This window comes from Bubalus kerabau, chromosome 11 (genome assembly GCF_029407905.1).
Source record: "Bubalus kerabau isolate K-KA32 ecotype Philippines breed swamp buffalo chromosome 11, PCC_UOA_SB_1v2, whole genome shotgun sequence".
NCBI lineage: Eukaryota > Metazoa > Chordata > Mammalia > Artiodactyla > Bovidae > Bubalus > Bubalus kerabau.
The window spans coordinates 49,463,237-49,529,057 of NC_073634.1; the positions used below are offsets into that span (position 1 = coordinate 49,463,237).

The following is a 65,821-nucleotide window of genomic DNA, read 5'->3' on the forward strand; positions in this document are numbered from 1 at the left end:
ATGGCATATAGATGCATATACATCTATATGCAGACGTGTATCTGCACATATACAGATATAGACATATGAAAAGATGTCTATTTAGATGTGTGAACAGATAAGTTGTTACGTATATCACCGTGGTGTGTGCATGCTCAGTGGTGTCCGACTCTTTGTGACCCCATGTACTGTAGCCCACCAGGCTCCTCTGTCTCTGGGATTTTTCAGACAAGAATACTGAAGTGGGTTGCCATTTCCTTCCAGGTGATCTTCTCGATCCAGGGATCCAACCTTCGTCTCCTACATCTCCTGCACTGGCAGATGGATTCTTTACCACTGTACCAACAAAGGAACCCTCATATGTTATTAGGACTTCCCTGGTGGCTCAGACAGTAAAGCGTCTGTCTATAATGCGGGAGACCTGGGTTTGATCCCTGGGATGGGATGATCCCCCGGAGAAGGAAATGGCAATCCACTCCAGTACTATTGCCTGGAAAATCCCATGGACAGAGCAACCTTGTAGGCTACAGTCCATGGGGTCGCAAAGAGTTGGACACGACTGAGTGACTTCACTTCTTAGGGAATTGCAAATTGAAGCAAGGAGATGCTATTACACACCTATTGTGAGTGAGTGAGTGAGTGAGTGAGTGAGCGAGCAAAGTCACTCAGTCATGTCTGACTCTTTGCGACCCCATGGGCAGTAGCCTACCAGGCTCCTTGGTCCATGGAATTCTCCAGGCATGAATACTGAAGTGGGTTGCCATTTCCTTCTCCAGGGGATCTTCCTGACCCAGGGATCGAACCCGGGTCTCCTGTATTGTAGGCACTTTACCATCTGAGCTACCAGGGAAGCCAACACCTATTAGAGTGGCTAAAATTGGAAACCCTGACAACATCAAATGCTGGTGAGGATGTGGAGCAACAGGAACTTTTAGTCATTGCTGGTGGGAATGCAAAATAGGACAGCCACTTTGGACGACATTTTGGCATTTTGTTTTTGTCTTTTTGTTTTTACAAAGCTAAACATAGTATCACCATATCACCCAGCAATTGCACTCCATGCAAAACTTGTGCACAAATGTTTATAGTACCTTTATTCATCATTGCTAAAACCTGGAAGCAAGATGCCTTTCGATAGGCTAATGGACACAAAAACTGTCGTATGTGTGTGTGCTGCTTCAGTCATGTCCAATTCTTTGCGAACTCTAGTCCACCAGGCTCCTTTGTCCATGGGATTCTCCAGGCAAGAAAATACCAGAGTGGGTTGCATGCTCTCCTCCAGGGGATCTTCCTGACCCAGGGATTGAACCCACAGTGTCTCCTGTGGCTTCTGTATTGTAGGCAGACTCTTTACTGATGAGCCACTGGAGAAGCCACCAAAACTGTGGCACATCCTCAGAAAGGTATATTTTTCAGCCAGAAAAAGAAATGAGCTATCAAACTGTAAAAAGAGGAACCTTGAATGCATACTGCAAAATAAAGGAAGCTAGTCTGAAATGCTATATATACTGTGTGATTCCAAGTGTATGGCATTCTGGAATATGGCAAAACTATAGAGACAGTAAAAAGATCAAGGGTACGAGGGTTTAGGAGAGGAAGAAAGAATGAGTAGTGGAACACAGAGGATTTTTGTTTTTGGTAGGAAAAACTATTGTTTATGATACTGTAATGGCAGATATTTGACATTATGTGTGTGTCTCATTTATGCAGGTGGATTCTTTACCAGTTGAGCCATGAGGGAAGCCCTTATGATACTGTAATGGCAGATATATGACATTATGTGTTTATCAAAACTCAGAATTGTGTAGCACAGAGTAAAGCCTAATGTAAACTATGTACTTTAGCTAATAATATTGTCTCAATACTATACATGGTTATATATGTAATATTGATTCATCAATTATAAAAAATGCAGCTCTAATCAAGATCTTAATAATAGGGAAACTCTAGGCTGTGTGTGTGGGGGCGCTGCTTGGGGTAGAGTGGTATATGAGAACTCCTTGTACTTCCTGTTCTGTTTTCCTATAAACTTGAAACTGCTCTAAATAAAAGTGTATTAATTACATAAAATAGAGGGATGTGAAATTAATTTCAAAAGATATACTCTTCAGTAGGCATATTATTTCACTATAATAGCTGATTGGGTAGAAACCTTTTATCTTCTGACTTTTTTTTAAGCAAACGTTCTCTTTTTTTTTTTAGATTGAAATATAGTTGATTTACAATGTTATTTTTATTTATACAGTGAAGTGATTCAGTTATACATACATATATATATTCTGATTCTTTTCCTTAGAGGTTTTTAAAAGGTATTGAATATAGTTCCCTGTACTATACAATAGGTCCTTGTTGTTTAGCTGTTTTATGTGTAGTAGTGTTTATCTGTTAATCCCAAATCCTAACTTGTCCCTCGCCCTTTCCCCTTTTGGTAACCATAAGTTTGTTTTCTATGTCTATGAGTCTATTTCTGTTTTGTAAATAGGTTCATTTATATCATTTTTTTTAGATTCGACATGTAAGTGATACCATATGACATTTGTCCTTCTCTGTCTGACTTCAGTTAGTATGATCACCTCTAGGTTCATCCATGTTGTTGCAAACTAGCCTGCATTTTTCTTGATGATGGTCATAACTCCTATTAGGTGACGTTGTCCACAAATCTTTCTCTCTCTGTCTGGGTTCTGGTAATCGTTTCCTCCCTTCATCCCTTGAGGCCTATGAGTGTTAAGGGGCGTATCCTTCTGTTAGCAGCCCTGGGGTTCTGCACTATGCCTTGGGCTTTCCGTAGTCTGCCCACATCTTTGTAAATGACTACATTACATCTATCTCAAATTGCCAAATTTGAGTGTGTCTTATGTTGATATTAGGACTTCACATTAGGACACAGCATGGCTCCCAAATTGACCCAAACAGTCTTGAAAAATTTTAATGTGGAAGTGACATTCTTTTACTTGCAGGATGTTAAATGACTGAGTATGCAATTCTGATCATCACAGGCAATTATTTTACAGCCTTGAAGGAACATGTCCTCAAGTTATGAATGTCAGTTCAAAGGAAATTTAAAAGATGCTGATCCTTGTTGACATCAGAGAACCATCAGATCAGCAACCTCGACCTTACAGCTTGGCTTTCATTTATGTGATCTAGTAGTTACTTTGAGTTGTTTTTTTCTAGCTTTTGAAGCTGAAAGTTATTTAACCAATAGACTATCATAAGTAGAATTCATGGGTCAAAGGGTACCCATGTTTTAGATTTCTGAGAAATTGTTTTCCAAAAAGGCCTGGCTGATTCACACATCCATTAATCCAGTGAGTGAATCTGTTTCCTCATACCATTGTCTATTATTTATTTAATTTATGCTTTCCTGAAGGGTGGAAACTGAATCTCATTATTGCTTTGATTTGCATCTTGCTAATTATGGGTGGTTACTTAGAGGATGGTCAACTATAATTACGTCTATTTATTGGATGTTTATATTTTCTTCTCAGGGAGATGCTTTTTACATCTATTGCTCATTTTTTTCTGTACAATTATTTTTCATTTTTCTTATTGATTTGTAGTAAATTTTAAAACATTGGATATTAATTATTAGCTAGTAAGATGTGTGGAAAATATTTTCTCCTAAGTACCTTCTTTTAACTTTCTTCTGTGGTGTGTTTTTTCCAAGTTTTCCCCAAATTCTAAAAAATTAAAAAAAATTTTTTACTTTGTATTGGCATGTATCCAATGTTACATGGATGTAAGCAACGTTGTGATAGTTTCAGATGAACGATGGGACTCAGCCATACATACACAAGAATCCATTCTCCCCCAAACTCCCCTCCCATCCAGGCTGCACATAACATTGAGCAGAGCTCCCTGTGCTGTACAGTAGGTCCTTGTTGGTCATCCATTTAAAATATAGCAGTGTGTACATGTCCCTCCCAAACTCCCAAACTATCCCTTCCCTCCATCCTTCTCCCCAGCAAGTTTGTACTCTAAGTCTGTGAGTCTCTTTCTGTTCTGTAAGTCAGTTCATTTGTATCATTTCTTTTTAGATTCCACGTATAAAGGATGTCATATGATATTTTTCCTTCTCTGTCTGACCTACTTCACTCAGTATGACACTCTCTAGGTCCATTCATCTTGGTGCAGATGACATTATTTTGTTCTTTTAAGTGGCTCAGAAATATTCCACTGTATAAATGTACCATATCTTCTTTATTTACTCCTCTGTCGATGAACATTTAGGTCGCTTCTATGTCTTGGCTATTGTAAACAATGCTACAAAGAACATTGGGAAGTGTATCCTGTCAGATCATGTTTCTCTCCAGATATATGCCCAGGAGTGGGTTTGCATGTTCGTCTAGTAACCCCATCTTTAGTTTTTGAAGGAACCTCCATACTGTTTCCGTGGTGGCTGTGCCAGTTTACGTTTGCACCAGCAGTATCGGGCAGGTTCTTTTCTCTCCACACCCTCTCCAGCATTTCCAAATGCTAAAATTGTGATAATGGTCAGCTTATCATCTTTTGTATTTTGTGTGATGTGGGCCATTGGGCAAAAGCTAAAAGTTCTGTCATTTGGCTGTTTCTTTGGGAATTTCAGATTTCAGGCGTTTAACTTACCACCTTTCCTTAAATGTTGCACCACAAGCTGTCCAATTAAGGCTTTAGCTGTTTGTTTTTTATTTTTTGGTTGCACATGCTATACAACTTGGTCAATAGCTGTTTTACATTTAGAGACATATCCCTTTATGCTGTCCCTGTATAGTTGTCTCTTTTGTCTTAATGCTTTTTAATGCTTCCGTTTATTTCTGCCATTTTTGTGAGTAGTTTGGAGGTTATTTTTATTTATCCTTTATTTTCACAAGAGAGAAAAAAAGCTGTTAAGTAGCATCTTGTCCCAACTCCTGAAGCCTGGGGTTTCATGGAGAAACTAGCTTCGGGGAAATGCGATGGGTGAGGCCACAAGGATGCAAGTCTTAGACAGCGGGCTTGGGCTACTTGGAGGAGCGGTGCTCACTGCTCAGTTGCTCAGTTGTGTCCGACTCTTTGTGACCCCATGGACTGTAGCCCACTAGGTTTCTTTGTCCATAGGATTCCCAGGCAAGAATACTGGAATGAGTTGCCATTTTCTCCTCCAGGGATTGAACTCGAGTCTCCTATGTCTCTTGCATTGGCAGGAGGATTCTTTACCACTGCGCCATCTGGGAAGCCCTCGGAAGAGTTCAACTACATCATCCCACCCATGTTGAGTAAAGCATGTACTGCAGAGGCTGTCTAGCACTTTCCGTGGCGTTTTCCCAAAATGACTAGAGTACCAATGGCTCCATGCTATTCTTTTTGTGGTTCATGTTACACATCATGCTGTCTCATTAAGTGAACTTAGGTGAAAGCCAGTTTTTTTCCAGTAGCAATACACAACACAGACTGTCAGCCCTGCTTGAAGGTAGCCTGTGATCGCAATAGCACCCAAGCTGCAGTGGGTTTGGTCCTCTCAGGAGCCCCGAGGGCACTGGTGAGCACCATAGCAGAGAGCCCTGGATTAAACCTTTTGTTCTTGTTGCTTAGTCATTAAGTCGTGCTTGAGCCTGTCCTCCAGGTTGTTTGTCCGTGGGATTTCCCAGACAAGAATACTGGAGTGGGTTGCCATTTCCTTCTCCAGGGGATCTTCCCAACCCAGGGATCAAACCCAGGTCTCCTGCATTGCAGGCAGACTCTTTACCACTGAGCCACCCAGGAAGCCCAGATTAAGCCTAGTTCTATTATTAATTGGATTCTGTGTATTGTCAACTGTTGATTTCCAGGAAATCAACCTTGAATATTCATTGGAAAGACTGATGCTGAAGCTGAAGCTCCTATACTTTGGCCACTTGATGTGAAGAACTGACTCACTGAGAAAGACACTAATGCTGGGAAAGATTGCAGACAGGAGAAGGGGACGACAGAGGACGAGATGGTTGGATGGCATCACCGACTCGATGGACATAAGTCTGAGCAAACTCCAGGAGATAGAGAAGGACAGGGAACCCGGGTGAGCTGCAGTTCATGGGATCACGAAGAGTCGGACAGGACTGAGCGACTGAACAACAACAACAATTTGTCAACTGTGGGGGCCAGATAACCTTTACTGCTTCATGGTCCCTTCTGCGTTATTCATTGTGATTTTCGACTTGGTTGCATGAATAAGTCATTGTGGGGATTGTGCATCTGTGAACAGACCTAGGGATTCTAGTGGTAAATGGTCAAACTTTCTTACTTTAGCTGGTTTACACTGGTGTTCCCTCAACTTGTTAAGATCATGGACACTTAATTAAATGAGCAGACTGGCAGGACTTGTTGTCAAACAAGTGTGAGTAATAATATCTTAAAGCTTGGAAATTAGAATCTAGACTCAGTGATCTCTTCAAATTATTTGCATGTCTTGGATCATTGGCTTTATGAATGCTTACTTGAGTTCAGTGCAAGCCACACTTAACAGTGTGTAAAATTTTCATTGTTCTAGGTGACAATTAAATATTAATAGAAAGAATCTGGCATACTGGGTTTTGTTAATATAACAGAACCTCAATCTTTACTTTCTATAAGCAGCACTAAAATTGATGGCCTTCTCAAATATAGCTAAGGGATCATGGAATAATCCATTTTTCTCTAAGACAAAAGTTCTGGTCCATTTCTTTAGCAGATGGGCTCTCTGCTCTTATTATCCACCCCAATGGCTCAGTTCTTCCTTCTGATCATCATCACTCCTATTCTTCTCATTTCTTTGATAGTCATTCACACCCAAGTTTAAGCTGGGGACCTCAGAGTGGATGCTGATGGTGATAGTTCTGGGAATGCTGGCTTCTCTGAATGTTGGGAAGCCAGGAAAAGGTCATGATCAAGTGGAATAAAAGGTTGAGGCTAAAGAAGACATGCCATCATCATACATAGTCTTTTGCAGTCTTTATCTGGGCATGAAAAACCCAAGCTTTTAAAAAATTAATCAATTTATTTATTTATGGCTGCATGGCCTGTGGGATCTTAGTTCTCAGTCCAGGGGTTGAACCCATGCCCTTGGCAGTGGAAAGCATGGTGTCCTAACCACTGGACCACCAGGAAATTCCACCTCCGCCTCTTTTTCCAAAAGTTTTTTAAAAATATAGGTTGTATTATTTTATTTTACACACTCACAATATATTGTCAAAACCCCGGAATAACGTTGATATAGTTCTATGAGCTGAAATAAAAGCCTTATTCAGAATTCGCCAGTTTTGCATGTACTGTCTCATTAAATAATTAGCAACTCAGGTGAAAAGTAGCAAAACTGTAAATAGTTGATCTTAGTGTCAACTTTTTTCCCCTCTCAGGCCCATGCCCTGTGAAAATGGCCAAATCTGAGAGTCTAACAGAAAAAGATCAGTCCTGCCATTTATCAGGCTGGGATGATCAGACAGACAAATAAAGTTTGTCTTTTTATTTGATTTAAATTTACCAGACAGACAAATTTAAATTTATCAGACAGACAAATAAAACCAGTCAAAGACGTGAACAGAAAACACTGTGTCCCTTAAGTTCACACAGCGTGATGCGGTCTGTTACATGTGAGAGCACCAACCTGCTCCCAAAGACTTTTAAAAAAAAAAATGTATTTACTTTTGTTGCATCGGTTGCTGCATGCAGGCCTTCTCTAGTTGTAGTGCACTGGCTTCTCACTGCGGTTGCTTCTCTTGCTGAGGACTGTGGGCTGTAGGGCATGTGGGCTCAGTAGTTGTTGCACTTGGGCTTAATTATCCAGAAGATACAAGATCTTCCAGGACCAGGGATCAAACCTGTGTCCTCTGCATTGGCAGAAGGATTCTTAACCACTGGACCACCAGGGACGTCCTCCCAGTCTTTCAATCAATGGAAATACTGCTCTCTATGTTGTGTCCTTTGGGCCCTCCGAGCATCTCCAGGGCTGACCCTTCATCTCCATCTTTGTGTTTCATGCACCCAGGAGACCACACTCTGTTTTCAGAGATCTGAGCACCAGTTTGATAGAGGAACCCCTCCTGAGGTCTAAGCATCAGTCCTACAAGCTTCCTCCTTTGACTCCTGGATTCTTTTGTTTCCTCCTGATTCCTTCCTGCAGTTGGGTACTGTCTGAGATAGCAAGCTCTTGGAGTTGGTGATGGACAGGGAAGCCTGGCTTGCTGCAGTCCATGGGGTCACAAAGAGTTGGATACGACTGAGCGACTGAACTGAACTGAGGTACCTCTGGCAACTCCTTTTAACTCTTCAGCCTTCTAACATATGTGTAACTGGTTCCTGGTGTTTAGTTCCCTCTGTTTGCAGTTCCTTGTGTGGGTTCTGCATTCCAGCCTAGATCCTGACTGAAACAGGGACTCATGAATTTGGGGGCCAGGTGGTGGGGCCTTTTTGATGTCATTTTGGGGCAAGCATCCCAAGAAAAGGGGTATGTTGACTGAAGCATGATGGAGGGATTCTTCAGCTGGGCACAGAGGACTCAAGAGGTGACACTGGCCAAGCCTGGATTTGTACAGAGGTGTATCTAAACTCATAACCACACTTTCTCTCCAAGGGAAACAGATAAACTGCAAACCAGAAGTGATGGGACTGAGGCCTCAACAAGGAAGGATCATGTTCCTCTAAGGCCAGAAAGGAGATGGGTGGGACTTCACCAATGGTTAAGAATCTGCTTCCACTACAGGAAGCAGGAGTTTGATCCCTGGTTGGGGAACTAAGATTCCACATGCTGGGTGGAGTGGCCTGGTCAGAAATTTCAAAACAAGAAAGAGAGTAAGTAAGAAAGAAAAAAAGAAAGGATATGGGGGTGAAATGTATGAGAGGTTAAGTAAGAAGACTCTTCTCAGGGCTGGGAAGAGGGGTTCATGTAGGTGCTAATCTAGAAGGTTTTATTCTTTGCACTTTTTCCCCCAGGTGAATATGAAGCTATAGGTGCTTCTAAGTCTGCCTTCTGAAATTCACTTCAGTCAAATTAACTTGTATCTCAGAAATGTTTTATGTGTGACCTCAGCAGATGGTGTGTGCATGTAACAAGTGTAGAGAACAATAACTTACCATTTGTTGACACCTACAAATGTCCTACATTACTAGAGCAGAGTGGAAGGGGTAAGCTGGGATCTGGGGTTCAGTTTTTCGAAAAGTCACTACCTACCTCGTTAGCCCTTAGGCATGTCTAGAGTCCACTATATTTAGGGGCACCAGAAACTAGGACTTCTTCTTCTTTTTTTTTTTTTGGCTATACCAAATGGCATGTGGGATCTTAGTTTCCCGACTAGGGATTGAACCTGCGTCCCCTGATTGGAAGCACGGAGACTTAACCCCTGAACCACCAGGGAAGTCCCCAGGTTTACCACAGTTAAGGGTGTGCTGCTCAATGCCTGTGGCTCCCAAGAGGATGGAGGTGCATCTCCAAGGGACTAAAGGAGCAGAGGGAGGTGCTTTTAGCTTAACCCTCCATGTATGGGTAGCCCAAGTTGGAATGATTCAGTGACCAGAAATGCCATATGCCTCCTGTCTCTGCCTGTGTGTGCTAAGTTGCTTCAGTTGTGCCTGACCTTATGGACTGTAGCCCACCAGACTCCTCTCTCCATGGGGTTCTCCAGAAGATAATACTGGAGTGGGTTGCCATGCCCTCCTGCAGGGGATCTTCCCGACCCAGGAATCGAACCCATGTCTCTTACGGGCTCCTGCATTGGCAGGCTGGATCATTACCTCTAGTGCCACCTGGGCCCACAGCTAATTTTGCCATCGTAGGGCTCCCTTAGTAGGACTGAAGTGGGCAAGCTTCCTGGCCCCAGGTGATGGATTCCCTTCACTTAAAGCCGGCAAGTCCAGTCCAGAGTGACAGCAGCAGGAGAATTGGGTTCTGGGGAAGTCCCTCAATCTCCCCTTCCTGAGAAACCCAGGATCTGTCATTAACCCTGCTGGAGGAGCTTGGCTTGGTATTTTCTTCTCAGGGAGCCCAGACAGGTCATATCATGCTGATGCTGTAATTTCTTCATCTGAGCCTCACGGGATCTTCTGAAAGGAGGATCCTGCTTTCATTCATGTCATAAGATTGTCACGCCCCATTGAGGTAGCTGGCACTCCCTAACATGCCAGATAAATGTCCCCTGCTTTGTCATAGCCCGTCATTGCTCTCAGGAGCTGCTGGAGCTACTATACAGTCCCCTGTGCTTTCTTTAAAGGTTCTTGCCAACTGAGAGCTGGAAGGTTCCTTGACTCTAGAGCTTTCTGTCTTTTCATGTTTTAGGACTCAGTGAAGGGGTGGAGCCATGCCGGGCTAGGTGCCTCTTTCTGGGGAGCTGCTAGGATCCTGGCAGATCTACTTGACTGGGGTCCCCTCCCCTGTTCCCAGGCAAATGCATTTGCCAGTGGGATTGGGGAGGGCTGCTGGGAGGAGGTGACCCGGACTTCAGGGAGCTGTGGGCTATTTGAGGTCAAAATTCATGCCTGACCTTGGAACCTCTAGGGGGAATATGGTCCCTGGCTGGATCTGTGGGAGGAGGAAAATTCTGCTTTACATGCCCTCCTTAAGGTTGCCTTGAGGTTTTGTCCCAGAAGGTGCCTCAGATCTTGATATCAGTCCAGGCTTCCTGGCTCCCTGCCCAGAATCAGGACATTAGGAACTAGTTTCCTGGGAGGGTCTTGAAATGTCTTCTAATGCTCAGATCTCCTATCACTGTCCCCAACAGGCACTGAGACTACCCCACTATGGCATGTTTTCTGGGACGCGATGGAGGAGTCCATACATCAGGTGATGTTGGCATGGAGTCTGGAGGCCAGGAACATTCATGCCTGTCTCTTCTGAACACCCTAGCCTTCTCTGCCCCTTCCTGTGTACAGTTCTTACAACCCAAGGCTTATCCATATCCCATTGGAACATGAGGGTGAGGACCATTTCTTATTCACTGCTCTGGGTCCAGACAGAGGCTTGGGCCAAACCCAAAGCATCAAAGAGAGTAGCTGGGCCTTGACACATGTGTACTTATGGGGATGAGAGTTTACCTTCTTAGACCAGTTATGGCCCTTCTCTTCCTCAACAGAGCCCACAGTTTCAGTGGAAAGAAAGGCTGGGTTCATGGGTCATGTGAGAGCTGCCAGTTTTAATGTGCAAACCCTGAACCATCCTTCCTGAAAGACCTGGATTAGATCATTCTCCTGGTGGTGGTTTAGTTGCTAAGTCATCTCTGACTCTTTGCAATCCCAGGGACTGTATCCCACCAGGGTCCTCTGTCCACGGGATTCTCCAGGCAAGAATATTGGAGAGGGTTGCCGTTTCCTTCTCCAGGCGATCTTCCCAGGTCTCCTACATTGCAGGTGGTTTCCTGGATTTCAGGCAGATTCTCTTTTTTTTTTTTTTTTAGTGTTCAGGCACATTCTTTATCGACTGAGCCTTCCTTCCTGAAAGACCTGGATTAGATGATCTTTCTCCTAACATCTAGTAAAGCAGCCTTCATCATGTTGGGGTTTTTAAAAAATTATTCTTTTCCATTTAAACAGCAATGGATAATCCCAGACATGCAGTAGTCTCCGACTTGAGTCAGCAGGTGTGGTTCCTTCAGGGTCAGACCCTCATGGTAGTTCCTCGGAGCAACAATGTAGGGCCAGGTAAGTGACAGGTCATCGTGTGGCTGCTCCTTGGAGCAGCCTCACATCAGTGCTGCTGGGATGCTTGTACCATCCTTTTATTAAAGTGTGGCTTTATAGCAGAGACATCATTTGGCTGACAAAGGTCCATATAGTCAAAGCTATGGTTTTTCCAGGAGTCATACACGGATATGAGAGTTGGACCAGAAAGAAGACTGAGCACCAAAGAAATGATACTTTTCAACTGCAGTGCTGGAGAAGACTCTTGAGAGTCCCTTGAACTACAAAAAATCAAACCAGTCAACCATAAAGGAAATCAACACTGAGTATTCATCAAAAGACTGTTGTTGCAACTGAAAGTCCAATACTTTGGCCACCTGATGTGAAGAGCCAAGTCACTGGAAAAGACCTTGTTACTGGGAAAGACTAAGGCAAAAGGAGAAGGGGGAAGCAGAGAATGAGATGGTTGGATGGCTTCACCAATTCGATGGATATGATATTGAGCAAACTCTGAGAATGTGGAAGACAGAGGAGCCTGGTGTGCTGCAGTCCATGGGACTGCGAAGAGTCAGACACAACCTAGCAACTGAACAACAACACCTGGAGGGGGAAGAATTTCACATCTGCCCAGGAAGAGGTGTCTTGGACCATGGCAAAGAGAGCAGAGGGAGTGGAGTAGCTTTCTGGGGAGCAGGAGAGCTGCTTTCAGTGATCTGAAGGCCTGTCCTAAGGAAAAAGAGTGGCTTGTTTGCCCAACTTCCTATGTCCTAAGAGGACTAATTGGGTGGGTTGCACAGAAGGCAGATTTCAACATCAGTTAGGCAAAACTCGGTAATGAACAGAGCTTTCCAAGGATCAGAGGGGTTGCTTGGGGTTGGTGCTCCTCGCCTCCACGTGTTCAAGCAGAGGTTGTGAAAATCCCAACGGTGGGGTCTGCCTCCTCTGCCTGCGCTCCGTTTCCTAGAGCAGCGACTGGTGCTTGGTATGATTGAGTGAATGAATGAACGAATGAATATGAGGCTGACCACTCTGTGGGTCTGGTAGTGGGATTATACTCTTAAGGGCTCTTCCAGCCTTGCCTGTAAGATCTTGGTCTTTTGTAATTGCAAAAGGTCACTGACGCCGTAACCCCTCTTCTCTGACAGTCATTGTCACCGTTATACCATGCAAGTATCTGGAGTCTCTTCAGAAAGACAAAGGGAGTCCTATTTATTTGGGAATAAAGCAGCCAGAAATGTGTCTATGTTGTGAGGACGTTGGTGGAAAGCCTGAATTACAGTTGAAGGTAAGTGACAAAGAAAAATAATGTTAGAAAAAACCCAACTTCTTTTCTCAGAAGTTGATTTGTCAGGAAATCTAATTTTATAATAAAAAAATAAATAGTTTCCTGTTCTTAAGCATATTTATACCTGGCTCCTTTAGAGTCATGTGCATGCAATAAGCTTTTTTTTTTTAAAGCCAAACTAATTTTTATTTGTTTAGTTTTGGCTGTGCTGGGTCTTGTTTTTTGCTGTGTGGGCTTTCTCTAGTTGCAGTGAGTGGAGGCTACTCTCTTGTGGTGGTGGATGGGCTTCTCACTGCGGTGGCTTCTATTGTTGCAGAGCACGGGCTCTCTAGGCACGTGGGCTTCAGTAGTTGTGGTGCGTGGGCTCATTAGTTGTGGCTTCTGGGTTCTAGGGCACAGGCTTGGTAGTTGTGGCATGGCTTAGTTGTTCCTTGGCATGTGGGATCTTCCCAGAACTAGCAATCGAGACTGTGTCTCCTGCATTGGCAGGAGGATTCTTTACCATGAGCCACCAGGGAAGCCCATGTTTTTCTTATTTTTAACTGCCTGATATAAAACAACTTGTTTCTGAAACTTCAGTTTACAGCAATTCAATTTAATTCAACACCATCCAATCCAAGCCAGCAAATGTGTGCCTTCTAACTGGCGTCCAGCACTGTTGTAGGCATTGGAACATCATTAGTGCACAGAATGGCAAAGAGCCTTGCCTTCCTAGGGTTTACATTCTAGTGGAAGACAAGAAATGGTCCACAAGAAGCATAATCATGGGTAAGCCTGTGACATGTTAAAGGGGGTTGTGTTGTCTGGGAAAGAATGATTAGAACTGGTAAAGAGACTGGTGGCACCAGAAACAGCTAGAGCCTGGCTTCATGGTAAATAGTACAGCAGGTATTATTGTAAAGGTAAGATTTTATTGGACAGGAAAGGAAGAAAAATGTGAGCCCAACAGAGTGTCCAGTGAGGGCAAGTTCAAGGACCGGGAGTGAGCTGGGGAGGAGGCAGAGTTCAGAGAAAGGCAGATAGTAAAAGAGCTTTCCCACTTTTGTAAAGTCTTTAACCTGTCAATCAATTAATTCATTCAACATATATGCTAGACTCTAGGTTCATCCACATCACTGCAAAGACCCAATTTCATTCCCTTTTATGGCTGTGTAATATTCTGTTGTATTTATCTACTACTATGTGTAAAACAGATAGCTGGTACAGCACAGGGAGCTCAGTTTGATGCTCTATGATTACCTAGAGGGGTGGAGTTGGGGGTGGGGCTGGGAGAGAGGTCCAAGAGGAAGGAGATATATGTATACATAGGGCTGATTCACTTTGTTGTACAGCAGAGACTAACACAACACTGTAAAGCAACTATGGTCCAGTTAAAAATATATAAAAATTTTTAATTAATTCAACCCAAATTATTAGAATGTTTTGAATAGAAGAGTGACATGAAAGGACATAGATTTTAAAAGGATTATTTTGGCTGCTACTTGAGAGCAGGGTGTGACGGACAAGGACAAAATGCCCCTTGGAGGCTTCAGGGTGACCCAGGTATAATCTGAGGGTCTACTGGAGGAAGAGGGATGATGGTCAGAGTCTTGAAATACTTTAAATTAAGGCAATAGAATTTGCTGACAGAGTGGATATAGTGTGTGATGAAGTAGATGAGGACGAAACAGTATGCTTTCAGCTCTGTAGGCAAGAGCTAGATGGTTTAGACCCTGCAGGTTTTGTTAAAGGCCTTAAATCATATGATAATTATGAGAACATCATTCAAGACATTTAAGCTGGATAGTAACATGATCTTGTTTATTCAGTTATTTCAGTTTAGAGTTCATTCAACTGCTTTGTGGAGAACGGGTGGTGGGGATGGAACAGGTGTGGGGGAGGATGTGAGAAGCGGCTCAATTCAACAAATATTTTGGAACTAGGGTTTACAGGTCTTGTTACTGGGTTAGATGCTGAGAGGTCAAAGAAAGCAGTTTCAAGGTTGGCTTCTTGGTTTTTGGCTGTCCACAGAGTGGGATAGATTAACTGGAAGTTATTAACTGAATAAAGGAATCTTTTGGAAGAAGTCCCCCTATTCAGGGTAGAATGTGGCCGAATTATGGGCCATTCTATTATCTCTTTGGAGATCTTGGATATAATGTAATTTACTTAGAAATACTTATCTTACCTAAATATAACAATATGTAAATATATAAATATATACACCTACAAATATCTTTCTGTATACAATATGGAAGATTTTTTCTGATTATTCTATGTTCCTTTGTTCCTTTGAGTGCAAGTCTTTTGAGTTTTTAGACCCTCTTGTGCCTTTTTCATGGCTTTGACCTTTCTCATATGTTTGACAATCAGAAACCTATACAACCCCACCTGGTAGTCCTTTGCCAGAACAGTGGTTCTTACAGGAGGGGGGTCTCTCATGGATGCAGCTTGGGTGAGAGAGGACCTTGGCTTCCTGCTGCAAATTTGCATCTCCTTCCTTTTCCTTGGGGGAGAGGGGGTCTTCTCAGCCTCTAATGTGAGGAGAGTTCCAATTTGTAATTCAAGTGTGGCCACTTATCCGTGAGCCTGTGCCTTGTGTCAACTTCCATGCAACCTCTGGATTTGAGGGTGAAGGCTGGGAAGGTGAGATTTTGGGTGTGCCCACTCTGCTGTTCCTTTGAAATGTATTTTCCTAGGCTTGCTCTAATATATGGATAGGGTTGCTCAAACATTGGAACATTTATAGGTTGTGTGCAAGGAACCTTGAACTGCAGGGCTTTCAAGGTGGCTCAGTGGTAAAGAATCTGCCTCTCAATACAAAAGACGAGGGTTCAAGCCCTGGGTTGGGAAGATCCCCTGGAGAAGGAAATGGCAACCCCCTCCAGTAATCTTGCCTGGAGAATCCCATGGACAGAAGAGCCTGGCAGTCTACAGTCTGTGGGATCTTGAAAGAGTCAGACATGACTTAGCAACTAAACAACAACAACCTTGAACTACTCAAACAGCCTCTGTTTCTCCTTCTGGCATTTTCTGTCCCATTTCAGAACCAGAAGATAATGGATCTGTACAACCAAGCCAAGCCTGTGAAGCCATTCCTTTTCTACCACGAAACGACAGGCAGGATCTCCACATTTGAGTCTGTGGCCTTTCCTGGATGGTTCATTGCCTCTTCTGAGACCAGGCAGCCCATCTTTCTCACTTCCGAGCTGGGAAACGTGTACAATATTGGCTTCCAATTAGATTTCAAGGTTTGAACTCAACCTAGAGGTAGCAACTTGGTCTTATCATTTCTAGCACTCAGTGTCTTTGTTTGTATTATCTCTGTGTCATTTTTATCAGTGCTTAGAGGTGGGCTTGAGCCTGTTCTCATCTTATTTTATAAATGGAGAAGAAGCAATGACTCTATGGAAACCAAGGAATAGAATGTGGGCTCAGAAGCAAAGGAGGTGGGTGGTGTGTGGCTCTCCTTTTCAGCTGCAATGGCCCATCCTTCAAGTCATCTGTACAAACATATCGGGACCCTAAAACAGTAGGACTCTCTCCTGGGTGTGGTTATGAAGAAGCCTCAGAGCTCATGAGTCTTACCCAAGATATTGGGACTAGCTTGGAGCTGATTTTCTATTCTGCTTTGTTTCCTGATGGTATTACATTTCCCATAATCTCTATATGTTTCCAGTACTTTGCAAGGGTTAATACATCATTTTAAGGGTTAGAGTCTTGTAAAAGAAAATAATTCTTAATGAAAGTGAATTATTTTTGTCTAATTCTAATGTGTTACCATAAAGCCAGGGCTTCCCTGGTGGCTCAGAGGTAAAGAATCCACCTGCAGTGCAGGAGCCTCAGGAGACATGGGTTTGATCCCTGGGTTGTGAAGATCCTCTGGAGGAAGGCGTAGCAACCCACTCCAGTATTCTTGCTTGGAGAATCCCATGGGCAGAGGAACCTGGCAGGCTACAGTTAAAGAGTCAGACATGACTGAAGCGACTTAGCACACATGCACTCACCAGAAAGCCAAATATAAACTCTAGGTTTTTTATACAATAAGAAAGCTAAAACAGATATAAAATGAAATAGGAAACAAGGAGCAAGCTGAAATTAGCAAGAGTAATTAAATGAGGACACCACAGTGGGTCAGCCTGGGGCTTAGCTGAAGGGAGCAGGGTCCTTATCAATGGTGATAGGTTTGGGTGGTGCGGGTATTTCATGTAAAATGGCACTACTATTTACTATTTTCTGTAGAATCTCATGCCTTGCTTTCTTTTCTTTTTAGGAACTCTCACCATCTAACTCCCTCTAGAAACTACAGTAAAAGGTGCCTTTTGGGGAAGGGAGAGCCTAAATTCTTCACCAGCCATGCTTCAGATGTTACATTGTGATAAAATGAAACAACTGATTTAGGGTATAATTGTAAAAAGATGTAGCTCAGATCTGGTTCTGCATATCGTAGATTTCTTATTCTGACTCTGATATACAAATGCAGAAAACGATGTTTGCTTAAATGCAGTCCACACGATAGCACCAGTAATGAATTTTTTTAAATAAAACTTTCATTAAAGTAGTGGACAATCACACCACTTACTCTACTAGGCAGGCTAGCAAGCAGTCAATAAGCACTGACATAACACAGTGTCTCTTGATTCTTAAAAGTTTTCTTCTTCAATGAAATACTTTTTCAGCATGCAGTTTTATAAAAGTCAACATTAATGTGGACACAAAGCTAATTAGTTCTGGAATATCAAATAGAAGAATTGCTCATTGGATATTTAGTACTACACTTACTGCTAATAAATGGTGACATGTTGTTACATCTGCCAATTTGCATCATTACATTGTCAATTGTTACATGTGACAGTTGGGGTCTGATGACACATTCCCTTGCAACATGATTATGATTCTGAGTGCCATGGCATAGCCAGTCCTACCAGGGGCTGTGTGATGATTCAGTTTCCTCATCTCCTTTCTCTGCCGTGTTCATGTGGGCACTATGATACCTTTGTCAACTGGCATGTACAAGAGCTCATGCAAAACTCTAATAAGGTGATGCTTTGTGGCTGGGCTCAGGGGTAAGGTGGTCAATCTGGTCACCCATAAGAGATTCTGATAACATATTTAGAACATACTCAGAATGAAAAATGGGGCTTCTCTGGTGGCTCAAATGGTAAAGAATCTGCCTGCAATGCAGGAGACATGGGTTCGATCCCTGGGTCCAGAAGATCCCCTGGAGAAGGGAATGGCTACCCACTCCAGGCTTCTTGCCTGGGAAATCCAATGGACAGAGGAGCCTGGATGACTACAGTCCATGCGGTTGCAGAGTCAGGCACGATTGAGCAACTAACACTTTCACTCTCAAAATGCAAACATAGGGAATTTCTCCAAGATCCAGTGGTTAAGACTTGGTGCTTTCATTGCCTTGGGCTCGTGTTCAATCCCTGGACAGAGAACTAAGATCCCACAAGCCAAGCAGCATGGCCAAAAACAAACAAACAAACAAAGCAAAACCAAAAAAAAAAACAAACAAAAATGAAAAACACAATAATCTCATCTTGTGGAACCCAGAGAACAGCCTTCCATGGACCCCCAGCTTACCCATCAATTTTGAGAAATACCACACATGATCTGGCACAGTGGAAGAAATCAGAGAAGGTTCTTGTGAGCAGCAGCACTCTCATTTTCAGCTCATTACCTGGTGCACATCTGACTTTCAAGTGTTTGCTGTGTCTAGTGCTCTTGCACTTGAATACCATATGCTCCAGGCCAAGATTCACTGAAGCATTTGGTTCCTTTGGATCTTTAGCAACTAGATACTACAGAAAACCTTGATGCCCTGGGAGAGGGGTTTCTGGCTTCCAGTGGGGGGAGGGGATTAAGAACTTTGCCACCAAAATCACAAGTCCAGAGAAAACAGTTGAGTGGGATGTTTTCCTGTCAAGCTGCTTTGGGGCTTACATCATCTGGCCCCAGAATCGCTGAAGGACAAAGATGGTTTCCTGAAGACACTGTCCCCAGCATTAACAATTGGCCATGAGGACTAAAGATGCCTCCCTAAGACCCTGAGACCAGGGGTTGTAATAAATAATTCTTCATGTCAATAAAACATCAGTTTGCATTTCTCACACTTGAGGAGATGGTTGGATGGCATCACCAACTTGATGGATGTGAGTTTGAGCAAGCTTCGGGAGTTGGTGATGGACAGGGAAGCCTGGCATGCTGCAGTCCATGGAGTGGCAAAGAATTGGACATGACTGAGTGAACTGAACTGATGATGTGATATCACTTACATGTCAAATCTAAAGAAATGATACAAATGAACTTATTTACAAAACAGAAAAAGACTCATAGACAGAGAAAACAAGCTTATGGTTACCAAAGGGAAAATAGAGAATGGTAAATTGGAAATTTGAGTTAATAGATACACCCTTCTATATATAAAATAGATAATCAATAAGAACCTACTGTATACACAGGAAACTGTATTCAATATTTTGTAATAATTTTAATGGAAAAAATTCTGAAAAAATATGTATATATATATATATATATGTATGTACGTGAATCACTTTCCTATATACCTGAAACACAGTAAATCAACTCTACTTCAATTAAAAATAATAGGCACACAATAGTTTTTTGCTCCCCCTCCCCAGGAATTGTATAGTTTTTCTTAGTGACATCATCTCCTTTAGCTTTTTCATTTTATGGGTGAGGACAGGGAGGCACACAGTGTGGCAGTGACTTACTGAGGCGGCATTGACATTGATTATTTGAACTGGAAGTCATGTTGGGATATTATGAATCACGGTGTGAGAAATCAGCAACAATTATCCAGAACAAGACAGCGTCTTGGGAGCCTCCTCACTTCCACCGCTGGGCTGTTCTCCTCTAGCATGGTGTTGGTGGATGACCCACCCCAGGCGGAGCACTCCTGGCACCTAGGCATCATTATGAAACGACTTAAGTGCTGACCTATATTGTGCAGTCGTATCTCACTTGTATCTCTGTTGTATCTCACTGAGTATCTCACTCAGTTGTAAGCAACGTCAGAATCACCTGCGGTGTAAACTAAAAGCTCGGGTGTTTGGGCAAAATGTAGACCTAGTAAGTCAAACCCGGGCTTCTTTGGTGGCTCAGCGATAAAGAATTTGTGTGCAATGCAGGAGACTCGGATTCCATCCCTGGGTCAGGAAGATCGCTTGGAGAAGGAAATGGCAACGTACTCCAGCCTGGAAAATCCCATGGACAGAGGAGCCTGGTGGGCTAGACTCCATGCAGTTACAAAAGAGTCAGACATGACTTAGCAACTAAACAAGAATGACAAAGTTAAACCCACTCCTCTCAAAATTCTAACTGTCCAGGCTTAGAGCAGGGCCTTAGATGAAAGAGATGTATGTGGCAAGGTATGGAGACAGAGCATGGAGCTTCCAGGTTCCCTGAGGATGCCACTAACTCCAGATCTTTGACATGTTCACCAGTCTAGAATTTCTCCAAACCCCATCTTTTTGGGTTTTTATGCAGGCTTCACTACATAGATATGTTTGATTAAATCATTGGCCATTAGCAACTGTTTCAACCTCCAGCCCCTCCCTTGTCCCTGGAGGTCAGAAGTTGGTGGCAATGAAAGTTCCAACCCTCTAATCCAATGGTTGGTTTCCCAGCAACCAAAAGTCACCTCATAACATAACAAAAGACAACTTTACTGCTCTCAACACCTAGGACATTTCAAGGGTTTTAGGAGCTCTGTGCCAGAAATGGGGACAGAGATTAAACATGTATTTCTTTTTTAAATTTTATTTTATTTTGGCTGTGCTGGATCTTCGTTGCTGTGCTTGGACTTTCTTTAATTGCGGCAAGCTAGGGCTACTCTCTAGCTGTGGCTCTCCGGTTTCTCACTGTGAAGGCTTTTCTTGTTGCAGAGCACAGGCTCTAGGACCGTGGGCTTCAGTAGCTGCAGCGCATGGGCTCAGTAGTTGTGACTCGCAGGCCAAGTTGCCTGAGGCATGCACAGTCTTCCCAGACTAGGGATTGAACCCGTGTCCCCTGCATTAACAGGCCCATTCTTAACCACAGAATAGCCAGAGAAGTCTGAATACGTATTTCTTAATTCAGATCACAACACATGTGCCATATTGGCTGATCTATGTCTTGAAGATGTAAAATAATATTTAGCTGAATACATTAGATTAGAGGCAAGTTTCCATGTATGGGCTTTTCCCTTATCACTCAGAAACCTCCCTCGGTCATAAGGGTTGGTAACAAAATCTCATTCCCAGCGTACAGGGAAGAGGCACATGCCATCTGCAGGGGTTGGGAGTGGAGTGGGAGTGGAGTGGGGAGGACAGAAAAGCCGGCTCTCAGCACTGCAGTGGTGAACCACTCCCTCCTGATACCTCGTGTGAGCCAGCTCATGAGCTGGTCATCACTAGTGGTGTGACCACTTCCTAGGAGCTGCTGGGGCCTGGAAAAACCCTGGCCACATGAGGAGAAAATTTTGTTTTGGGAATTAGAAAGATCAGAGCTAAGAGGATTGGTGACAAATTTTATTTTTTTTTTATGTGAAAACTCAGGCTGTGTTCATGGTCTTTTAAAAACAATGTTTTCCAACAATATGATTTAATAATGAAAAAGAGTCATCATTTTTAAAAATTAGATTTTAATTTTAAAGGATATTATTCAAATTTAATAAAATATTTCACTACTGAACAAAAACTTTGCATTTAACAAATAAAAATATTACATCTTGCCAAAAAAAAAAAGATGTTTCCAAAAACAGAATCACAACATAGAGAACAGACATCTCAAGGGAGACAGGGAATTGGGGAAGGATGGAGGAGGTTGGGATTAGCAGATGCAAGCTATTATATATAGGATGGGTAAACAGCAAGGTCCTATTGTATAGCACAGAGAACTATATTCAGTATTCTGTGATAAATCATAATGAAAAGGAATATTAAAAAGAATACACACATGCACACAAAGTTCCCTACATACAAATGAGTTCCATTCCCAGAGTGTGCTCCTAAGTCCAATCTGTAACTCCAACAAAGTTGGCCTAAGTACCCAACTAATACAAAGAGTTAAATATTGTAATACTGTAATATGTTTATAATACTCTTCACACAAATAATACATAAAAAACAAACACAAAAATTATGAAAACATATTTAATCCTATAGTACGGTACCTTGAAGAGTACAGTAGTACAGTATACCAGCTGGCACACAGGGGCTGGCATCCAGCGAACAGGCAAGAAGTGTTACTGACTGGAGGAGGGAGCTGGGAGAGTTGAAGGATCATCAGCAAGAAGAGGTGGAGGGCAGGGTGCAATTTCACTCATGCCTGATGTTGATGGCACAGGTTCTGGTTCCTTGCTGGATTCAGTTCTATCCACACTTTTGAAAAAATGATCCAGTGATATCTGGATAGTAGCACCTTTGCATCTCTGAAGGTTTGCAACTTGAAGGTTCATATGTAGGGGACTTACTGTGTTTGTGTGTATTTGTTGTTGTTTAGTCGCTAAGTTGCATCCAACTCTTTTGCAACCCCATGGACTGTAGCCCACCAGGCTCCTCTGTCCATGGGATTTTCCAGTCAAGAATACTGGAGCAGGTTGTCATGGCTGCCATTTCCTTCTCCAAGGGATCTTCTCAGCCAGGGGTTGAACTCGCAGTTCTTGCATTAGCAGGCAGATTCTTTACTGCTGAGCCATCAGGGAAGCCCCATGAGTGTATATGTATATATGTAGATCTCTCTCTGAAACCTTTGCTGTACAGCAGAAATGAACGCATCATTGTCAATCAACTATATGTCGATAAATACATTTTTAAAAAATGTTTCAAATATATCATTGGTTGTCTAACTCTTAACATTTGAATTTAAAATAATTTTCCTTTGTCACTGGTGCTGTTTCTGTTTCAAGCAAATCATGATTGTTCATTTTGCCAGTGGGCTGGAGGCCACAGGATGGGGAGGTGGCCCTTCTTGTTCCCCACTGGGCGGATGTACTATTGGTCTGCCTGTACACCCTCACCTTGAGTTTGTCCAGATTAACACCCAAGTCTATAGAGAGGGACTAAACGCTTTCATTCGTCACTGATTCATACTTTGGGATTGTAATATCTAAATATCTATACTTAAAATTTTCATAAATGATTTTATTTTTTCTCGTTGTAAAAGTTTGATGAAAACATTATTGGCCTTCCTATATGACTGAATTTATTTTTTATCTTTTTTTTTTTTACTGATATCTGATTTATTTCTACCTTTTAAGTAATATTTTAGCTTTTTTTTGTTTCACACATGAGTTTAAAAATGCTACATATAGCTGTTAAGAAATTGTTATGAGAGTTTAATGAAGGAGTGAAATAATGGTTAGCAATAAATGATAACTATCATTGTATTATTATTTCCAGAAAATTCAGGAAATCTCTTTCTATTTTAACATAAATATTGAGTTATATTGAGGGAATATTTACAACAAATATATTCAAGACATAAATAAAAGGGACCAACATGAACTCAGCCCTCAGCTGAAGAAACAGAAGACATTAAGAATACCCGTGTGTTCATTCACCATCCCATCGCCTTCTCATCCTTCCATTGGATGTAACTGTTATCCTGAATGTGATGGTTATTATTCGCTTGCATTTTGTCATAGATTTACCACATATGTATATGCCTTAAACAGATGTTGGGTTTCCCTGGTGGCTCAGTGATAAAGAACCCACCTGCCAATGTAGGAGACACGAGTTCAATCCCTGGTTTGGAAAGATCCCTTGGAGAAGGAAACGGCAACCCACGCCAGTGTTCTTGCCTGGAAAATCCCATGGACAGAGGAGCCTGGTGGGCTACAGTCCATGGCATCACAAAGAGTCAGACATGACTTAGCAACTAAACGGCAACAAAAATAGATGTTATTTAGTTTTGCATCCTTCTAGACTTCATATAAGTGAAATCATATTGCTTATACCCTTTTACAGCTTGCCTCATGTTCCTGAAATTCATTTGTGGTTCTGTCATGTTAGTTTGGGGGCTCTGAAGAGAAGACCCTGAGGTGAAATAAGATGTCAATAAATTTATTGGGAGAAATGCACATGAAAGATATGGGGGGAGGGATCGGGGCAGTCAGGCAGAGCATTCAAATCATTTATTTTTTAAAAACTGTGTATTTATTTATTTTTTGGTTGTGCCATGAGGGATTTGGGATCTTAGCTACCCAACCAGGGACTGAACCCATGACTCCTGAGTTGAAAGATCAGAGTCCTAACCACTGGACTACCAGGGAAGTCCCTGAGCCTTCAAATCATCATGCAAAACTGACACCAGTGATTGAAAAGAGGGAAGAAAGAGTGAGAGGAAGAGCATGCAGTACAGGTGTGAGAACTCAGAGAAAGTTATGATCAGACTGATGAGGAGATGCACAGCAAAAGTTACCTGTAACAGCTTCTGTGTCCTGATGGAGTCCTGGCTCTGGTCCCCCTGCTGTTCTGTCATTGGCTGGGAGTGTCTCAGGCAGAGTAGCCTTGGCAGGAATATCACAGTGGATCCAGAGGTGTGGCACCTAAGGCCATCTGCTTACTATTCTCCTTGTGACAGGGTCTCTTAAAAGGAGATCTGAGAGACACATCTCTGTGGCCACAGCACTTCACCATTGTGCTGCATGAATCTCCTCCTCTCCACGTGTTTGGGAGCAGATCCACTCCGATTCCCTTTTTCCTAAGGGGAGCTTGGAAGCAGTATTATAAATGGATGGACTACTGCACCTGTTTTTGCAATTGGTTCCAGTGACTGGTTTCTACTGTCTCTCTTCTCCACTATCTATTCTGGATTCCCCTTATCCTTAGTGATCACCTTGGCAGGTCTTAGTGGCTTTCCTGGTGATCTAACCAAAGATCTCATCCATGAGAAGTCTGACCATTTAGTTATCATGTTCTTGTGATTGTTTAGTCACTAAGTGTACCTTTTTGACTGCATGGACTGTCAGGCTTCCATGTCCTTCACTATCTCCCAGAGTTTGCTCAAACTCTTGTCCATTGAGTTGGTGATGCCATCCAACCATTTCATCCTCTGTTGCCCCCTTATCCTCCTTCCCTCAATCTTTCCCAGCATTAGGGTCTTTTCCAATGAGTCAGCTCTTCACCTCAGTTGGCCAAAGTATTGGAGATTCAGCTTCAGCATCAGTCCTTCCAATGAATATTCAGGGTTGATGTCCCTTAGGATTAACTGATTTTATCTCCCTGCTGTCCAAGGGACTCTCAAGAGTCTTCTCCAGCACCACAATTCAAAAGCATTAATTCTTGGGCGCAGCCTTCTTTATGGTCCAACTTAGGTGTTCTTACATGTACTTATTCACAGTTACAATTAGGCAAAGGGATACCAAGATGTAACCAAGCAGATCACCTGAGTTCCTTTTGTATTGTTATAGTTCAGTCAGTAAGTCATGTCCAACTCTTGCAACGCCATGGACTGTAGCCCACCAGACTCCTCTGTCCAAGTAATTTTCCAGGCAAGGATACTGGAAAGGGTTTCCATTTCCAGTATTCTCCAGGGGATCTCCCCAATCCAGGAATCAAACCTGCATCTCTTGCATTGCAGGAGGATTCTTTACTGCTGAACCCCCAGGGAAGCCCTCCTTGGATATTATACAAGGAATATTACAGTGTATTTCTCCCTGTCTTCATGTGTAAAGGAAATTCTACCTCCTCCTTCATAGGCTGAATCCTGAAGAATTACTTCCATCCTCCAAGAGTACTGCCACTGAGAGGTACTTCAGTTGTACCTCCAATACGCCACCCAAAGCTCCATTAAGTTGACTACTTCTGGATGGACCAGTGGATCCAGGGAAGTAGTAGAGTTGGCTCATACTGGCTAGAAAAGGCCAAATGTTACATCTTCAGATTTTGAAAACCAGTTGGTAACTTGAAATTTTGCCCAAGTTGGGAATATCTACATCATAGATACTGATAATCACTACAAGTTTTGTCTTATGTTCTGTTTTTTTATTTTCTAGGAAGAAAAGAGTTAAAAATTTACCAGCGTACTATTGAGTGGATTCAATGGTCATGGGCCTCTTTTAGCCCCTCATTCAATATAAAATGAACTCTGTGCTTGGATGCTATCTTGTGTGGGATTCCATGCCTGTAGATCAGTCATCCTATAGTAGTGGTGATTGAGGCTCTGAAGGCAGAAATGGTATATACATCAATCTCTCTGAGGGCACACTGTTGCCCTTCCAAGAGGGAAAAGATCTGACACGTCAGGAACTTGCCACCATGAGATTAGTCAGACTCCTTGAAGAATACTGCCACATCAGGGGCTCAGTATTAGTCTCTGTTGCTAATAAGTTGTACAGTCATCCTTGGTAAGTGGAAATACCTTCTATTAGGCCCTATAGTGTTCTTTTCTTCTGTTGTCCGTCTTTGGTTTTGGTGTCACTATGATGCTAGTCTCATAAAGTGAGTTTAGGCCATCTTCAATTTTTTGGTAGAGTCTGAGAAGCGAATTATTTAAATGTTTAGTAGAATTCACCATCTGATCCTGGGCTTTTCTTTTTTGGAAAGTTTTTGATTACTGATTCTCCTTACTCATTTTTGGTCTACCCAGATTTTCTTTCTTCATGATACTGTCTTGGTAAGTTGCATATTTCTAGGTATTTCTTCTAGGTTGTTATATTTGTTGGTATATAATTGTTTATAGTGGTCTCTTATGATCTTTTGTACTTAATGTAAGTTGTAATGTCTTTTCTTTCATATCTGACTTGATTTGAGTCTTCTCTCTTTTTTCCTTAACTAGTCTAGCTGAAGATTTGCCTATTATGCTTATCTTTTCAAAAAACAAAGTCTTAGTTTCATTGATCTTTTCTTTGTGTGTTTGATTTCTATTTCATTTACTTCTTCTCTGATCTTTGTAATTTCCTTTCTTCTGTGAACATTGAACTTAGTTTACTCTTCTTTCTGTTCTTGAGTTATAAAGTTAGGCTGTTTATTTAAAACCTTTCTCTTTCCTTAATGTGTTTATTATTATAAACTTTCCCCTTAGCACTGCTTTTATTGCATCCCATAAGTTTTGTTTTACTGCATTTTCATTTTTGTTTGGTTCCAGCTATTTAAAAATTTCCCCTTTGGCCTTTTTCTTTGACATATTAGTTATTCAAGTACATGTTGTTTAATTTTCACATATTTGTTTATTTTTCAGTGTTCCTCCTGTTATTTATTACTAGTTTCTTTATTTTTATTTATTTCTTGGCTGCACCATTTGCCCATGGGATCTTATTTCCCTAACCAGGGATCAAACCCACAATCCCTGCAGTGGAAGCTTGGAGTCTTAACCATTGGACCACCAGGGAAGTCCCTCTTCATATATTTTCTTGTTGCTAGTTACTGCTTTTTCTTTTCTTAAAGAAGTTTCTTAACATTTCTTTAGACTCTTTTGTGACCCCATGGACTGTAGCCCACCAGGTTCCTCTGTCCATGGATTTCTCAGGCAAGAATACTGGAGTGAATAGCCATTTCCTTCTCCAGGGGATCTTCCCAACCTAGGGATCAAACCCACATCTCCTGCATTGGCAGGCAGATTCTTTACAACTAAGCCATTAGTGGTGATGAACTCTTTTATCTTTTGCTTTTCTGGTAGTCTCTTAAAGTCTTTTAATCTTAAGAAGATTAATCTCTTAATCTTCAATTCTGAATGATAACTTTGCCAGGTAGAGTACTCTTGGTTGGAAGTTTTATTCCTTTCAGTACTTTGAATATATCACACCCCTCCATTCTGGCCTGCAAAGTTTCTGCTGAGAAGTCAGTTGATAGTTTTATGAGAATTCCCTTGTATGTAACAAGTTGTTTTTCTCTTGCTGTTTTTAAGATGACCTGTTTAACTTTTGACATTTTAATTATTCATGTCTTGGTGTGGGTCTCCTTGGGTTAAACTTGTTTAGAAGTCTCTGCGCTACTGGCAACCCACTCCAGTGTTCTTGCCTGGAGAATCCCAGGGACGGGGGATCCTGGTGGGCTGCCATCTCTGGGGTCGCACAGAGTCGGACACGACTGAAGCGACTTAGCAGCAGCAGCAGCAGCCATACATATACATGTATCCACTCTCCCCCAAACCCTGCTCCCATCCAGGCTGGTACATAACATTAAGCAGAATTCCCTGTACTATACAATATGTCTTTGTTGGTTATCCATTTTAAATATAGCAGTGTGTACATGTCCATCCCTAACTCCCTAATTATCCATTCTCCTGGCAAACATAAGTTCATTTTCTAAGTCGAAAGCCTTTTTTTTTTTTTTTATTGTTTTTTGACTCCAAAGGGAATGGACTGCAATCGCTTCATGCTCTGTGTAGCCTCACACCTCCACATCATTCAAAACAGAAGGAGGTGGGTGCTTCCTGAGCACTTGGAGTACATTATTTATCATGAAGCCGAATGAAAGAAACAATATCCCGTCGTATTAGGAAGAAAGCTTCCTTTTACAAACTTCAAGGAATCCCAACTCTGGTTTGCTACAAGTCTAGTTAAAACAGAGCGGTCCATATGCCTCCCTGTTCCTGCCTTCCTCTTTTTTTTGCTATGATAGAGATGTCATGTCTAAGGATAGCTCAGAAAATAATGTAATTCCTTGTTCAAAGTCAGAGCATTCTAGTTTAACTTCACTGAAAACTTTCTGGTCCTAATGCTCTAGTTACATCAGAATAAAAACAGAATCTGCCAGAGTGATACAAGTGTGGGGGAGTAATTTTTCTTCTTTAAATTTAACACTGGAAGCACAGTACACGCTGTTAGATATTTTTCCAGTCGCTTTCCTGAGTGACTTGACTCATAATTCCATCCCTGCCTGTGTCTTTGAAATGCAACTGATACCCTGACAGACAGTATTTTGAAAGTCCAGGCGATTTTGCTGGGGTGGGGGGTGGGTTATCTTGTTCCCTGTGTATCCCTGTCATCTGAATTGAAAGAATATTTTTTTAAAGTTCCAAATTTAAAAAAAATTAAAGTTTCAAGGTTTATCCATGCAACCGCCATAGGTTCTAACCAATTCACATGCCAAATTTTGAAGGGCGATCCCATTTTATATATAAGGATCCCATCCTTATAGTCAAAGAGATGTCTTTGCTTAAACTGCTTCTCTCACCCAAACCAAGAAAACGCCAAGAAAACATTTAGTAAGTTGTAACTCAACTCTTCGGAGAAGGCAATGGCACCCCACTCCAGTACTCTTGCCTGGAAAATCCCATGGACGGAGGAGCCTGGTAGGCTGCAGTCCATGGGGTCGCAAAGAGTCGGAGATGACTGAGCAACTTCACTTTCACTTTCACTTGTGCTACCTCATCGTGGATGGCCGTTTCCTTCCCCAGGTTAGAGGTTTTCAGACATTATTTCTTCAAATAGGTTTTCTGCCCCTTTTACTCTTTCTTCTTCAGTGTGGGCTTAGTCATGTCCAACTCTTTGCGACCCCATGGACTGTAGCCCACCAGGTTCCTCTGTCCATGGGATGTTCCAGGCAAGAATACTGAAGTGGATTGCCATTTTCTACTCCAAGGGATCTTCCCGACCCAGGGATCAAACCCGAGTCTCTTGTGTCTTCTGCATTGGCAGGCGGGTTCTTTACCAGCTGAGCCACCTAGGAAGCCCTTTCTTCTTCTGGTACCACTACAATATGGATGGTGTTCTGTTTGTTGTTGTTCAATAAATCCCTTAAGCTATATTCACTTTAAAAAATTCTTTTTGCTGCTCTGTTTGGGTGATTTCTACTACTTCTCTTTGAGGTCACTACTTCATCCATCTACTTCATATAGTTTGCTGTTCAACCCTGCTAGTGTATTTTTTTTTTCAGTTCAGCTATTACATTTTTCAGGTCCGTGACTTCTATTTCATACTTTCTTATATTTTTTGTCTCTGTCTTACAGTTCTCACCGTGTTCATCCATTCTTCTCTTGTTTTTGTAAGCATCTTTATGACCATTACTTTGAACTCTTTATCAGGTAGATTACTTATCTCTATTTCACTAGGGTCTTTTTCTGAGGTTTTATCTTGTTTTTTCCTTTGGAATATATTCCTCTGTCTCTCCATTCTACTTGATGCTCTGTGTTTGTTTCTACATCTTAGGTAAAACAGCGATCTCTCCAAGTCTTAAAGGAGTGGCCTTGTGCAAAAATGACTCATGGGGCCCAGTTGCACTATTTCCCTGGCCACCAGAGCTAGGCAGTCAAGGGACATCTCTATGTGGGCTGAGTGTAATTTCTAGCATTAGTAGGGCCACAGCTGTGGCATGGTGGGATCAGGTGTGCCTACTGGCTTAACAGGGAAAGAGGGAGTGCCAAAATAGTGCCCACCAGTGCTGACACTAGCAAGGCCAAAAGAGAACTCAGATATGATGCCTGTCAGTGCTTCCATCCCCAGAGAGTCTCAGCAAGTTTCTGCATCTCCAGAAGTCCCCCCAAGTTTAGCAAGTCAATCTCCTCTACATGTGGTCCAGGCACCCTTCAAACTGCCACTCCTGTGTGAGTTCCCAGGGCAAGTGAGTCAGTGCACGAGCCCTTTAAGAGCAGTTTCTCCATTCTCTACAGCTCTATGGACATAAACCACGTTTGTTTTCATAGACAGAGACTTTGTGGGCTTGTCTCTTTGGCATAGGTCCCCAGGGTTTTGAATGCTTTATGTGTAGCATAAACACCTTGCTCTTCAGGTCAAAGTTCCATATTCTTTTCAGATGTCTCCCTCACGTATGGGTTGCCATGTCTCGGATGTGGTTTTTGGTGAGACCAAGTCTCTGCTTCTTCTACCCATCTCAATGTGGCCTTTTAAATATTTGCTGTAGATGCAGGTTCAGCTAGTTTTGTAGATTTAGTGTGTCCTTGGGATGTGAGTTCAGGATCTTTGTACATCACCATTTTGAAGTGGAAGCTTTCTTTTCTATTTTAAAGTTTTATTTATTTTATTTCTGGCTGTGTTGGGTCTTTGTTGCGGCCTGGGTTTTTCTCTAGTTGTGGATAGTGGGAGCTGATCTCTAGTTGCAATGTGCAGGGTTCTCATGGTGGTGGCTTCCCTTGTGGAGCATGAACCCAATAAGTGTGGTGCCCAGGCTTAGTTGCTACATGACATATGGGATTCTCCCGGATCAGGGATCAAATCTGTCCATGTCTCCTGCCTTGGCAGGGAGATTTTTTACCACTGAGCTACCAGGGAAGCCCTCTCTTTTTTATTTTTAATTATTTTTTTTCTGTTTTTCTTCTCTAACTGAATAATTTCAAATGACCTGTCTTCTGTTGCTCTAATTCTTTTTGTGTTAAATCCAGTTGTTGAAACTGTCTGTGGAATTCATCAGCTTGGTCATTGCAGAGTTGAAGAGTCCTTCAACTCCAGGATTTCTGTTTGTTTTTATTTAATGATTTCTGTTTCTTTGTTGGGCTCATTTTTTTAAGTTTTCAATTTTTAATTTAATTTAATATCCAGTATGACTTGTGAGATATTAGTTTCCTGATCAGGGATCAAACACAGGCTCTTGGCAGTGAAAGCAGGGAGTCCTAACCACTTGACTGCTAAGGAATGCCCTAAACTAATTTTTTTTTTTTATGCATTATGCTTCTAATTTTATTTTGTTTTCTCTGTGTTCTTCTGTGTTCTTTTGTTCTTCTCTGTGTTCTGTAGTTCACTGAATTTCTTAAGAGTATTATTCAGAATTATTTGTCAGTCCATTTATCTCCTTTTCTTTAGGGTCAATTATTGAAGCTTCTGTGGTGGCTCAGAGGATAAAGAATCTGTCTGCAGTACAGGAGATCTGGGTTCAGTCCCTGGGTCAGGAAGATATCCTGGAGAAGGGAATGGCAACCCACTTCAGTGTTCTTGCCTGGAGAAGCCCATGGGCAGTTAGCTTGGTAGGCTACAGTCCATGGGGTTGCAGAGTTGGACACAACTGAGAAACTACTACTAAACTACTATTGGAGCTTTATTAGTTTCCTTTCATGGTGTCATGTTTCCTTGATTCTTGTGATCTTTGTGGCCTTTGTTGTCTGTGCATTTAAGAAAGTAGTTGCCTCTTCCAGTCTTTACAGTCTGGCTTCAGAAGGGAAAGCCCTTCACCAGTCAGCCTGTCCAGAGATTCTGAGTAAGGCATCTGGTGGTGTCCATGGGTGTTTGCTGCTGGAGTTCTCAGACAGGCAGGTGGTGCCTGGGTCAGCAGGTGACCATACCTGGTGCTTGGATCCACAGGGTCGATCCTTGTGACAAACTACCCTTGAGTCTGAGTTCACTGGGGTTGACCAGGTGCCTGAGTCTGTGATGGTAAGCCTGGGACCTGAGTCTGTGTGGGTGGGCCTGGATCCTGGGTCTGTGCCAGCCAGTCAGGTCCTGGGGACCATTGGGGTGGGTCTGGCATCTGGGTCCACAGGAGCTGTCCTGGTAGTGGGGCAGGCCTGGAGTCTGGGTTCACAGGAGCCTGGAAGCTGGGGTTACCTAGCATTTGGGTGAACCTGACAACTAGGGCTGTAGGAGTCAGCCTATAGCCTATAGTTCAAGCTCATGGGGCCAACCTGGAGGTTGAATCCAAGGGACAAGTCTGGAGGTTGGGACCATGGGATTCAATCTGAAAGCTGGGGCCATGGAAGCAGCCAAATGCTGGGCTGGGCTGGACTGGGATGGGAGTCTGTATCCACAGAAGCTTGCCAAGAGTCCAGGCCAGAGAAGCCAGCCTAAAGTCTGAGGCCACGGGGCTGCCTGGTGCTGCCATGAGTCAGGAGCCTGCCTGGAGCCTGGGGCCAGTGGTACCAGCCTTGCATTGGGGCAGGCCAAAAGCCTGGTTCCATGAAAGCTCATCTGGAGTATAGGTCTGTAGAAGCCATCTTGGTGCTGGAGCCATGGAGTCAACCTGGTGCTAAGGCAGGTCAGGAGCCTACCAGAAGCCTGGGTTCATAGGAACCTGCCTGGTGCTGGGTGGACTGGTAACCTGGTTTTGTGCAAGCCCACCAGGAGCCTGGGGTCATGGGAACTGGCCTGATGTTGTGGTGGGCTGATGGTAGAGTCCACTGTGAAGTCAAGTCCTTACTTCACTTCCTTCTGTCATAGGTTAGATGTCTCTCTCCACAGGGAAGGGGTGATGGGAGTAAGGTGAAACTGTCTTTCCTATGTTTTTCAATGCATCTTTTCTTACTTCCATGTTCCACCCAAGTGCTGTAATCCCTCACCTGTGAAGCTCTTGTGAAGGTATTTCAGAGCATGGAGAGTTGTTCAAATGGATGTTTCTGGGAGGGGACAAGCCCTAGAAATTCCTAAACCACCACCTTGTTGATGTCATTCTCTAATTCTTCTGCTGTGTGCTGTCTATTGCCAAATACAAATATTGGCTTATTTTGTTTGATATATTTTACAGTGCAAGAGATGCTGTTTGCTTCTTCCAAATTTGCCACTTTTCATAGTTTGCTGTTCTAGAAAGATATTCTTATTCATCATTTGTTTCTTAAACATGGTTAGGACAGTTGTTTTAAGCTCTGTGTATAATAGTTACAAAATGTGATCTCTGTGTGGATATGTTTCTATTTTCCCTTTCTTTCTTTTATTTTCTCCCTCATTCCTTCTCTCCCTCCCTTCCTTCCTTTCTCTTTCCTTTCTTTCTTTTTGCTCTTATTCTTGTTTGTGTATATACCTGGTAATCTTCAACTACTTATGGCTTGTTGTCTTTGGAATGACTTTGATCGCCTCTAGAGAGACTTTCTCTTTCCTTCTGGTAGAAAGTATTTGGCCTAAATGAAACCAAATATAGTTTGAGAGTACCTGATTCAATCAAACTGTAAGTACTCCAAGTGAAAATCCTTGTGAGGGTCTGTCCATCATCACAGACTTCCAGGAATGACTTCTTTTCTTTACTACTGCCATCTCTCCTTCCCCCCCACCCCGCCCCCCACCAGTGCCAAGACAGCCTATCTCATGGGTTCCAAAGGCTGAGGAAAGTTGAGGGTGGGTCTAGGGCTGGTTTGCTTGTTCCTTCCCCAGGCCCAGGCCTACCCTGAATCCCAACTTCTTTCTTTCTATGCCTATGTGACTAGACTATTGACAGTGGTGTGTTTTATATCAGCATAGAACATATTGTAGTTTTAATGTTGTTTAAAAACATTTCAGGTCCTGATCCTGTAAGTCTGGGGTAGAACCTGAGATTCTGCATTTCTGGTAAACTGCTGGTTGTTGCCAGTGCCGCTGCTCCATGGACCACACTTTGAACATGAAGAATGTGCAGAACAAGGACAGTTCCATGTGATTTTCCAACAGGTGAATCATAGAAAAATTGAGTTGTGGGGACTATACTATCAGAACTGGAATGGATTTGTGGGGCTGAGATGACTGTATTAGACCTTAAACTGAATAATGAAGGACAGATATGGATGGGCAAAGGAATTAAATTTCAAGGCAAATTCAGTTCTGGCTAGCTAAGAGAGTAGGGAAGCTGTATCTCTAAACTGTATCCCTATGGAGTTATTTTCTTGCAGAGAGAAATTTCCTTCATCATATTTGATTCAATTTCCCTTCTCAGGAGTACCTACTCCCTTAGCTATCAAGGATGTCACTTCCATATTAGGGAGAGATACAGAGAGGTCTTGGGTTATCTGGTATCACCTAAGCCCCCATCACCTCTGGTAATGGTACTATGGGCTAAGTTTCCAGGTCATATGGAGCTCCATGTTTTATAGGATGCAATAAAGAATCTGGAAGGACCACATATCCTATTGACTGTGGTCATGAATGAGTTTGCATTAGTATATGCTGCATCTATACTTGTGTGTCCTGGATGTTTGCTTCTTTGTACCTGATGGCAGGATATTGAGCCCCTCTTCTTAAGATATCCAAGTGCATTCAGTCCTGTGTAAGGAGCATGGGGGTGATGTCACAAGCTCTGGATTTTCCTCTGCCATTTCCTTCTCAAGGGGACCTTCCCCATCCAGGGATCCAACTAGTGTCTCCTACAACTCCTGCCTTGGCAGGTGGATTCTTTTAACACTGAGCCACCTGGGAAGCCCTTTCTTCTTAGAGCATGGGAATCAACTCATGCTAAGGGATGCTCTACGCAGGACCTCTTTATAGACTCAACTTGATTCTGAATTCCAGTTTTGACCCAAAGAAACTTGCTGTACATTTAAATGTCAGTGCTTCATGACTCCACACTCCTAAGAGGACAGCTCACCAGCTTACCATGGGCTACCCAGGACAAGATCAAGGAGCAAGAATCTTTGGGGAGGGTAAAGGCGTGAACATGAGAGTGTCTTTATGAGGTGAGGCAGGCTGGTGAGGTAGTTAGGAACCCTATGAGAAATGTTAACACAATCCCATCAGAGGCTGAAGAACCTGAGACATTTATTCACCAATCCCCTCCTCAATTGGTTAAGCCTGCCCCTGAGATGCAAGCCCTTGATGTGGAGCAGACAGAAGCTGGGAACCACTACAGATAGTGAACTCAGATGGGCTGAAAGGTCGGGACAGAGTCTCACCAGCACTGCCTGTTTCCCTTTGCGGAAGAACTAATGCATGTCTTCTAGCTCAGGGAATAGAGCATCTAGGAGCCACTACTCTAGAGTCCATGAGGGGTAGGATGTGCAGGAGCTGACCTTGTCCAGGCAAGGCTTTCCTTGAGTGGAGAGGCAGCATTCACACTCGCTCTGAAAAGCTGGAGGAGCATACACTGGAGTGTTTGTATTTTTTCATCCGAGATTGGCAGGGGATAAGATGACTGGACCAGGAGTGGTTGGAAACTACACAGGCCTTAGGGGACCCCTCCCTTTCTAAGTCTACCTTGAACCCACTGTGGGTTTCCACTCTTTGGAATAAGATTAGTGTAACATTTTGCAGCATCATTGCTTAGTCATCGGCCATGGGACAGTCCCCTAACACTTCTTTCCTCAAACTCAGTGTTGATGTTTCCTGGTGACTGCTCTTAAAGACTTAGCATGCCTCCTTTTTCATGGTGTGTGAACAGGTTGCAACCCTGCCCCAGTTGATATTTCTTTATATAAAGCCTCACTAAATTACCCTGGTGTCAGAAGCTGACAAATACTCAGGGTGCTGGGAAGTCCTAGCCCCAATGAGGCAGAACTTCCTCTTTTCTTGATGTGGGTCAAAGGCTCTGGCCCTACTGGACTCTGTCAGAGCACCTGAGCACAGAAGAAGCCATAGTCCATAGCCATAGGGACACAGCGTCCTTCGTAGCTGCAAAACCTGCTGACCTTTGATCTTTTCTGCTTCCAGACCTCTGGCCTTGGCCCTCCTGTCATTTTAAGGCTCTGGGTTTACTTCTGAATGCAGGTACCACTGCTTCTGCTGGAAGGTAGGCTACGTCCAAGAAGGTGAACAGGAGAGGGAGCGAGGTGAGTTCTGGGACCGTAGATTCTCCCTGAGGTTGCTGTTGGCTCATTAGCTCTTCTTCTGACTCAAGGTCAAACCGTGGCTTGGGACTGACTCAGATCCTCCTGTGGGATCCATCTGCACATACATGTCTTCACACCTTGGCAGTTCTGACACGCCATCATCCAAAGACGATGGAAAAGTAAAAGGTCCAGTTGAAGATGTACATGGAAGGGCAAAAAAATTGGGAAGTGGGGATATTCGGTACACTGCTGCTCACATTTGCCTTTTGATTTTCTCTACAGTATTATCCAGGATACACCCGATTCTGGTGAATATTCAGGATATCAACCATCTGGTATGGGTCCTTCAAGGCCAGACCCTCACAGCTGTCCCGAGGAAGGGCCAAATGGATCCAGGTGAGTGGCAAGGCCTGTCCACGGCAGTCCCTTTGGCCAGTACTGCTGTGTGGTGTGTGCTCAGTTTTTTCATTTCACTGTGAATAGACTCGTTAACTGGGCTTATCTCGTAGGTTGTAATGAATGAGTGACCTGTGATTATGTTGTGTTCCCAGTCACTGTTACCTTAGTCTCATGCAAGTACACAGAGACTCTTGAGAAGGGCAGGGGGAATCCTGTCTACTTGGGACTGAAGGAGCCAGAGCTTTGTCTATTCTGCACGAAGGTCAAGGGGCAGCCCACGCTGCAGCTTCAGGTGAGTATGGAAAATAAGGGTCTTGTCTATGCCTGGCTAGGAGTGAAAGTGAAAGTGTTGGTTGCTCAGTTGTGTCCCACTTTGTCACCACAAACTGTAGCCCTGCCAGGTTCCTCTGTCCATGGGGTTTTCCAGGCAAGAATACTGGAGTGGGTTGCCATTTCCTACTCCAGGGGATCTTCCCCACCCAGGGATTGAACCCAAGTCTCCAGCATTGTGGGCAGATTTTTGACCATCTGAGCCATAGCATTTACCCCCAACTAGGAGGAAGATGCACATTAATTTCACTAAGTGCTCATTTGAAGGAAAATTTAGCTTTTTAGAATCTTTGTTAAAGTTTTATTTTTTAATTTATTTCTAGCTGTGCCGGCTCTTCATTGCTGTGCATGGGCATTCTCTAGTTGCTGAGAACAGGGGCTATTCTCTAATTGAGGTGCACAGGCTTCTCATTGTGCACTGAGAAGTGGTGGCTTCTCTTGTTGCAGAACATGGGCTCTAGAGCATGAGGGCTTCAACAGTTGTGGCACACAGGCTTAGTTTCCCTGCGGCATGTGGGATCCTCCCAGACCAGGGATCAAACCTGTGTTCCCCGCATTGACAGGCCCATTCTTAACCACTGGACCACCAGAGAAGTACTCTAGAATCTTTTAAAGGACAAACTATTTATTATCCTTATGCATATTTATTTTTGGTTCTTTAGGCTGTGTGTATTATGAAATAAGAAAAAATTGCAGGAGTGTTTTGAAACTAATCTGCTAAAATCATTTGTTTTGCTTAAAAAGTAATTCAGCAAAGAAGGATTTTAGATTTATTCTTGACTATATATATGAATCTCTCTCTGTCTCTCTCTCTCTCTCTCTCTCTCTCTCTCTATCTCTTTCTCTCTCTCACACACACACACACAGAGTCATCCTTTGGCATCTTTGGGGGATTTGGTGCAGGACTCCTCTATCCCTCATGGATACCAAAGTGGACGCTCAAGTTCCTATATAACCTATATAATTATGTAACCTATTCTTTAAATCATCTCTAGATTACTTAATAATACCTAATACAGTGAGAACACTATATAAATAGTTGCCAGCATACAGAAAATTCAAGTTTTGCTTTTTTGGAACTTTCTGGATTTTTTTGTTGTTTTTTTTTCTAAATATTTTTGGTCCTCAGTTGGTTTACTCCAAGTATGCAGAATCTGCTGATAGGAAGGGTCAACTGCACATTTGTGGGTGGAATCAGCTATGACAGTTTCAGCAGTTGATTATCACTAGGTGGATGAGCAAATTAAAACATGTTTTTGACAGGAGATAGTTTTCAACTTTAAGTGAACAAGCAATTCTCTGTAACAAACATTTTAATAATGCGGTTCTCCATTATTTAAAAATATTTTAAGTTATAGGAGGATCACAAACCAGACCTCTGTGTGCTTTAGGAAATCTCTTGATCCCTTGATCTATACATTCTATAGGTTTCCCAGGTGGCCCTAGTAGTAAAGAACCCGCCTGCTAATGCAGGAGACATAAGAGACACAGGTTTGATCCCTGTGTCGGGAAGATCCCCTGAAGGCAGGCATGGCAACCCACTCCAATATTCTTGCCTGGAGAATCCCATGGACAGAGGAGCCTGGCAGGCTACAGTCCATAGTGTTGCAAAGAGTCGGACACAACTGAAGCAACTTAGCATGCATGCATGTATGTTCTATATCTATATTTGTTCTAGTGGAAAGAAGAGTGAAAGTGAAAGTCACTCAGTCATGTCCGACTCTTTGGAACCCCATGGATTAAACAGTCCATGCAATTCTCCAGGCCAGAATAATGGAGTCAATGGCTATTCCCTTCTCCAGGGGATCTTCCCAACCTGGGGGCCAAACCCAGGTCTCCCCCATTGCAGGCAGATTCTTTACCAGCTGAGCCACCAGGGAAGACCATCTACTGGAGTCAGGAATAAATGTAAAAGCCTTCAGCAAACAAGCATAGGCAGACACTCAATTTGATGACAAGATAGAAAATAGTGGTTTAATGATGGGCAATTTTGCCCCTGACAAATTTTTCAATGTCTGGTGATATTTTTAGTTGCCACACCTAGGAACTAGGGGATTCTGCTCATCTCTAGTGGGTAGAAGCCAGGGGCGCTATTAAACCTCCCAGCATACACAAGACAGAGCCTGACAACAAAAGATTATTCTGCCCAAAACATCCATAGTTCTGAGGTTAGAGACACTTGATATGAAACAACCTTGTTTAGATTCATGATAACTGTTATGTAACTATTCCTTTGGTTTATAAGGAACAGGTAATGGCTAAATCTGTGCTTTGTATTCTCAAAAACATTGATGTCAGCACTGTTCTTCTTCAAAGGCTCACATTAAGAACCACTGAAATTAGTGGTCTAAGTTTTCCCTCCTAAACTTAATATCTCTAAAGTATTTGGGGCTGATAATTTTTAATGGTTTAATATGAAATAGAGGTGTCCAGGCCTGTTTCAACAGCGAAAACAATCTCGAATAGGAACTGTTAGTGTGCAGAGTGTGGAACAACTCAAACGGTGCTGTTTCTCCCTGGGACCTCCTTCTCGCCCTTTAGGAACGGAACATAATGGATCTGTACCACCAAACTGAGCCTGTGAAGCCTTTTCTCTTCTACCATGACCAGAATGGCAGGGCCTCCAGCTTTGAGTCTGTGGCCTTCCCTGGCTGGTTCATCGGCTCCTGCTCCAGTGGAGGCTGTCCTGTGATTATCACCCAGGAACTGGGGAAAATCTACACTACCGACTTTGGGTTCACAGTACTCCAGGCTTAAGGCTGGTCTAGGGATGAGGGTTGTTTTCTGCACAGAGAATCTTGTCTTTGGTTTCCTCCATTCAAGCTCCTGAAATGCTTCTGAATCACAACACTGCAAATCAGCAATACTTTAATTAATTAAGAAAAAAAAAAGAGAGAAAAGTACTTTGGAGATGAACACTGTCATACCGATCATTCAACAAGGAAAGGCAGAATTGCCAGAATTATGTCCATTTCATTTTTGGGGGGCTTGCAGATTCCCCAACTGTGAATTGAACCATCTTAGTCTTAAAAGAAGGAAGAATCTTGGTTAAGCTTTTCACCCAAGAGTATCTTACTGACCTCAACATGTCCATGCAGTGACAACGTACGCACAACACTGGACCAAGTTGTGTGCCCTCCACCAGGACACGTGGACAACAGTGCAGAGAAATTGAGGATCTTTGCTATGGCCATGTGGCTAAATTATGACACCTTGACAAAAATACTAAAGAAAACTCTACTTAACATACCTGCTAATGATGCTTCAAATAACAAATGAAGGTGATGATTCTTTCATTTGGAGTCCAGATCTCTGGATTTTCAGATATGTTGCTCTGTGGCAATGTATCAAGATCTTTTGGATCCTGGTGGGGAAAAGCTGACAGACAAGTTCCATAAAAGAAAAGACTAAGAAGAAAGCTGGAACCCCTTTGTGGGAGTGGCTTGTGTCTCAGTGAAGTTATGTGCTCTGCTGGTTTGAATGAAGAACTAGTGTTGTTTATGAAGCTTTCACCTAAAGTGTTATCACTGGATCTCATGGAAAGTTAAATTTGTGAAATAAAAAATTTGCTCCTCTCAGTTGCTGTTATGAATTTAATGACTTTAATGGGATATCATGATCATAATACTGACTCCTTGCATTCATAATTAGTTTTATCATTTTTTCCCATGAAATGATAAAAGCAGGTTCCCATGAAATCTCCCACTTCTAAGAAGAACCCAGTAGGATAGTTGTAGAAGATGGTATCTTCCTAAACTCAGGTTTCCCCTGGCTTCACTACTGGGGTGGTGGTACAAATAAAGCATCATTAGTAAATATCATACTCCATATTTTATGCATAATGCTACTGCACAGCTAACAAAACGCTCCCCCATCCTATCCCAGAAAGAGCTTCTGAGAGTCTCCTGTGGGTTTTTTCCATCAACTCACAGGCCATGATCTGACATGGCATCCACTCATCTAGAGCATAGTGGCAACAAAGACTTATCTTTTCCTCTACCCTTTATGAAATAACATTTCTTCCCACATCATGTCAGTAAACAGCATTCTCTGTAAATACGGGGATTTATTTCTTAAAATATTTATTTATTTATTTAATCTTGGCTGCCCTGGGTCTTCGTTGCTGTGTGGGCTGTTCTCTAGTTGCAGTGCATGGGCTTCTCATTGCATTGGCTTCTCTTGTTGCAGAGCACAGGCTCTGGGGCATACAAGCTTCAGTAATTGCTGCTTCCAAGCCCTAAAGCACAAGCTCAATAGTTGTGATGCATGGGCTTAGTTGCTCCATGGCTTGTGGGATCTTCCCATACCAGGGATTGGACCCATGTCCCCTGCACTGGCAGGTGGATTCTTATCCACTGAGCCACCAAAGAAGCCCAATATAGTGATTTTTTTTTTAAATTTTTTGTTATGATTTTACTTGTCTTGAGATTTGGAGAAAGATTATGGAGATAGTATTTTTCAAGCACATTGATGAATTTCTGGGCCCCACAAGCATTGCCTTGACCTCCTCACCTCATCCTAATATCTTCTGCCTTTTAGCATTTGAGTGGCCATGTTGATGTCAGAGATTCGATTTCTTCCTTGGGGATAGACAGCACAGAAATCCCTGAGCTTTTCATTTCTCATGGTTTCTACAGAAAAGTAGACCTGTTTCTCCTCTGCCTTTCCCTATGTAGGTAATTTCCCTAGAGCTGTGAGGTGGCCAGAACTCTTAAGAGAGTGAAAGGAGCTCTATGAAGAATTACACAGGAGGAATTCCCTGGGTTTCCAGTGATCAGCGCTTTCACTGCCAGAGCCTGGGTTTGACTCCTGGTCTAGGGGAACTAAGATCCCACAAGCCATGCAGCAGAGTCAAAACAAAACAAACAACAAACAAAACAAAAAACAATCCCCACCCAGAACAAAACAAAAATATCCCCCTTCAAAAAAACACCCCAAAACCCAAAATAATAAAAACCCAAATGAGTATCACCCTGGGACAATGGGCATAAACTGGATGCTCTTGGGCCATCTGGGGTGTACAGTCTCTTGGATTCAAGGCTGGAACCCATATCAGGCTTCCCAAGAACTCCGTCCCTACACTGTCTTGGCTGAAGAGCCAGGGTGAGCCCGAGGATCTTTAGGTATATCGGTCATCCAGCTGAAGGTGAAGCTCCTAGTCTCCTCTACCTGTTTGAGAGATCCTCTTGGGGTAGTCTATTTCTGCTATGGGATAGCAACCCCTGACTCTTCTCCATGAGGGGGCAGGAACTTGCCTCTCATCACAACAGATGCCCCTCCAAGGCAGCTCTCTCCCTTTCTCTCTTCCCAGTCTTCCTCTTATTCATAAAATATTCCATTCATGCCTTTGTTTATTTAATACATTTTACTATTCCCCAAAATAGGTGAGACACTATTTCAGACATTAAGGATCTAGTTAACAAGACAGACAAATTCCTTGGCCCCGTGAAGCTGGCATTTTGGTGCTGAGGACAATACACACACACATACATGTCTATGTACATACATATATACATATGTACATACACAGATAAATATCTATGGTGATGGCAACATACATATTATAAAGAAAATAATAGAGAAGAATTAGAAATCAGAGCATGAGTGAGCAGGCTCTTGGAGACAGGGCAGTCAGGGAAGACATCATTTAGAGACTGTTTGTTTGTTTGTTTGTTTTTTGCAAATGCATGGAAGTAAGGGGGTGGACCCTATAAGGTCTGGGAAAGCCCAATTCCTGCAGAGAAACAGGAGAGGCTCCCTGAGAAGATGAGCTCTTTTTTGGGGGCAGAGGGTAGAATCAGCAAGACACCAGAGCAGGGAGGGTAGGAAGGGCAGGGATAGAAGATGTGCGGAGAGACAAGCAAGGGCAAGTTTATAAGCAAGGGCAAATTTACGTGTGCTTGTGTGAGCTGTGTTGAGCTCTTTTGGGGTGTGCTGTGAAGCCATGGGAGAGTTATGAGCAGGGCAGTGATAGGATCACACTGGCATCTTTGATCCTGCTCACTGCTGCTGGGCGGAGTTTAACTTGAGGGAGGTAAGAACGGAAGCAGGGAGGCCAGTTAGGGACTGCTGCAATACTCAATGGGAGAGAGTCAGTGGTGGGTTTCAGAGAACAGAGCCCTGATCAGTGGTTGTGAGTAATGTGGAAGTAAATCTTGGCATGGAATGAATACTTCTTTACTTTTAGGCTTGCATGTTTGCATGCTAAGTTGTGTCAACTCTTTGTGACCTCGTGGACCGTAGCCCGCCACGCTCCTCTGTCCCTGGGACTCTCCAGGCAAGAATACTGGAGTGGGTTGCCATGCCCTCCTCCAGGGGATCTTCCAGCTGGAGGGATTGAACCAGGGTCTCCCACATCTCCTGCAATAGCACACATGTTCTTTACCACTAGCACCACCTAGGACTGACCAACAATATGGGTTTCAAGGGTAATGGTTCCCTTTCACCGCCTATGTTGAGGCTGTCTGATTCCTGAAGCAGAGACAGGAAGCCAGGAGACCTCCAAATTTCCTCCTATTAAGTGAGTCTCCTTAGACACAGTGCAGTTTTTAATATCCACCACCAAGCACAAGGCTCCCTATGTATCTCAGTTAACACAGGGTGCAGGAAATCATGACCCAAAGGCAACACACTACATAGTGGTTAAGAACAGAGAGGTTTGACTTTTTTTTTTTTTTAACTTTACATAATTGTATTAGTTTTGCCAAATATCAAAATGAATCCGCCACAGGTATAAAAATAATTTTTTTGTTTATTTATTTTTGGCTGTGCTGGGTCTTTGTTGCTGGGCAGGCTTTTCTCTAGTTGCGGTGAGTGGGGGCTACTCTTCATTGCGGTACAAAGGCTTCCTGTTTCAGTGGCCTCTTTTGTTGTGGGGCACAGGCTCTAGGGTACATGGACTTCAGTCGTTGTGACATGTGGGCTCAGTAGTTGTGATTCCTGGACTCTAGAGCACAAGCTCAGTAGTTGTGGCTCACGGCTTAGTTACCCCACGGCATATGGAATCTTACTGGTTCAGGGATCAAACCTGTGTCTCCTGCATTGGCAGGTGGGTTTTTCACCACTGAGATACCAGGGAAGCCCAGAAAGACTTGATTTTTAACTTAGCTACATTTCTTAGTGGCTATATGACTTTGGGTAAGTTTTGCCATTTCTCAGGGACTGTTTTCTTCCATAAGAAATAAAGATGAATGGCTCCTAGAGGATGAAAGATTCATCAGGTACATCTCTATCAGATACAGAATGAGATCTCAATGTTGGTTATGCAAAACTCTGAAAGGAGGACTATGGATTGCCCCAAATAGGATATGAATGAGGCCATGGCTCACACCATCAGTGAATCAAGTGAGCCACACCTCTGCCTCCAAAGCAGTCCAGAAGGAAGTTCTCCTTCTTAACTCAGCATCTGGCCTTTTCTGTATTTCCTCATCGGTGTTTCCTGATATTTACTCTCCTCTGGTTTCTCTAGGACCCCAGCCTGGCCACACCTGTGTTGCCTCTCAGTCACTCGCTGAATCCTCATGAGACCTCTGTCTTGGACCAGTTTTCTTGCCAAAGTGGGCACACCCAGAGCCAGGAAATAACCCTCCTTCCTCACTCATTTAAAGGCCTGGAAGTCCTGGACAGTTCTACAGGGCACTTGGGTGCAGGTGGAGCCTTAAGATTGGGCTCTAGGACAAGAGCATCTCTTTGGACAAAGGTAACTGCTGCTCCTCAGAAACTGTGTATGGGAAACCTTCCTTCACTGCTCTGTGTCCAGCCTTGAGGAACCTCTGGGAGCCTTGGTCCAAGACACGCATTGTCAGAGGAACTGAGACTGCTTCTAGAGTGCTGCTGGTAGTGGGTTTACTCTTTCTCTAGGGATGACTATAGATTCAGGCACTGCATATCCTGAGGCAGAGGGGGATGTGAACAATTGGTTCTCACTGTGGGGAGTTTGTGGTCTTCTTGGGGAATTGTCATGGTTCCCTAACCAGAAGCTCAGAGATAGATGTCCCCTAACAGTCAAAATACCTCATGTGGTCCGTGGACATACTTGTGCAGAGGTTCCTCTTTGGATGAAGGGTTGGGGAAGATGTGAGTCAGAAAAACAGGGTAGCTACTGGTTATTTAGGATGCTCAAGTGTGAAGTCAGATAGCTGGTGGCTTATCAGCTGTGCAAAATGGAGACAGGCAAGTACTCTTTCTTCCTCTAAATCCAGAGACTTAGTACCTGAGCTGATGCACTGAAATCTCCTAACAATCCTAGCTGTGATGGATAGAGGGCATCCCAGGACCACTCAGCCCTGACAGTGACGGGAGCTTCCATCTTGGGTTTTATAGCCCTGGAACATGCTTTTCCCATTCTTACTCTCAAATGTGCCTCTAAGATAGGGTCTCAGGACAGTTTTTTTTATACAGAATTCTGGGGGAAGGGAGAGAAATGGATAACGTATTTTCCTTCCCTCTTTCCCTACCAGACTAACCGCTGGACCACAGCCTCTCCACCATCTGGTCTACCTCGTCCTCTTCACAGAAAGCCCTGAAGCCAACATGGCGTGCCCTATGTGTAAGTGGTGAATCACAAACCAGCTTGGAAATACTTCCATCTGGTCTCCCCAAAGAAATGGAGTACAAGGGTTTCTGTTTTGTAATTTAGAGTACAAGAAACCCTTGTAGTCCAGATTATTCATTCAAAATAAATAAGGAGTTCTAGAACTACTTAATTATTTTGATAAAGAGGGTAAATAAGAAATAATGTATTGATGACTGATTTATATATACTTTGTTTTGTTACTACCCAGAGACTATCAATCAGCAAAAAGACAAGTCACTGATAATCCTAGAAAAAAGGGTGAATCTTGAAAGACTCTTGGGACTATGAGTGCATTAGCTTCTTTCAGATGCGTTGGTTCACAAACCAGCCCCTGCCCTATTTCCCTTCCCTTTTTCCAATAGCCACTCTTTGTCAGAGCAGTAAATCTACTCCTAGGAATCCTAGGAATCAGAGGCCTTTATTACCAGTTGCAATTGGAGTCCTAAAGTTTACAATAACCTCATGTATATTTTGTGATTTTCTGTCTTCTGGCAGCGCAAGAACATCCCAGTTACCTTCACATTCGTGATTCTCAGCAGATGGTGTGGGTCGTAAAAGGAAATTCATTAATAGCAGTTCCTTCTAGCAACAACGTTAAACCTGGTGAGTGACAATCAAAGCCACTGTGCTGCCCTTAAAGGGACATCAGCTCCACTGGGGATGGGGCCAAGCTTGTGTGAGCTTGGGAAGCATATTCTTGGGGACAGCTTCAGTGTCCTCAAGAAAGGCAGGAAAGGGCAAGATGGTTCCCTCACACCATCTGGAAAGGGTATGAGGAAAGAAGACCTGTACCCAGAAATGAGGGTGTGATGGATCTGGAGCTCTCCTTACCAAAAGAAAATGTCCTTGATTAAGAAGAGATTATTCATTCAATTAACAGCTGACCTTCTCCTTGGAATTTCTCTCTTCTAAATTTCAACCATTGCTACCTCTGTCCCTAAATTTAAACTGTTTCATCTTTCCATTACCATACCTGTATTTTTCTAATTTGGAGTCCTCTCTTCTAATAATAGGGGAATATTCCTTCCTCCCATCAATCCATTGCATGCCTATTATACCTCAATAAAGCTGGAAAAAAAGTCAATCCAAGTCAGCTTCTTTTCCTTTCTTGTTTGTTCCTTTGATGTTTGATTTCATTCCCCTTTCCCCTGCTTGTTCTGTCTTTGTCTTCTTTCTAACTCTGATTAGACATGCACTAATGGAATATTTCCAGGCTTAATACTAAAAACCTCCTCTGGATTTGCACATTTCATTTCTACAAGTGTTCTATTTTCCTATGTGGTAATCTACATACTGTTCTGTGTACAGTCATAGTCAAGTACACAGCTTGTCTCCATTTCCCCACCTGTCCATGCTTACATCAAACAATAAAACTTCTGAATTGTTCTTTGCCCACTCATCTCTAGCTTCTCTTTCCAGTCACCAGACCCATTTGTCTGTCCTCACTTTTTGTTCCTCAGTGGCTGCTGCTGCTAAGTCACTTCAGTCGTGTCCGACTCTGTGCGACCCCATAGACGGCAGCCCACCAGGCTCCCCTGTCCCTGGGATTCTCCAGACAAGAACACTGGAATGGGTTGCCATTTCCTTCTCCTCAGGGGCAGTCAGCATAATTGATTACTCTTTCTTGAACACTCTCTGTTTCATCCTTTGGTAAGAATGTTCTATGTGGTTCACTGGCTCTTCTTTTGCAGTCTCCCTTCTGACTCCATTTTCTCTTTAAAATAGCCAAATGCTGGCAATTTTCAGAGCTCAATCTGTAACCATCACCCCACCACTCTGAAGGGACTCAGAGCTGGTTTCTTGGATTGACGTGTTGCCTCTTCATTCTGACATTTATGCTTCCAACCCAGCTGTCTCCCCTGAAAATTTTACCTATGTCCTTTTTTGCTTCCATCTGACAGAAGATGATAGAAAGCAGAAGAGTGTGCATAGAGGGGCTTTGTGACCAAGTGTGAAAATGGCCTGGAATATCCCATTCATAACCATTGGCTAAAATGGAGTCACATGACTTGTAGCTAACTGCAAGGGATGCTGGGAAATGTAGTCTAACTCTGTGTCCAGAGACAAAACAAAAACAGATTTTGGCTAGTAGCTAGTGGCCTTTAAATTCCAACTATCATAGGGTGAATGTTCAGTGAATGTTTCCTGAACTGTTTGCTGAGCTGATGTACAGGTCTCTGTAACCCATTTCCTTTTGATGTCCTCTCAGACATCTCAGTGGCAATAGTGGTAAAGGACCTGCCTGTCACTGAAGGAGATGTAGGAGATGAGGGTTCAATCCCTAGGTTGGGAAGATCCCCTGGAGGAGGGCGTGGAAACCCACACCAGTATTCTTGTCTGAAGAATCCCTGGGACAGAAGACCCTGGTGGGCTACAGTGCATGGGGGTCACAGAGAGTCGGACACGACTGAAGTGACTTAGCATGCAGACATCTCTAACATCTATTCCAAAAGTGGAACTGTGGATCTGACTTCTCAAAACGGTTTACAGACCCAGTCTTCCCCATCTTCTTCTTCACCCTGTTCACTGGAGCCAGAAATACAGGAGGCATCCTTATTTCTTCTTTTCTTTGATCTCCATTTAATCCACCAGCAGAGACTGATGAGTCTATGTGCAAAATAAACCTTATTTCTAAGTTAATATCATCTTTCACTTGGAACACCGTATTACTTCCTCACTGCCCTCTCTCCCACTTCACTTGTGTAGCTTTGCATCCTATCTTCACAAACCATCAACAGTGACCTTCTTACCACATTAATTGAAGAATATTGTTTCCAAGTATTTGTGTTTTGGGGGTGGAGGTTTGGGGAAAGTGAGCAGTGAGGAGATCTGAGGCACACCAATCTTATTTTTGGAGCCTGGAACTTAACGAGCTTCTTTCCATGTAAGGGTCTTAACATTTCCTTTCCCTGTCAACATTCTTCATCCAAACCCCTCCACCACCACATTTCTGTTTCTTCATTTACTGGCTTCCTCTTAGTGTTAAGTTCTTGGCTTGAACTTCACTCTGCTTTTTTGCTTCCTCTTTCTTGGTCTCTCTCCTACTGTCTCAGACCTTTGTCAGTTTCCCCAAAACAGGTGTTGCCACTTGTGGTTCTGGTCATTTCTCTGTTTCCATGGTTTAGTTCCATTTTCCATGGTGGCAATAACAATGTCTCTTGTTCTCAGCTAAGTCTCCAGAGCCTTGAGTGAGCACTCAACAAAGAATGTTGAATGGATAAATTCCCTTCTCCCTACCCAGAAGGATAGATGCAGAACATGCAGGCTCCTGGGAATCATCTGCTAAATTAGTTGAGAATTAAATTATACTGATAGCAACAGAAAATCCACTCAACTAGTAATTTATTAGGGGCTTCCCCAGTGGCTCAGTAGTAAGGAATCTGCTTTCCAATGCAGGAGTTGTGGGTTTGATCCCAGGGTCAGGAAGAACCCCTGGAGGTGGGCATGGCAACCCACTCCCAGTATTCTTGCATGGGAAATCTCATGGACAGAGGAGCCTGGCAGGCTGCAGTCCATGAGATTGCAAAAGAGTCAGACATAACTTGGTGACTAAACCATCCAGCAGGAATTAAATAAGATAGAAATTCCTTTCTTTCTCAGGGAAAAGACGCCTGAGAAGGCAGACTAAGGCCCATAGGTGCCTGTGTAATGCCACCAGATTCCAAGGATTCTAGGGTTCTGCTTTACCATCTTCAAGATCACCGTCACCACCATCTAGGTATAAAGACAGGGCATAAGAAGAAAGCTCCTTCCAACTGAGTGAACTCCTTTTAAAGAAGAACATTCTTAGAAATCCTACACAACATTCCACTTTTATCTCATGAGCTAAAACTTAAGCATATGGTCAAAGTTAGCTGTAAGTGTGATGGGAAATTTATTTTTATTTTGGGGAAGTAATATATCCTGGTGACAGCTGGGGCTCTGATATTAAGGAAGAAATAGGAAATGGATTTCAGCCAACTGATGAAGGGTTTCTGACACATGGCTAGTGGGAGAAGACTTTGTGAGGGGGGCGTGTCCTGGCTGCTCATTATCCCCTAGATGTGAGTGTCAGATCAGAAGGAATGGCCTTTTCACTGCTTGGAGCCTGACACCTGTTTCCATTTTCCCTGTGTTTCCAGTCATTCTTTCCTTGATAGCATGTAAAGACATGGAATTCAATAAGGAAGGAAATAGTACTCCACATTACCTGGGAATCAAGGACAAAAATCTCTGTCTCCACTGTACAGAAATCCAGGGCTATCCCACTTTGCAGCTTAAGGTGAGTGGTTGTGCAGCTAATTAGAGAAATACATTAATGAGAGGAACTTTCAATTTCATTTAATCTGTTACTGAATATAAGAATTAGGTTTGTATAATTCTACAGTAATAGAAGAACAGACTCTGTATGATTTCAATATCTCTAGACCATGAAATTTTTGCACCTTGTTTTGTGTCCCTGGATGATCCAGGGCCTCCTGGTTTATAGTCTATGGGAACTTGAATAGAATTTGTATCCTGCCACTGTGTGAAAATTGTATAATCTTAATTATGTTGAATTGGTCCATAGTGCTTTTTGGGTATACTATATGCTTCTGTTTTTCTGTATATTCATTCTAGTAACTTTTGAGAGTTTGATATTGAAATTCCAACTAAAAATCTTAATTTAATATTAAAAAGCTAGACATTACTTTGTCAACAAAGGTCCATCTAGTCAAGGCTAATAGTTTTTCCAGTAGTCATGTATGGATGCGAGAATTGGACTATAAAGAAAGCAGAGCACAAAAGAATTGATGCTTTTGAACTGTGGTGTTGAAGAAGACTCTTGAGAGTCCCTTGGACTGCAAGGAGATCCAACCAGTCCATCCTAAAGGAGATCAGTCCTGGGTGTTCATTGGAAGGACTGATGTTGAAGCTGAAACTCCAGTACTTTGGCCAACTGATGCAAAGAGCTGACTCATTTGAAAAGACCCTGATGCTGGGAAAGATTGAGGGCAGGAAGAGAAGGGGACAAGAGAGAACAAGATGGTTGGATGGCATCACCGACTCCATGGACATGAGTTTGGGTAAAGTCCGGGAGTTGGTGATGGACAGGGAGGCCTGGCATGCTGTGGTTCATGAGGTCGCAAAGAGTCAGACACTACTGAGCCACTGAACTGAACTGAACTGAAAAATAATTGTAACATATGGTGGAATAATATGTAACTTTGTTCTGTATTTTCCAAGTCTCCTGTAAATATGTTATCATCCTTTCATGCTGCTGCTGCTGCTGCTAAGTTGCTTCAGTCATGTCCAACTCTGTGTGACCCCATAGACGGCAGCCCACCAGGCTCCTCTGCCCATGGGATTTTCCAGGCAAGAGTACTGGAGTGGGGTGCCATTGCCTTCTCCACATCCTTTCATAATTTAGAAAATAAAAAAGAAAGAAGAAAACAAACAAACCAAAAAGAAACAGGTTTGCAATCCTGCATATTCACCATAAAGAAGAAAAGCTGACTTGATTCCCAAGTCAACACAAGAGACCTTTGGAAGGTGTAAGACTCATTTTACTGAAAGAGCTTACTCTGCAAGCCAGAGAATACATCCTTGAAAATGTTTCAGAATGGCCATTCTCAGTCCTCTTTAATCATCTCCCAGAGATCCTCTGAGGCTCTGGGATGCTTCCTCTTAAGTAAAGCTACTGAATGGCAGTGGAGACCAGAGGGGAGATTGTTAATTGGATTTGGTGGATGACACGCTTATGGTCCCCATTCTGAAAGTCAGATAGGTAGTTATGAATCCTCTGCTTCTGATGGAAGCTTAATGTATAAACCCACTTGGAGGTGGGGAACCTCGTGAGACTGGCCTGAACCATCCAATGAGTGCATCCATGAAAGAGTTTACAACTCCCTCTGTTTTCAGGAAGGCAGTTCTGGTTCAAGGAATCAGAAGCACCTCTTGCGATGGGATTCTGGGGTGGGGCCAAGAACTGGGAACCAGTGGATTGCCTGTGGCGTCCCCCTCTCATCTGCCTGTGTCCCCTACTGCGGTCTCTCTTTTTGCGGAAAGGGGACAGTGCCAGGGCTGAATTAGTTTATCTCCCTCCTCCCAAAAATCCTCTCTAACCAGCCTTTTTTGTACCTTCAGGAAGAAAATATCATGAATCTCTACAATAAGCCCAAAGGAGAGAAGTGCTTCCTGTTTTACCGCAATGATGAAGGCTCCACCGTTGTCTTTCAGTCTGTCTCCTACCCTGGCTGGTTCATTGCAACCTCCTCTGAGGCAGGGCACCCCGTTACCCTCACCAAGGAGAGGGGCACAGCCCAAAGCACGAATTACTACTTAGAGGGTGGACTCTAAATCCAGTCTGGGCTCTGGGTGGCTGAATCCAGTTCAGAGGATCAAGCAGTCAGAGGTTCTTCTGTTTGAAAACACAACAGATCATCTTAAGAGACCACCATACATGGATGCCCATCAACAGCCTACCTCATTCTCACCACCTCAAAACCACCTCCTCTTCTAGATACCCTCTAGATTTGTTGCTGTTGTTTAGTCACTAAGTTGTGTCTGACTCTTTTGTGACCCCATGGACTATAGCCTGCCAGGCTCCTCTGTCCATGGGATTTCCCAGGCAAAATATTGGAGTGGGTTGGCATTTCCTCCTCCAGGGGATCGAACCCGCATATCCCACATTGGCCAGCAAATTCGCTGAACCACCAGGGAAGCCCACCCTCTAGATAATCTCTAGATAATTTGTAGATACACTGTGTCCCCCACTTGCACATCATTCCAGTGTGAAACCTGAGTCACTTTTTATTCTTTCTTGATCTTGTCCCATCATCCTAGTTGCCAAGTCCAGTTAAATCCACTCCCAAATCCTTCTTACAACCTCTCTTGCTATTCCTTCTGCCAACCCATAGCCTGGAAATGTGACTTCCAAACATATAATCCTATCAATAAAAGATATTAATAATTCTATGCATGCTTATTATAAATATTGTAACATGAACTCCAAAAGATGAATCTAAAGGGTAAGGCGAATGTAAAATAAAAATATCACGTCTTGATAGTCATGATGAACTCATAGTATCATTAGTTAATAATTTGATACACAGTATACAATTCAGTTAAGATTAATTGTTAACCACAGTGGATGTAAATCAATCTGTGTTTCAAAGAATCACTAATAGCAGTTTTATACTTTTTTCTTTTTTTTTTAATTTTATTTTATTTTTAAACTTTACATAATTGTATTAGTTTTGCCAAATATCAAAATGAATCCGCCACAGGTATACATGTGTTCCCCATCCTGAACCCTCCTCCCTCCTCCCTCCCCATTCCATCCCTCTGGGTCGTCCCAGTGCACCAGCCCCAAGCATCCAGTATCGTGCATCGAACCTGGACTGGCAACTCGTTTCATACATGATATTTTACATGTTTCAGTGCCATTCTCCCAAATCTTCCCACCCTTTCCCTCTCTCACAGAGTCCATAAGACTGTTCTATACATCAGTGTCTCTTTTGCTGTCTCGTACACAGGGTTATTGTTACCATCTTTCTAAATTCCATATATATGCGTTAGTATACTGTATTGGTGTTTTTCTTTCTGGCTTACTTCACTCTGTATAATAGGCTACAGTTTCATCCACCTCATTAGAACGGATTCAAATGTATTCTTTTTAATGGCTGAGTAATACTCCATTGTGTATATGTACCACAGCTTTCTTATCCATTCATCTGCTGATGGACATCTAGGTTGCTTCCATGTCCTGGCTATTATAAACAGTGCTGCGATGAACATTGGGGTACACGTGTCTCTTTCCCTTCTGGTGTCCTCAGTGTGTATGCCCAGCAGTGGGATTGCTGGATCATAAGGCAGTTCTATTTCCAGTTTTTAAAGGAATCTCCACACTGTTCTCCATAGTGGCTGTACTAGTGCAGCCCCACTGTGCATTCCCACCAACAGTGTAAGAGGGTTCCCTTTTCTCCACACCATCTCCAGCATTTATCACTTGTAGACATTTGGATCTCAGCCATTCTGACTGGTGTGAAATGGTACCTCATAGTGGTTTTGATTTGCATTTCTCTGATAATGAGTGATGTTGAGCATCTTTTCATGTGTTTGTTAGCCATCTGTATGTCTTCTTTGGAGAAATGTCTGTTTAGTTCTTTGGCCCATTTTTTGATTGGGTCATTTATTTTTCTGGAGTTGAGCTGTAGGAGTTGCTTGTATATTCTCGAGATTAGTTGTTTGTCAGTTGTTTCATTTGCTATTATCTTCTCCCATTCTGAAGGCTGTCTTTTCACCTTGCTAATAGTTTCCTTTGATGTGCAGAAGCTTTTAAGGTTAATTAGGTCCCATTTGTTTATTTTTGCTTTTATTTCCAATATTCTGGGAGGTGGGTCATAGAGGATCCTGCTGTGATGTATGTCAGAGAGTGTTTTGCCTATGTTCTCCTCTAGGAGTTTTATAGTTTATTCCTGTTTCCTAGACTTTTAGGGGGACATTCAAACACACAGTTTCTTTATTCTGATGCTTTTAAACCAGTTGTCCATTTTGTGAGGATTACTTTAGTTAACGCTTGTAGTAAAATTTATGAATTCACTCAACCAGAGACACGTAAATTGCAGGTTTTATAATGCCCTGAATATGAATGTGAGCATATCAGGTTTTCTTCCTTCAGGAAACCTTGCCCTTCTTGGTATATGATGAACAGGCATATTGGGCTTTTCAATGACTGGGAACCCTTCACCAATGGGGGAGAGCGGGTAGGGGAATTTCAGCTCTGCAGTCCACATGATTCCTCAGAGGGTCCAAGCAGGATTGAGTCACAGTCACCCATGGGAGTGTTGAGCTCAGGAACACCTCCTTGCATTGGTTTCCTTCATTTCCCTGCTTCAGTTTCTCTAGCTCCCATTCTTATTCCTTCAGATCATTTCTCATCATTCCAAGATAGACAAATGGAGAAAGAAAGGAGGGACAAGATGGCAGAGTGGAAGGACCTTGAGCTCACATCCTATCATGACAGATAGAGAGAGCTCTATCAGTTTTATTTCCCTTGTTTCAGTCTCTGAAACACTGGTTTCTATGACTTTTTCCTCCAGCCTTTGAGATACTCTAATATTCAAAATGTTGATGCTATTGTTGTACTTTTATTCTTTTTTTTTAATTTTGTCTTCTATTTACTTGAACATAGGCATTAAAAATAATTTTATTTATTTTTGTTTGCAATGGGTATTCATTATGCAATGGCTTTTTCTCTAGTAGTGGGGAGGGGTCTTACTCTTTGTTGCTGTGTGGGGGCTTCTCATCACGGTGGCTCCTCTTGGTGTGGAGCACAGGCTCTAGGGCACTTGGGCTTCAGTAGTTGCAGCTCTCAGGCTCTAGAGCACAGGCTCAATAATTGTGGTGCACTGGCTTAGTTGCTCTGTGGCACATGGGATCTTCCCTGATCAGGGATCGAAACTGTGTCTCCTGCATTGACAGGCAGATTCTTATCCACTGAGCCACCAGGGAAGGCCATGACTAGATGATCTTACTTGTTATGAACTTAAATTCCAAATGGATAACAGTGATTTGATCTGGCCCAGAGCTCTTGTTGGAATTCCAGATTTGCACTTACAACTACCAGCTTGGATATACTCCAAACCTGCAAATTGAGCATGTCCTAAGGAGCACCCTTGATCCTTGCCTGATATGCCTATTCCCACAGCCAGTCTTTTCCATCTCAGTTACTCAAGATAGAAACCTGGGAGTCATCCTTGATTTTCCTCTCCCTAAAGACCTGCATCCAACCCATCAAGTCTATTCACCAAGAAGCCTACCTTCAAAGTACATCTCAAATCCACCCAGCCCTCTCCAACTTCTCTGCTATCCATCACTGGATATCTGGAAACCACTGTAACTTACCAGTCCTGTACATCTGCCTCCTGACTGGTGACCTCCATCTATCACTCCATCTATCTGTTAAATCAGTTCTCTGTGAGCCAGCAAGGATTATCTCCATAAATGGAAATTCAATTATGTCATTCCAATGTTTAGAATTCTTTGATGTTTCCACTTGCAGTTAGAATGAAATGCAAATTCATTTATAAAAATTTGCTTATTGTTAAATTTTTTAATTGGTGGAAAATTGCTTTACAATGTTGTGTTGGTTTCTGCCATGGAACAACTCAGATCAGTCATATTTAGGCTGATAGATAGAGAAAGAGAGAGAGAGAGATAGGCTTCCCTGATGGCTCAGTGGTAAAGAATCTGTCTGCAATGCAGGAGACCCTGGTTCCTTCCCTGGATTGGGAAGATCCTCTGGAGGAGGGCATGGCAACCCACTCTAGTACTCTTGCCTAGAGCATCCCATGGACAGAGGAGCCTGGCAGGCTGAAGTCCATAGGGTCACACAGAATCAGACATGATTGAAGCCACTAAGCAGTATATATATATATATATATATATATACACACACACACACACACACACACACACACACACACACACTCCCCTTTAAGCCTCCCTCCCCGCCCTCCATCCCACTCCTCTAGGTCATTTCAGAGCACCAGGCTGGGCTCCCTGAGTTATACAGAGACTTTTGACTATCTATTTTACACATGACCTACATCCAACCCATATATATGCTTTATCATGTGTATATATGTCAATGCTACTTTCTCAGTTCGCCCCACCCTCATCTTCCCCCACTGTGTCCACAAGTCCATTCTCTGCTAGGTTCATCAGTATCATCTTTCTGGATTCCATATATATGTGTTAGTATACAATGCTTGTTTTTCTCTTTCTGACTTACTTCACTCTATGTAAGAGGCTCTAGGTTCATCCACCTCACTGACTCAAATACAACTGGCTCAAATTTGTTCCTTTGTATGACTGAAGAATGTTCCATTTATATATTTATCCATTAATCTGTTGATGGACAACTAGATTGCTTCCATGTCCTGGCTATTGTAAATATTGCTGCAATGAACATTGGTGTACAAGTGTCTTGTAGAATTGTGGTTTTCTCAGGGCCTATGCCCCATAGTGGGATTGCTGGGTCATGTGTGTGTAAGTGCTATGTCAATTCAGTCATGTCTGACTCTTTGAGACCCTATGTGCTGCAGCCCATCAGGCTCCTCTGTCCATGGGATTTCCCAGGCAAAAATACTGGAGTGGTTTACCGTGCCCTCCTCCAGGGATGTTCCCGACCCAGGGATCAAACCCATGTCTCTTATGTCTATGTGCATTGGCAGCCAGCTTCTTTACCACTATCCCAACCTGGGAAGCTCTTGCTGGTCATATGGTAAATTTATAGTTCTTTGAGGTATCTCCATACAGTTCTCTATAGTGACTGTATCAGTTCCCTTTTCTCCACATTCTCTCCAGTATTTATCGTTTGTAGATTTTTTTGATGATGGCCATTCTGACTGGTGTGAGGTGATACCTCATTGTAGTTTGAATTTTCATGAAATGCATTCTTTACCATAGTTTATAGGTTTGACTGGATGGTCTGGCCCTGATGGCCCAACACTACTTTCAGATCAGTCTCTCCATTGCCATCTTCAGTCATGCTAATCTTTCAGTTCTTTGAATATGCTGAGTCCTTTATAGCCCCTGGACCTTTGCATATGCTATGCTCATGTACATTCCTGTTACCTGTATTGGCTTATTCTCTCTCTTTGCCTTTCTGGCTCCTTCAAGTTATTTCCTTATATGTCACCTCCTCAAGAGGCCTTCCCTAACCACCATGTCTGAAGAAAATTGCTTCTTCTACCTCCTGAAATTTCCTTTCTCCTGTTGTTTTTTCTTCACATGACTTTATTTGCTTTTGTCTTTCTTTCCTCCCCTCTTTGCAGTATAAAATCCTTGATTGGTGGGAAGTAGTGTTTGTCTAGTTCACCATTACACCCCCAGCTCCTAGCACCATGTCTGTGTCAAATAAATATATGTTGAACAAATTAATTATTAATTAATTGCTAAATGATGAATAAATGGGGAGCCGACTTTCTCCCCAGGCAGTTCACCCTCCCCAGGCAGTCCACCCTCCCCAGAAAAACTAGTCTCATCCAGAATAAAACCCACCTTCCTGTCCCCAATCCTTGATGTCACAGAGAAGAGAGGTCTCATGTCTACACAAGTGCTTCCTCTTTGTGAAGGTGGCACCATGGCCCTCTGTGATCTCCGTTTGTTAACAAGGCTGTTGCCTCAGAATCGTATCTCTGCCTCTCCCTCAAATGGAAATCAACTTCATGTAAGTGATATACAGTATTTGTTTTTGTCTGACTTATTTCACTTAGCCTAATACACTCCAAGTTCACTGATGTTGCTACAAATGGCAAAATTTCATTTTTTATTGTTGAGTAGTATTTCATTTTATACATACACACACACACACACAAATATATATTCCACAACTTCTTTATCCATTCATCTTTTGATGGACTCTTATGGTGTTTCCATGTTTTGGCTACTGTAAATAATGATGCTATGAGTAATGGGATGCGCTTACCCTTTCCAATTAGTGTTTTTGTCTTTTTAATGGCTATGTATTCAGGAGCAGAATTGCTGGAATTGGCAGTCCTATTTTTAGTTTTCTGAGGAACTTCCATACTGTTTTCCGCAGTGGCTCAAGAAGTCACATTTCTGATAGTTTATGGTTTAAAAAGTGAAAAAGCAGGAGCCGCTCGAGAAGGGGGATGTGGTGCATTTCCGTTGCTGTGCATTTTGTGTTAAGGCTTTGTCTGTGTCCTGTTATCCCAGCCTGGTGAGTGATTGGTCTGTTTAACTCTCTTAAATGGATCAGTGATAAAGAACCTGCCTGCAATGCAGGAGATTTGGGTTCAATCCCTGGGTCAGGAAGACCCCCTGGAGAAGAAAATGGCAACCCACTCCAATATTCTTGCCTGGGAAATCCCATGGACAGAGGAGCCTGGTGAGCTACAGTCCATGGGGTCGCAAAGAGTCAGACACGCCTGAAGCAACTGAACAACAACAAGTCTCTCTGTGTCTTCTTGCTGGAGGTCCTCTTTTTATTCCTGAAGGGAAGGATGGAATGTAGGACAACCTATGAGGCCTAGGAGAGCACTGACTCATGGAAAGTCGACTCGTCAGCAGTGTGTGGGGGTTGGGGTCTCAGAGTCTGTGAGGCCAGGGAAGGACCCCGAGCCCTTCCCAATCCACCATCTGCTCTGAACCTTGGCTGCAAAGGCTGGAGAGACTGTTCTGAGGTGGGCCAGCAGGTGAGCATCACAGAAGGCGAGCAAGTCCACCTGCTTAGAATTTCCTAGTTTCTGGCTCTGGGTCAGCATTCTCTCCCTGTCCCACACTGGGACAGCAGGAACAAGTAGGGGGAATTGTCTAGTCCTCTCTTAGAGATCAGTGTCTCCAAACCTGTCTGCTCCCTGAGGGTCCAAGGCAAGTTCAGGGTCAAAGTCCTTCAATGTTCTCTTTATCTGTCTCTAGTCCTGCCTCTTCCCAGCCTTGCTGTGGGGAGCATGGTCCCACCAAGACGTGTATGACCGAGTCCCTCTGCTGTCCACCTGAATCCACCACAACAATGTTGTCCACCACAACATTGTTAATTGGCTATGCTCCAATGTAAAGTAAAAATTAAAAAAAAATAATTAAAAGAAAAGAAAAAGAAAATGCTGGCGTCTTCTACCTTCATTAATCTGTGGGAAACCTTACAATTTGCAGGCCTTGGGAATTGGGAAAGGGGCTTTGGAAAAAGACATGAGCCAGAACTTCAATCTTGGAAGACATGTATCTCTCTTCTGCATCTTGATGGAGAGATGTTGAGTCCATTCTCATGGACCAGGATGCCCACAGGTGGCCTACCCTGGGCTCTGAGGAGCTGGGGACCTGTCAGGTGGGGATGCTTTTCCGCTGAACCCCTTCATCCTCCTTGCAGAGAGCTCCCAATTTCAAATGGTTCAAGGTCCGGGCCTCTGACTCAGGGCAGTCCCACAAAATATTTCTGTCATTTAAAGTCTTTATTTTCACCATTCAGGGGATTTCTCCTGCTTTTTTTCCTTGAGCAACTAATTGGAAAAGGTATATGCATCCCGATATTCATAGCATCATTATTCACAGTAGCCAAAACATGGAAACGAAAACAACACAAGTGTCTGTCAAAAGATGAATAGATAAAGAAGTAGTGGAATATATGTGTGTGTGTGTGTGTGTGTGTGTGTGTGTGTGTGTGTCTATATAGATATACAATGGAATACTGCTCAACAATAAGACTGCCCAATGAGAAGCAGTTGTCCCGTTGATTCCTGCACAGGCTTAGTCCCTCATTAGCACCCACCACACACCAAAAACACAGCAGTGATCGTGGGATCTGGTGGCAGAAGCTTCACAGCACAACTGGGCTCGGGGGCCCAGACACCAGTGTGAATCAGGGTCTCTGTGGTCTCCTGGGCATGGCAATCTGCTTACGGATTCTGTTCTCTGAGCGAATCAGGACTGGCTTCTGGGCTTTTAGCTAGAGAAGCATGTGGAGGCTTCTCTCCTTAGAAAGCTGCTTGCTGGTGAGGCTCTGGGTAGGGAGATGACAGCCACGGCATAGCTCAGACTGCTCAGAGCTGCTCAAGGGAAAAAAAGCAGGAGAAATCCCCTGAATGGTGAAAATAAAGACTTTAAATGACAGATATATTTTGTGGGACTGCCCTGAGTCAGAGGCCCAGATCTTGTCCCATTTGAAATTGGGAGCTCTATGCAAAGAGGATGAAGGGTTTCAGGGGAAAAGCATCCCCATCTGACAGGTCCCCAGCTCCTCAAAGCCCAGGGTAGGCCACCTGTGGGCATCCTGGTCCATGAGAATGGACTCAACATCCCTCCATCAAGATGCAGAAGAGAGATACATGTCTTCCAAGACTGAAGTTCTGGCTCATGTCTTTTTCCAAAGCCCCTTTCCCAGTTCCCAAGGCCTGAAAAATGTAAGGTTTTCTAGAGATTAATGAAGGTGGAAGATGCCAGCATTTTCTTTTTCTTTCCTTTTAATTCTTTTAAAATTTTTATTTTACATTGGAACATAGCTGATTAGCAATGTTGTGATAGTTTCAGGTGGACAGCAGAGGGACTCTGCCATACACGTACTTGTATCCATTCTCCCCCAAACTCCTCTCCCATCCAGGCTGCCACACAACATTGAGCAGAGTTCCCTGTGCTATACAATAAGTCTTGGTTGGTTATTCATTTTAACTATAACAGTAAGACTCTAGCATTTTCTGTGCCAGCAGAACTTGAAGAGACTCTGGGGAAACACATTGGTGTTGATGAAAAATTAATCAAAAGTCAATCTAAGAAAGAAATGAGGGCTTCCCTGGTGGTCCAGTGGAAAAGAATCCTCCTGCCAGTGCAAGGGACAAGAGTTCAATCACTACTGCAGGAGGATCCCATATGCGGAAGGGCAACTAACCCGGTGCATTACAACTACTGAGCCCACATGCTGCAAGTACTGAAGCCCATGTGCCTAGAGCCCATGCTCCACAGCAAGAGAAGACACCGCAATGAGAAGCCTGGACACCACAACAAAGACTATCCCCTGCTCACTGCAACTGGAGAAAGCCTGCACACAGCAACAAAGACCCAGAAACCCCCCAAATAAGTAAATAAACAATTCTTTTTTTTTTTTTTTAAAGTAAGAAATGGAAAATTGCATTTGCACCAATCTGGGGATTGTAACCAAGGAGACAGTCTCTCAGAGAATTCTTGAGGACTTTTCTATAGAGGTGAAGTGAGAGCCCAGTATATATGTGATTTTGGCAAAGGGGTACATGCAACCAAGAAATCATCTTGGTTGAAGGTTACTGTTATTTTTCAAAGAACAGGGATCTTGGTGTTTTTAATGCTTTTCTCAGTATGGGTAGGTGCAAGAAACTGGGTTCATAAAATCTTCTCCAGAATATATCTGTCTCGGGGCCAGTCTGTCAGTTTTTGCAGTGTACTTAATGCCTCAATCTGATCTTCCCCTTGAATTTATTTCAGGGTGTACTACAGGTTAGTGACTGCAGTAGCTAATGGCTTGATTCTTATGAAACTGGATGGTGGGCAACATTCTTTGTTTTACAATCCCTTCCCTTTTGGTCTTAATTTTGATCAAGGGTGGGAAGGCATTTTGTGGCTAGTTTGTCCCACGGAGCCCCAGGAATGCCTGGGTCAGGCAAGCATTTCACTGAAGGTCACTCAATATGCATTTTTTGTCTTTTTCCATTACATTTTTTTCAGTATTTTTGAGGTATAATTGACATATAGCATTATATTATTTTCAGGTATACAACATTTGTATACAATGTGAAATGATCGTCACAAGTCTATCACATGTTACCACACAAAGCTAATTCATTATTATGGATTATATTCCATATGATGAACTTTACATCCCCATGACTCAATGTTTAACTGCAAGTCTGTACTTCTTGGCCCCTTTACTTTTTTGAGTCCCCAGCTCCCTGTCTTTTGGCAACCGCCAATCTGTTCTGTGAGTCTGGATTTTGTTTTATTTGCTTTGTTTTTCAAATTCCATATATAGGTGAAACCATATGAAAATTGTCTTCCTCTAACTTCACTTAGCATAATACACTCAGAGTATATCAGTATTGTCACAAATGTCAAGATTTTATCATTTTTTTAAATTGCTGAATAGTATTCACATTATCACATACCTCTTCTTTTTTTAATCTATTCATCTAACCTGGGATGCCTAGGTTGGTTATACAACTGTTGGTTATACACAAGCTGTTGTGAATAATCCTGCAGTAAGCATGTGCTATGTCACGCCAACTCAATGTGCTTTTACTGGATATGTTAATGATAGCCAAAAGGCTCTGTAGTGCCTGTCTTTCTGGACTGTTATCATCCGGAAAATGGTTCCCTCTTGTTGCTTCTTCCCATATCTAGAGTTACACTATTGAGATCATTGATCTTACAGAACTATATATTTAATCAATCATTTCAAGTCACCTATTATTCATTTTATCTGAGGCTCAAGCATGCATTTGGTAATGTAAGAAACAAGATATATTGTAAAAGGCAAGATACAAGTAATAGAGCTAGTAAAATTAATAAGGTCATGACTAAGTATTTGAACTGAGAACCTCCATTAGGTGTGGCTTTCCTTAAATCATCTGACCAGTCTGTGCTGCCTCAGTTTCTCTCTGTAAGGGAAAGGCTGTATTGGCATTGCACATAAAGCTCATCAAAGATGTCTGCATGTACAAGGCGAGTGGTGGGTCGGTGTGATCCCCTTACAGGACTGAGAAAGGAATGTTATCTTCTAAGGAGTTACATGGCTGGTACCAGAAGAAGGAAACTAGATTTCTACAACTGAACAAGTTTTTCTGCCACTGGGGAGGTCTGGTTAATTCATAATACAGACGCACAGTGCGCACTAGAGGGGAAGGGGAAGTCAAAGGGCAGAAATTTTTTATGTCTAAATTTTTCTTGTCTTCCCTTAAAATAGGTTTTTTCCCCCCATCATTAGGAAATAGTTGGTAGAAACTCCCATGACAACTCAGAAGTGTGAGATGCTCGTTGGGGTGGGTGGTGGGTGGGTGGGGATAAAATAATCCCAGAGGCTCTCTTGACTCCACGTGAAGAAACCCGAGGTTGGCAGAAGGATTGGAACCATGGGGTTTTCCCCCAGGAGATCAGTGGGTTGAGTGATGACATGTCCACCCTTGAAGACAGTTTGGTCTGGGGCCTATGCAGGTCTCTCCGAGGATGCTAAATGGTGGGGAGAGGCAGGGTGATGCTGATGGTCCTACTCTCCCTGACAACTACACACATATTGCTATAGAGAAGCAAAATTTGCCACTCCCAAATATGTCTCTTTTGCATGTGAATTATTTTAGGCTGATTATTTTTTAGCAATAGAAGACTCAAAAAGTCTTTCTTTTTACCTCCTCTTTAGCTGCCTTGGGGCTTCCGAGATGGCTCAGTGGTAAAGAATCCATCTGCCATGCAGGAGACACAGGTTTTAGCCCTAAGTCAGAAAGATCCCCTGGAAGAGGAAATGGCAACTCACTCTAGTATTCTTGCCTGGGAAATCCCATGGACAGAGAAGCCTGATGGGCTACAGTCCATGGGGTCACAAAGAGTTGGACATGACTGAGCATGCATGCACGAACATAGCTGCCCAAAGACTGGATAAAGGGCCTGTTCTGGGAATAAAGCTCCCTCCAGAGACATTTGCAAGAATATGGGCAGGGTGTGGTGGGGAAAACGTGGCACGTCCCATTGTATCTGCAGGGCCCAGAAAATACCAAATATTTGCTTTTCCATCTCCTCATTAATCTCCTTTCTCCTCTTTGAAGTCCCAAAGCACTACCCAAACATCTTTTCTGAATCTCAAAAGCAATATGTATGTATCACTATGGTAAAAATTAAAATTAACTGAAATAGTATGATTCTGTGTCCTTGTTTTACTCACCTGAAAATGTCTTTCTCTTTTTCAATAGGGTGGGGGCTGAGTCCCCTTTAAGGAGATCAATATAAGAAACCCAGGAGGATTTATCTGAATCACAAACAATGACATCAGTCCTCTTTTCTCTTTGAGAGGAAAACCAAACATCTGAAGAATGTACTTGAAGGCATCAAGCTCATTTTTCATGCTCATGTTGGAAATTCTGCCTCAGTTCTTGTCCTTCCTGCTGACAAAGTTGACGACAAACTGGAACTTCCATTTCCTGCTTCCAGAAGAAGACATTTCTGTGATTTCCAAGCAGCTCAGTTCTTTCAGAGGCCCTCGAGTCAAAAGAATGACTAAGTCCTTAATTCTGCATGGAGTGCCTCATCCTGATTTCTCAAAGCTGAAAACCCAGATGTCCTTTTCCTGGTTCAGAGTGAGATGGATGATGTTGGAGGCCCAGCCTTGGTGATTCACACAATCAGAGGAGGCCACATCTGGGCCAGACAAAAATCTAGGGTTGCACTATCCCATGTAGACTACCCGCCCTGCCGGCATTCCACTTGTAGGAAATTTTCCTTCCCTAAGTTTCTCCAGCCTGGTGAATGTAGCAGAATCACTAGCAGTTCAGTTTAGTTCAGTCTCTCAGTCATGTCCGACTCTTTGCGACCCCATGGACTGCAGCACGCCAGGCTTCCCTACCCATCACCAACCCCTAGAGCCTACTCAAACTCATGTCCATCACATCAGCGATGCCATCCAACCATCTCATCCTCTATTGTCCCCTTCTCCTCCTGGCTTCAAACTTTCTCAGCATCAGGATCTTTTCTAATGAGTCACTTCTTCACATCAGGTGGCCAAAGTATTGGAGTTTCAGCTTCAACATTAGTCCTTCCAATGAATATTCAGGACTGATTTCCTTTAGGATGGACTGGTTGGATCTCCTTGCAGTCTAAGCGATGCTCAAGAGTTTTCTCCAATACCACAGTTCAAAAGCATCAGTTCTTCAATGCTCAGCTTTCATTTTTTAAATTTAATTTTATTTATTTTAATTGGAGGCTAGTTACTTTACAATATTGTTTTGGTTTTGCCATACATCAACATGAATCCACCATGGGTGTACACGTGTTCCCCATCCTGAACCCCCCTCCCACCACCCTCCCTGTACCATCCCTCTGGGTCATCCCAGTGCACCAGCATCCTGTATCCTGCATCGAACCTGGACTGGCGAATCATTTCTTATATAATATTATACATGTTTCAATGCCATTTTCCCAAATCGTGCCACCATCTCCCTCTCCCACAGAGTCCAAAAGACTGTTCTATACATCTGTGTCTCTTTTGCTGTCTCGCATACTCTCACATCCATACATGACTACTGGAAAAACCATGTCTCTGACTAGATGGACCTTTTTGGCAACGTAATGTCTCTGCTTTTTAATATGCTGTCTAGGTTGGTAATAGCTTTTCTTTCAAGGAGCAAGTGTCTTTTAATTTCATGGCTGTAGTCACCATCTGCAGTGATTTTGGAGCTCCCCAAAATAAATTCTGTCACTATCTCCATTGCTTCCGCATCTATTTGCCATGAAGTGATGGGACCAGATGCCATAATCTTAGTTTTCTGAATGTTGAGCTTTAAGTCAATTTTTTCACTCTCCTCTTTCACTTTCATCAAGAGGCTCTTTAGTTCTTCTTCACTTTCTGCCATAAGGGTGGTATCTGCATATCTGAGGTTATTGCTATTTCTCCCGGCAATCTTGATTCCAGCTTGTGCTTCATCCAATCCAGCATTTTGCATGATGTACTCTGCATGTAAGTGTAATAAGCAGGGTGACAATATACAGTCTTGATGTACTCCTTTCCTGATTTGGAATCAGTCTGCTGTTCCATGTCCAGTTCTAACTGTTGCATCTTGACCTGCATACAGATTCCTCAGAAGGCAGGTCAGGTGGTCTAGTATTCCCATCTCTTTCAGAATTTTCCACAGTTTGTTGTGATTCAC

The 65,821-nt window shown here is 42.9% G+C and overlaps 3 protein-coding genes across 3 annotated transcripts; all 3 read left to right on the top strand.

Moving 5' to 3' along the window:
- Window positions 1–11,471: 11,471 nt before the first annotated feature.
- On the top strand, window positions 11,472–16,077 carry LOC129623804 (interleukin-36 gamma-like). The gene is made up of 3 exons (XM_055541729.1): window positions 11,472–11,577; window positions 12,702–12,841; window positions 15,868–16,077. Exons 1-3 carry the CDS (start codon window positions 11,472–11,474, stop codon window positions 16,075–16,077), a joined length of 456 nt encoding a protein of 151 aa, XP_055397704.1.
- An 18,989-nt stretch (window positions 16,078–35,066) lies between these two features.
- LOC129623805 (interleukin-36 alpha-like) lies at window positions 35,067–39,646 on the top strand. The gene is made up of 5 exons (XM_055541730.1): window positions 35,067–35,071; window positions 36,099–36,160; window positions 36,443–36,556; window positions 36,712–36,851; window positions 39,431–39,646. Exons 1-5 carry the CDS (start codon window positions 35,067–35,069, stop codon window positions 39,644–39,646), a joined length of 537 nt encoding a protein of 178 aa, XP_055397705.1.
- Window positions 39,647–45,421: 5,775 nt separating this feature from the next.
- On the top strand, window positions 45,422–51,782 carry IL36B (interleukin 36 beta). Its single transcript, XM_055541731.1, has 4 exons — window positions 45,422–45,437; window positions 45,960–46,067; window positions 49,586–49,725; window positions 51,570–51,782. Exons 1-4 carry the CDS (start codon window positions 45,422–45,424, stop codon window positions 51,780–51,782), a joined length of 477 nt encoding a protein of 158 aa, XP_055397706.1.
- Window positions 51,783–65,821: the final 14,039 nt, after the last annotated feature.

Coding starts and splice junctions, on each gene's coding strand:
- LOC129623804 (XM_055541729.1), top strand. CDS start 11,472: ATGGATAATCCCAGACATGCAGTAGTCTCCGACTTGAGTCAGCAGGTG. Junction 11,578..12,701: donor GAGCAACAATGTAGGGCCAG/GTAAGTGACAGG, acceptor CTTCTCTGACAG/TCATTGTCACCGTTATACCA. Junction 12,842..15,867: donor AGCCTGAATTACAGTTGAAG/GTAAGTGACAAA, acceptor GTCCCATTTCAG/AACCAGAAGATAATGGATCT.
- LOC129623805 (XM_055541730.1), top strand. Junction 36,557..36,711: donor GAAGGGCCAAATGGATCCAG/GTGAGTGGCAAG, acceptor TTGTGTTCCCAG/TCACTGTTACCTTAGTCTCA. Junction 36,852..39,430: donor AGCCCACGCTGCAGCTTCAG/GTGAGTATGGAA, acceptor CTCGCCCTTTAG/GAACGGAACATAATGGATCT.
- IL36B (XM_055541731.1), top strand. Junction 46,068..49,585: donor TAGCAACAACGTTAAACCTG/GTGAGTGACAAT, acceptor CTGTGTTTCCAG/TCATTCTTTCCTTGATAGCA. Junction 49,726..51,569: donor ATCCCACTTTGCAGCTTAAG/GTGAGTGGTTGT, acceptor TTGTACCTTCAG/GAAGAAAATATCATGAATCT.